The 72089-nt window shown below is 42.8% G+C and overlaps 1 long non-coding RNA gene across 6 annotated transcripts; it reads left to right on the top strand.

The window, feature by feature from the left end:
• The first annotated feature begins 15148 nt into the window (after nt 1-15148).
• Nucleotides 15149-55736, top strand: LOC138807139 (uncharacterized). 6 transcript variants are annotated; one of them, XR_011366057.1, is made up of 12 exons: nt 15149-15181; nt 15410-15487; nt 16893-17255; nt 21385-21506; nt 23021-23059; nt 29392-29458; nt 29719-29822; nt 32473-32637; nt 36396-36558; nt 37650-37734; nt 53962-54182; nt 55234-55736. It is a non-coding gene; the product is annotated as an uncharacterized lncRNA (long non-coding RNA). The 6 variants fall into 6 exon arrangements; XR_011366058.1 differs by lacking the exon at nt 36396-36558; XR_011366060.1 differs by lacking the exon at nt 29719-29822.
• The last annotated feature ends 16353 nt before the right edge of the window (nt 55737-72089 follow it).

Here is a 72089-nt window from a genome sequence, read left to right on the forward strand (position 1 = left end):
CACTTCTGGCCCTTTTTTTACTGGTTAATTGGAGATAAGAATTGCACAGTCTTTTCTGTCCAGACTGGCTTTGAACAGCAAGAGGTCTCAGCCTCTTGAGTAGCTAGGATTACAGAAATGAGATATTAGTGGCCAGCAATCAATTATATCTCTAAATGAAGTTAAACAAACATAAAATATTAATTTCAATGTTGGACAATAAAGTGCTAAAATGAATCCTCAATCTTAGACTGTCTCTTTGTCTAGCATATAACTTTCTACTCTGTCATGTCCCTTAATAATGGCAGCCTTTATGGTCAAATGGTTCCTAACAGGTGACGGCCTCCTCTCCCCCCCACCCGTGCACTGGGGAGGGTAGAGGGAGACACATATTTTGTAAGGCAGACATTCATACAATGGCACTCATTTGTGCCCCTAAACCATGTCTTTTCTACTTGCAAAACACATTAACTCACCTGGCTCCAGTGGCTCACACTTGCAATCCTGGCTACTCAGAAAGCTGAGATCTGAGGATCATGGTTCAAAGGCAGCGCAGGCAGGAAAGTCCATGAAATTCTTATCTCCAATTAACCACCAGAAAACCAAAAGTGGTGCTGTGGCTCAAGTGATAAAGTGCTTGCCTTGAGCTGAAGAGCTGAGGGACAGTGTCTGGACCTAGAGTTCATGCCCCATGACCAAAAAAAACCCCCCAAGAAAACAAAATAGATACATTAACTTCATCCTAGTATTCCCTATCCCTCCACCCACAAAAAAGTAAATTTCGCCACTTATTCCAGCATCAACTTTAAAGTCTAAAATCCCTAGTATGACCTAAGTCACATACAGACCAGCTTTAAATCATGCTCCTTCTGAGGTTGTATGCCAGCGGAACCCAATGTATATTTCTAAAACACAACGGCGGATTGGCATAGAATAGACATCCCCATTTCTAGAGGGCTACATAGAACAGAAGAAAGGAATAGCCATTAAGTCTCCCAAATCCAACAGAGTAAGCAACATTAAATCTCAAAGCTGGAGATGAGTCATCTTAATGAAATTCCATTTCATGGACACTCAAGGCCTCAGGAAGACTTTCCTTGGTCATGCTCAAGTTTCTGCTCATGCTGAAATTTCATGCCTATGACTTCTTTAGGTTGAGGCTGTACATTGAAGCTCTATGCTTGTTTGTGTGTGTGTGTGTGTGTGTGTGTGTGTGTGTGTGTGTGTGTGTGTAGCCGGTTTTCCATCAGTCCTCTCAATATTGTCCTAGCAGAGATCTTGATAAGACTCCAGTGTCACAGCCTGCTCTCTATAGCAGCTCTGTCCCTGAAGTAGGACCCTGCCTGGTCCTCAAGGCTTTTGCAAGCATCCTTTGAAATCTGGCCAGACGAAGCCATGCCTCCATAGCTCCTACCTTCAGATTGCCTTGGAATTCACTGTATGTGGACATTTTATAAACAAGGCTTGCGTTGTGGTGGCCTGAGGCAAATCTTGGCCCTTGGAGCCAGAGCTGGGAGTATGGCAGAGGAGTTCTGTGGCAGAAAGTGGGGATCAGAAACTAGAAAAACTCTGGGTAATGAGCCCAGTATGTCCCACAGGTACTCTGAGCCTGTGAGGGGATAGGTAACCCTAGAAATCTCTGGCATGCCTTCTAGAAGCTTGTTTCTATCTTTTGCTGATCTCCATATGGTTACTTGGTTACAACTTTGCTTTTCTCAGCACATTTGTGTATGTATGTGTATGTGTGTGTGTGTGTGAGTGTGTGTGTGTGTGTGTGTGTGTGTGTGTGTGTGTGTGTGTGTGTGCACGCACACTTGTATCCACGCATGTGTGCATGCTGGTCTTGGGGCTTGAACTCAAGACTTGGTGCTCTCATTTAGCTGTTTCGCTCAAGGCTGGTGCTCTGCCACTGGAGCCACACCCCCCTTTCTGGCTCTTTGCATGGGTACTAAGACTTGAACTGAGGACTTTGAGCTCTTGTTTAGCTTTTATGATCAGGACTGGTGCTCTAACACTTGGGCCACATCTCCACTTCTGAAGCAATTTTTTTTGTCAGTCGTGGGGCTTGAACTCGGGCCTGGGTGCTGTCCCTCAGCTCTTCAGCTCGAGGCTAGCACTCTACAACTTGAGCTACAGCGCCACTTCCACATCTCCACTTCTGGCTTTGCTTTTTGGCTTATTAGATGAAGCTAAGAGTCTCATAGATTTGTATACCCAGACTTGCTTTGAACTGTGATCCTCAGATCTCAGCTTCCCTGAGTAGCTAGGATTACAAGTATGAGCCACTAGTGCTCAGCTTGAACATGCTTTTATGTCTCTTTACATGGACTGTCTCTGAACTTTCCAGATGTTTCCATGCTCATTCCCTCCTGAGTGTAAATTCTAGGCTTCAGATCATTTGATCATTCCTCTCTTCTTGCATTTTACAAGAAGCTGTTCAGAGAAGCCACATAGGTTCCTGAACCTTTGCTGCCTGGAGAGATTTCTCCTGCCTGATTCCAGAGCATTACCCCACACATTCTGCCTTCTACAGCATCCGAGGAGAGGGACAGAATTCACCCAGCATCGTTGCAAGTTCACAGCAAGGCTGGCCTTTCCTCTTGTTTCTTTCTCACACTTTGCTCAGGATGTCTAACTGAGGGTCCATTTCAGCTGATTTTAAGTCCTGACTACATCTGCTGAGAACACATTTGTTTTCCCTCCCTACCACTTTATTCTCGCAGAACCCAGTGCCTAATAGCTTGGGCCCTGTATGCATTCCAAATCCACTTGCACATTGTTAGATATTTAGGAGAGCCTCCACAGTGTACCCCATGGCTCTGGGACCCATCTTTGTCGTCTTAGTCCATTGGTATGACTATAACAAAATACCAGAAGCTAGACACTATATTAACAAGAGAAACTTGTGTTTTGTTGCCTTGAAAATGGAGATTAGTTCATGGCCCAGTTGTCAGAGGCTCAATTGTCAGATGATGCTACAGTTGGCTTCCAACATGGTGCTTGGAACACAGCATCTTCTGGAAGGGGATGGACACTTGCTGAACATGGACACCAGGGGTCAGACTCCCCTTAGATTCCTTTCTGATAGCATTAATCTCTCCACAAGGTCATGGCCTTCCTGGCATAAACACCTCCCCAAGTCACCACCTTCTAACACTGAGAGGATGGGGATTACGTGTTCAGCGTGTGAACTCGTGTGTGTGTGTGTGTGTGTGTGTGTGTGTGTGTGTGTGTGTGCACTCATACCACAGCGATCTCACTTTCTGCATCTCTGATATAAAACATTCTGAGTACTAAGCAGGTAGATTAAGAACTACCATGTGAAATCACATGAGGACCAGGAAACAGGCCAGGAACTTTAGATAGAGGGAGAAGGGATGATGGCTAGGATTTTTTTTTTTTTTTTGCCAGTCATGGGTCCTGAACTCTGGGCTTGGGCGCTGTCCTTGTACTCTTCAGCTTAAGGCTAGCACTCTACCACTTGAACCACAGCACCACTTCCTGTTTTTCTAGTGCTTTATTGGAGATAAGAGTCTCACAGACTTTCTTGCCTGGGCTGGTTTTGAATCGTGATCCTCAGATCTCTGCCTCCTCAGTAGTTAGGGTTATAGGCATGAGCCACCGGTGCGTGGCTTTTTCTAGGATTTTTATCTCATTCTCCTGAAAAGAATTAAACACACTGTGAACAAAAGTGTCAGCTTGTCCTCTGTATCTTGTTATTATTTCCAGGCCATCATTGTGATTTCTGAGTACTAGAATAAAAAGATTCATGAAGCCAGCTTTCCAAATATATAGCCTGGAGCTAACAGCATAAGCTGTTATGAATTCTAATTTGTATTTTACTTAGGAATCACATGGAATTAGACACCAGACTAAGGTTAGTTATATGGAAATGAAATGGAAAGAACTCAGGTCTTCAAAATTATGTTGGTCAGCCATGCCCTGGGGGCTTATGCTTGTAATTCTAGCTACTGAGGAGGCTGAGATCTGAGGATTGCAGTTCAAAGCCAGCCCTGGTAAGAAAGTCGATGGGATTCATGAACCACCACAAAACTGGAAGTGGTGCTGTGTCACAAAGTGGTAGAGCGCTAGCCTTGAGCAAAAAGAGCTTAGAGACAGCATCCAGGCCCTGAGTTCAAGACCCATGATTGACCAAAAAGGAAAGAAAACAAAACAAAAAAACATGACCAAGGATATTAGCCAGGCCCTGAGTTCAAGCCCCAGGACAAGCACAAAATAAAAACAATAATAGATGCAATCATGGTTCTAATCTCTGAATTAGCTCTTACTTGTTGGAATTCTCTTTATGAAGCGATTGAGCTATTAGGGGATATTGAGTGGAAGTGAGGAGTACAAAAGTCAGGCCTTTCTCAAACTTCTTTTGTGACCCCACACTCATTTTTGAAACCTTGATGGCTGAGCTGTGGGGTGAGTTTTATAGTCCTTGCCTTCCCTCCAAGTGGTGCAAAGCATTTATTGAGTTCTTCAGGTAATGATAGTAGCGTGCATGCTCTTAGGAGGTATCCTCATCTCTATCATCATGTGAAGTAGAAATGGGGTTTCCACAGCCCTGCAAAACCACCTCCATCAGCACATTGACCCTATGGGAAGGTAAATATATGGGCAGTAATAACACTCAGCCTGAGTCTGAAGCTGTGAGACAGAGGGACTGCACCATGCACAGCTCCCCTAGGGTGGAAACCTGCAAGCTCGATTTCTACCTTTATCAGCAGAAGATTTGACATCCTACAGGGTCTTCTCATGACAGAGAGGGGGCGCTCCTGCCAGACTGTAGGGTCACAGATCAGCCCCACAACACTGATTGTTGATTTATAGTGGGTCTAGTAAAGAAAATGAGACAAAGCATTCTCCTCCCTTTCTTCCTTTCTTCCCTTCCTCCCTTCCCCCTTCATAGCTCCCTCCCTTCCTCTCTTCCTTTCTTCCTTTCCTCCCTCCTTCCCTTCCTAGCTTTTCTTCCTTCCCTTCCCTCCCTTCTCCCATCCCTCCTTCATTCTTTCCTTCCTTCTTTGTTTTTCCTCTTCCTCATTTTCTCTTCCTCCTCCTCCTTCCTCTTCCTGTTTCCTTTCTCTTCTTTCCTTCTTTCTCCTTCCTCCTTCTTCCTTCTCCTCCTCCTCCTTCTTTCTCCTCCTCCCTCCTCATCCCACCTTTCTCTCCTTCCTCTTCTCTCTTACTCCCTGCTCCTTCTTCCCCTCTTTTGTCTTCTCCTCCTCCTCTTCCTCCTCATTTTCTTCTCCTTCTCTTGTTCCTCCTCATCATCTTTCTTTCTGTGTGCCAGTCTCAGGGCTTGAACTCAAAGCCTGCGCCTTGTCCCTTCATTTTTTTAACTCAAGGCTAGTGCTTGCCACAGCTCCACTTCTCACCTTTTGGGTTGTGAATCTGAGATAAGTGAGTCTCACAAACTTTCCTGCCAGTACTAGCTTGGAACCATGGTCCTCAGGTCTCAGTCTCTTGAGTAGTTAGGATTACAGGTGTGAGCCACCAGTGCCTAACGCTCACATTAAATTTTAGCCCACTTAAAAAAATCTGAAGAAAGAATTTGGAATTCTCTCACATCTGTTTTTCCCCCTCTGTTTTCTCCCAACAGTGGCAGCTATGTGCTGCCTTAAATCAATGCCTTGTTACAGAGTCCTGGGAGAGAAGATGAGGCAACCTCCTGCCTGCTTCTTTGCCTCTGGTCTCCATGCACCTTCCAGTCATAAGCTGAGCATGGTTGCCAGACTCCAGTTTCTACAGCATCCTCCCTTCCTTCCTCCTAAGTATTCAATCACTCCCTATTGCCAGAATGAAGAGTGAACTGCAAAGTAAGTACATGCCAGGTTCCAATGTCTCTCTCTAATTTTCAATTTTTCATCTATCTATCTATCTATCTATCTATCTATCTATCTATCTATCTATCTATCTATCTATCTATCTATCTATCTATCTATCTATCTATCTATCTATCTATCTGTCTATCTATCTATCTGTCTGTCTATCTATCTGTCTGTCTGTCTGTCTGTCTGTCTGTCTGTCTGTCTGTCTGTCTGTCTGTCTGTCTGTCTGTCTGTCTGTCTGTCTGTCTGTCTGTCTGTCTATCTATCTATCTATCTATCTATCTATCTATCTATCTATCTATCTATCTATCTATCAATCTATCTATCTATCTGTCTGTCTGTCTGTCTGTCTGTCTGTCTGTCTGTCTGTCTGTCTGTCTGTCTGTCTATCTATCTATCTATCTATCTATCTATCTATCTATCTATCTATCTATCTATATTGCTTCTAGTATGAGGACTTGAACTCACGCCCTATATACTGACCCTGAGCTTCCTCACTCAAGGCTTGCATTCTACCACTTGAACCACAGTTCCACTTCTGGCTCTTTTGGTGGTTCAATGGACATAAGAGTCTCACAGACTTTCCTGCCTGGTCGCGTTTTGAACCAGGATCCTCAGACCTCATCTTCCTGAGTATCTAGGATGACAGACATAAGCCACGGTTCGCAGAAGGTAATATTCATTTCTATTCTTACCTATAAATAGACTTATGGACTGTAAGATGGGACATAGAACATTGTCTTTGGAGTAATGGCTTTGCCAAGATCTAGGATATGATGGAAGCATGGCCTCTGCTAGCCAGCCTCTAAAGAAAACCCTTCTTCTGGCTTGCTCACACTAGAGATGAGAGTAGAGGAGCTCGAAATGCTGCTCCAGGAAGGACGCCATCATGTTCTTCTGTGAGGTGAGAGATGTGGCCCTCCATGTGGCCTTCCTGGGAGGACAAGACCAGCCCAAAGCCCAGGTAAACATCTACTTCTCCCACCATGCATCATTCTTGACTGCCAACAGTTTTTATGAGTGAATAGCTAGGTGTGGTGATAGTCATGGGAGAGCCTGGGAGAGCAAGTGAGGGCCTTTGGCCTTGTGTAGTCTAAACCCCATCCCCTTCTGATGGGGAATCTGAGCTCCTGAGAGGTGCCTCTGTTCTCTCATCTTCTCCTTTCTTAATCTGAGGCACTGCGGGGTTGAGATCACCTTGAGAAAGCAGAGGGCTGTGTTGACCTGCTCAGCCAGGGGCAGAGAACACTCCAGAAATACTCCTAAATCCAAGGAGAGCAGAAGCAGAGAGGAGAATAGGAGAGGAGAGAACAGGCATTCCTCTGGTTCAGAGAAATAGAGTGCAATCTCAGAGCAGAGACAAGAACAGGAGAGGCTTCAGAACCTATGTGAAAACTTCCTAGCTTGCTTGCTTCCTTCCTCCCTCCCTAACTTCCTTCCCTTCCCTACCCTTCCCTTCCTTCCATCTTTCTTTCTCCCTTCCTTCCTTCCTTCCTTCCTTCCTTCCTTCCTTCCTTCCTTCCTTCCTTCCTTTTTCTTTTTCTCTTCTTTTTTTGGGGGGGGGGCGGTCAGTGAAGGGGCTTGAACTCAAGGCCCAGGTTCTGTCTCTAAGCTCTTTTGTTCAAGGCTAGCTAGCACTCTACCACTTAGAGCCACAGCAACACTCTGGTTTTCTGCTGGTTCATTGAAGATAAGAGTCTCAAGGACTTTCCTTCCTGGGCTGGCTCTAAACCACGATTCTCAGATCTCAGCCTCCTGAGAAGCTAGGATTATAGGCATGAGCCGCCAGCGTCCAGCCTAGAATTTCTTATTATAAGAACATAGTTAGGCACCAGTAGCTCACACCTGTAACCTAGCTGTTCAGGAGGCTGAGATTTTATGATCATAGTTTAAAGACATCCCAGGCAGGAAAGTCTGTAAGACTCTTTTCTCTAATGAACCAGAAGAAAACTGGATGCAGAGCTTTGGCTCAAATGGTAGCATGCCAACGTTGAGCAAAAAATACCCTCAGGGTCAATGCTCAAGTTCCAAGTTCAAGCCCCAATAGTGGCACACACAGACAAAAAAAAAAGAATAAATTAAGAAGTAGTGATTGCTTTCTACCGAAAACCTGAAAGGAATGAAGAGGTGAACCTTTTAGGAATCTGTGTACCAGAGTTGGAGGTGTGACTCAAGTGATAGAGTACCTGCCTGTCAAATGCAAGACCCTGAGTTCAAATCTCAGTTCTGCCAAAAAAGCATCTAAGCATTACTCTGGGCAGTATTAAGTTGATCAGAATGTTTGTCAAGGGGAGTGTTTGTGCCTTAAATCACAATGGGGGCAGGCATTCTCTGTCATTAAAATTTGAAGATAGATAAACAGTAAATATTGCTGGGGATAATTAGTGCAGTGTGGAAAGACATGGAAGTTCCAACTCTGGCTGGTCCAAATCCATAGGGCCATGGGTATTTATCTAAAGCGTAGCCAAACCGTCTGAGCTGCAAAGGTGAGGTACAATTTGGAAGGCACTCTTTTGACACAGTTATGTTTGAGAGGTGTAATAATAACAGTTTGGCTGGATGCTGGTGTCTCATGCTTCTCATCCTAGCTACTCAGATGGCTGAGATCTGAGTATCGAGGTTCAAAGACAGCCCAGGCAAGATAGCCAATAAGACTCTTATCTCCAATGAACCACCAGCAAAAGGAAGTGTATCTGTGGCTCAAAGTGATAGAGTGCTAACCTTGAGCAAAAGAGCTCAGGGACAGAACTTAGGCCCTTAGTTCAAGCCCTGAAACTGACAAAAGAAAAGAGAAAAGGGGGGAAGGGAAAAAGAAAGGAAAAAAGGAAGGAAGGAAGGAAGGAAGGAAGGAAGGAAGGAAAGAAAGAAAGAAAGAAAGAAAGAAAGAAAGAAAGAAAGAAAGAAAGAAAGAAAGAAAGAAAGAAAGAAAGAAAGAAGGAAGGGAATTATAAGAAGAGTTATTTTCATTCATAGAGGAAAGTGGCTTGAATGGCAGAATGCTCATCGGATGCAGACTTAACCATTGACTTTGGGAAATTACTTGATATCTCTGACTTTGAACGTCACCTTTACAGTTTGTGAATGAGCCCGCTGCATAGTCAGGATCATTGTGTGGATGGGCAGCACACAGTAGGCCTTCAGTTGATGGCTGTCCCTCCTCTCCAACTATCTGTTGTCCACAACCTTCCATCGGCACCTCTCTGAGATGTCTGTCTGTCTGTCTGTCTGTCTGTTGATCAGCTGGCAGAGAGGCCTCTCTGCCAACTTCCACAATGCTATATTATGGGATGCAGAAACAGCTTTCTGCCATTAAACCTGTGAGGAAAGAACACTTGCTCATTAGAACTGCTCAGTGTGACTCTCCCAAAGGTCATCTCAGTTCTGCAATCCAGACTTGTAGGTTCTTGACATAGACCACGTTGTGTCTCTTGACCTATATAAACGAAAACCTGCGAAAAACATCTAAATCCAGATCTAGGCTGAGGAAGCAATTTTCTTTTCTGGATGGATGGCACAGTTACAAACAACTGGAAAGCAGCAGTATTAATCAAGAATGGGGAACTTTTAAACCCACAGAAGTTAAAAGCAGGGGGAGGGAAGTTGACTGACACATGTAATGATAAAATCTAGACTATTTTGGCTTCAGGTATGGCTTGATCCAGGTACTCAATATCAGGATTTCTCAGCATTAAAAGTCTTTTATTTTATTTTTTTTGGTCGGCCGTGGGGCTTGAACTCTGGGCCTGGGCTCTGTCCTTCAGCTCTTCAGCTCAAGGCGAGCGCTCTACCACTTGAGCTACAGTGCCACTTCCGGTTTTCTGGTGGTTTATTGGAGATAGGAGTCTCACGGTCTCTCCTGCCCAGGCTGGCTTTGAACCGCGATCCTCAGATCTTAGCCTCCTGAGTAGCTAGGATTACAGGCGTGAGCCACCAGCACCCGGCTCAGCATTAAAAGTCTTATTGTACTTTTGATCACCCAAGGTAAATACAAATACTGGAATTGACCCATGAATTATTAGGCTGATGAAATTCTTCTGTGACAACCTGCCTAGATGATCATTGTCTTCCCAATTGATAACTTTGATGAGACCGCCTCCAGGTCTCATTAGAATTTTAGAGGAATCTCACTGTACAGAACCATAAAAGACTATGATACTAAGGTAGAAAAATGTCAGTGTACTACACACCCCCACTCCAAACTCCGATGACTTCCTAGAGGATTAAATCGAGACTTAAAGAAGTAGTGATTGCCTCTCCCACCCAAATATACAGAAATTCTATGACATATCTGGTGTTGTAATGTAGATTTCTTGATACTAATGGAATCGGGTTTTTTCTTCTATATTTTTGCTGCAACTGGGGTGGAGATAGGGTTGATAATAATAGCCTCTGGAAAATGAAACTAGTCTTTTTTTTTTTTTGCCAGTCCTGGGGCTTGAACTCAGGGCCAGGAGCTGTCTTTGAACCTGTGTGTGCTCAAGGCTAGTCCTCTACCACTTGAGCCACAGCTCTACTTCTGAGAATTTTTTGGAGTAGTTTATTGGAGATCAGGATCTCATGGGCTTTCCTGCTCTGGATTGGCTTTGAACTGAGATCCTTACATCTCAGCCTCCTGAGTTGCTAGGATACAGACTAGCTGTCCCATTTGGTTCCTTTGCTGAGAATTAGGACTCTTCTGGAAACTCTAAGCAAATAGGAGTCAGCTGTGGAGGGCAGTGTTGGCAGATGGCAGCAGGTGGATGTCAAGCTGCAGAGCACAGGGCCCTGTCCGTGATGCTGACCCTTCTCCTCTGTGAGCCAGAGGTTGCTGGATCCTGTGTGACTTGTTCCTGTTTGCAGTCTCCAACACGTCTTCCATTAAATGATAACATTGTCCCCACACCATCCATGGTGGCTTTGAACACTCAGATCTCGGTTCTTCTGTGCAGAAAGACCTGGTGGACTAGAATCTCAAATGTTGCTTCCATGTTGGTTTTGTTAGCATCAGGACTGAATCTCTTTGAGGGCTCACTTGGTCCTTTTAAGGGATCTTTTACTCAAGATTACCAGGCAAGAGAGACAGGTCTTCCTTCCCTCTTTCAATGAATTATCTTCCAGCCTTCCTTATCTTCTTGGGGCTCACACCTGTCATCCTAGCTACTCAGGAATCTGAGACCTGAGGATTACGGTTTCCAAACCAGCTTTGGTAGAAAGGTCCATGAGACTCATCTCCAACGAACCACTCAAAAGCCAGAAGTGGAAGTATGGCTCAAGCAGTAGAGTGACAGCCTGGAGCAAAACAGCCAAATGGAGTTGGAGGGCTTGAGTTCAAGTCCCAGTACTAGCACATACACACAAGAAAATTTGTCTTGTAGACTTGGCCACTTGTGTCTGCAAATTGGTTCTTCATGGGAATCTTGGGTCAAGTCTGTCTAGCCTTGGGTTTGCCTCAGGTTTGTCCTTTTGTTTTCAATGCTTGGCCATCATTTTGACTCTTAGATTTTAGATCTGTAGTTCCCTCAGAGAGAAATCGTATTTCATTCCATTGCAACTTCTAAAATACTACACAGAATGCCATATTCATCTCAGTCAAAACACCTTATCACATCTTCACAGGAAAAATGACTGCGTGAAGTTTAATTTGCTTCAAGTATTATTTGAACTGTGTGTGTTTGTGTGTATAAATCCTGGGGCTTGAACTCAGGGCCTAGGCACTGTCCCTTAGCTTTTTCTTTCAAAGTTCAGTACTCTACCACTTGAGCCATATGCTTCCCTTCTGCAGGGTTTTTTTTTGTGTGTGATTCATTCAGAGATAAGAGTCTTACAGACTCTCCTGCCTGGGCTGTTCTTTGAACTGTGATCTTCAGATCTACACCTCCTGAGTAGCAAGGATTACAGGTGTGAGCCACTAGCACCTCACTCTGGCCCCATTTGAACTAATTCTGTCTGAGAGAGAGAGAGAGAGAGAGAGAGAGAGAGAGAGAGAGAGAGAGAGAGAGAGAGAGAGAGAGAGAGAGAGAGAGAGAGAGTGTCAGAGGGAGACAGACATACAGACAGAAAGACAGAGACAGAGAGAAAGATAGAGACAGAGACAAAGCTAAAGAGAGAGAGAATGACTTTTCTTTTGCTCTACTGAGCCTTCTTGGGATAGAAGCAAAGTTTTCCCTTTTTGTTTTGATTTTGGTTTCTGAGGAATTAGCAATAGGTCTAATTAATGTCATCAAAAGGAGAGCATTTAATTAACTAAATAACATGTTGAGTCTAATGAGAACATACTTCAGCACCCACTAGGTGGTAATGGTCTCTGAGGCTAATTCCCAGGAGGCCTGTGATTGGATACAGAGAAATTTCTGTCCGCCAGTGTCAGTGTGTGTGTGTGTGTGTGTGTGTGTGTGTGTGTGTGTGTGTGTGTGTGTGTGTGCATGTGTATGCATAGGTGTGTGTGCACATGAATGTGTATACACCTTGCTTTGCACTTGCCCAGAACTCTCTATTTCCAGTCCTCTTGACCTGTCTAGCCATTTTCATACTTGATGGCCCAATCATTTATAACACCTGATGGAGGCAATCATTTTACCTTAGAAGTAAGTACATGAGGCCCAGATAAGGTTTGTGACTGTATCAGAGTCACACAGCCTCCACCACAGACAGAGTAGGCATTGTTTACATAATATGAAGTGGCCCTGTGGCTCAAGTGGTAGACTGCCAACTTTGAGCAAAAGAAACAAAAAAGCCAAGAGCAAGTGCAAGGTCCTGAGTTCAAATCCTAGTACTGGCACAAAAGACAAGGCGTTCTCTGCATCTCTATGTCATGGCGTCTCATTTACCTCAGAGATGATCGTTCTTAAGATTCCTGAGTGCTTACTTCAACATTTTATTTGGATGAATCTAATAAATTCTTTTCCCCCCAGTATTTTAACACAACAGTAATTAGGCCACTCATGGTGTGTGCAGACCTCCTCCATTTTTGCTTAACATTTTTACTTTCAGCACACAGGACTCTTGTATTTATCTCTTTTTTTGGCCGATTGTGGGGCTTGAACTCTGGACCTGAACACTGTCTCTCAGCATTTCAGCTCGAGGCAAGTGCTCTACCACTTGAGCCACAGCGCCACATCTGGTTTTCTGGTGGTTTATGGAAGATAAGAATCTCATGGACTTTCCTGCCTAGGCTGGCTCTGAACTGTGACCCTCAGATCTCAGCTTCCTGAGTAGCTAGGATTACAGGTGTGAGGCATTGGCACCTGGTTTTATTTATCTTTGATGGCTGCATGACAGATGAACTTTAGGCTATTACTCAGGACCAACAAAGTTAATCCACCAAAAAGCACAGACAAGAAACAGGGGAGAGATGGGAGAGTTCTTTCTCTGCAAATCCCTTACCTGAGCAAACCTAGGTCCTGGGGATGAATGGACTTGGAGGCATTAGAGTGACAGGGAGGAAGAGGAAGAGGTGAAGCTTCAGAGTGAAGCCCGCCTCCTACTTCCTTTTCCATCTTTCTTTGCTTTTTCTTCTTCTAAAATTTCTGTTCTCTGCAGAGACCCAAGCATCCAGAATAGAAGCTCCCAGTAGGTTTATCTACTCATTTATCCTTCTCTGGGAACAATTGCTTTGTTAGCATTGAAAAGATTTATTCATCCCATCTTTGTTTTCACCCTTGTGGGCTTTCTGCTTATTATTGGCTGTTTTTTTGTTTGTTTTCTTGCTTTTTCTTTTTGTACCAGTCCTGGACACTGTCCCTGAATTATTTTTTGCTCAAGGCTGGCACTCTACCACTTGAGTCACAGCTCCACTTCTGGTGGTTTCTTTTGTTTAATTTTTTTTTGGGGGGGGGTCCAGTGGTGGGGCCTGAACTCTGGGCTGTGCGCTGTCCCTCAAGTATAGCACTCTACCACTTGAGCCACAGTGCCACTTCCGGCTTTTTTCTTTTTGCTTATGTGGTGCTGAGGAATTGAACCCAGGTCTTCAGGCATGCAAGGCAAATGCTCTACCACTGAGCCACTTTCCCAGCTCCATCATGAGATTTTTATCTCCAATTAATCAACCCAGAAAGCCAGAAATGGAGATGTAGCCCGAGTGGAAAAGTGGTAGCCCTGAGCAAAACATACAAACAAGCAAAAAAGATTCAGGGACAAGCCCAGACCCTGAGTTCACGTCCCAGTGCCAGCCTCCAGAGAAGACAACAACAAAATAAAGCAGTATGCTACAGCACACTCTTCTACAGATTTGGTAGAGATGTGCTTGACCTTCATTCAAATGAAGAGAATCTTTTAATTTTCTCTGCTTGATGCTGCTCAGTGGGGCATTGGGGAACCTCTCCTTTCTCTGCGGGTGTCAACCATTCACATTGTACGGTGAAGGTTACAGTGAAAGTTTCCACTGGGTTACCATTCCTCGGCCAAAGCTGTCTTATATAATTGAGTTTTCAGCTCTCTCCAAATCTATTTTGAAGCTCTTCTGACCCATTTCCTCTCCTGGGAGATTGGTCCTTCTAGAACACTTCACCTGGATGAGTTTTGCTGGTTGGTCTCACATGGAAAGGGGCCAGTGAACTACTACACTTGAATGTGTTTGGCTGGGTTGGGTCGGTGGGAGGCAGGAAGGAGGCCTAGGCGCTTCTCTAGTGCTTTCTTGATTCAGTGTGACACTGGTAATCATCATGGGTTCCATCTTTGTGGCCCCTGATGGAGGGCCCCTGGTGCACAAATCTGACTCTCTGTGGACTCTGATAGCACTTCTTCTGAGCTTTCATCTCCTTTGACCTCGGGGAATCCACAGCTCTCTTTTGCTGCCAATCTCCATGTGGCTCAGTGGCCCTTGTTTATTCTTTAATCTCCTACCCATCACTTCTTTCTTCCAGTTGGTTCACAAAAGTGAACTGAATTTGTTTGTGTGTGTGGGGGGGTGTACAAGTACTTAGACTCTGAGTCTCTCTTGCTTGTTTTGATTTACTCAAGAGAGCTCCACTTCTTCCTTTTTGATCAATTGGAGATCAGAGTCTTACAGACTTTTCTGCCAAGGCTGGCTTCAAATCTTGATCTTCAAACCTCAGCTGCCTGAATAGCTAGGATAATAGGCATGATCTACTAGTACTGGGCTTTCCATGGGGCATTTGTTTCCTGCTGAGACCTGGAGCAGATGCTCCTGCTGAATTCACTCCTATGTGTTCCAAGTTGTTTTTTGGTTATTTCACAACTGATAGGTCCAGCCCATCACCAAGATTATCACATTTGCTGCCTTCCCCTGGCACACATCGTTGCCCCTCCCTGAGTTCTTGGTCAACTAGAATTGTGAGGTCATTATAATGAGGACATTCTTTTTGGAACTTGATTTCAGAACTAGGTTACCCAGGCTACAGGCCTGTCACCATCTTAAGGACTGTTTATGAGTAAGATCCTGTATTCCTTCATTCTCAACTTTCTGCTCTGTTAAATGAGAGCATCATAGCTTTCCTTTCAAGCTAATTACTGCCAGGATGAAGTGAATTGACATACATGGCAAACTTCATACGGGACAGTGCTTAGTGCTTCATACGGGTGGCCTTCATTGTCAAGGTAACCATGCTTTACATACAAGAGCAAACATTTGATCTAAACACAACACTTGTCTTTTATAGGATGTCGATTGTCTCATGGGCACTGCAAATAGTGATGCTGTGGTGCTTTCTGGAGCCAGGTATCTTGGGAAGGAAATGGTGAGCCATTTTGTGTGTGTGTGTGTGTGTGTGTGTGTGTGTGTGTGTGTGTGTGTGTGTGTGTGCGTGCGTGCGTGCACATGTGCACGCATGCATGCACGCAATCACGCACGGGTGCATGTTCTGGTCCTGAGGCTTGAACTCAGGACCTGGGCTCTGTTTCTGAATTTTTCTACTCAAGGCTAGTATACTACCCCTTGTGCCACAGTTCCACTTCTGGCTTTTTGGTGGTACATTGGAGATAAAAGTCTTAAGGACATTCCAGCCTGGGCTGGCTTTGAACCATGATCCTCAAATATTAGTCTCCTGAGTAGCTAGGATTACTGTTGTGAGCCATCAGTGCCCGAATTGTAATTGTCTTTTTTTCTTTTCCCCAGCCTTGTTTGAGTTTTCTCAGGTGCTCCCTAATGTGTGATGGAGTTGTATGTGAAAAGATGATTATAAGCAAAAATGTTGTGTGTTGGAAAATGTGTTTAATTCACCCTGACTACTGGATATCTTTGCCTAGCAACAGTGTGCTAGAGTGGTTAGTTATTAACTCAGAATTGCTGGGCTGATCTGAAGTTGTAGGTACTGTCTCTTCTCAGCTTTGCAGGAGAAAATCCCATTCATCAGCCTGAGAAAAGATTCACATTGAAAATTCAATATATGAGCCAAGTACTGGTGGCTCACATCTGTCATCCTAGCTACTCAGGAGGCTGAGATATGAGGATTGTGGTTCAAAGCCAACCCAGGCAGGAAAGCCCATGAAACTTTTATCTCCAATGAACCACCAAAAAGCTATGTGAAGCTATGACTCAAGTGGTAGAGTGTTAGCCTTGATCAAGGGACAGTGCTCAGGTCCTGAGTTCAATCCCCAGGACTGGCAAACATGTTTGCATGAGCTTACCCTCCAAATTCAAGATATGATTTCTACTAAATTTTCTGCAATCTATTAACAATTCAAAAGAAACCATAGTTGGGATAATATAGGCAGGGTAAGGTAATAGGGAAGTTAGAAAATATATTCAAAAAATTAAGCTGGAATTAGGAGTGAGGGTATAACCCGCCTAAAAAATAAACAGTCTGGCTGGGTGCTGGTGACTCACACCTTTAATCCTAGCTACTCAGAAGACATGAGAGCTGAGGATCCTGGTTCAAAGCCAGCGTGGGCAGTAAAGTCTGTGAGACTCTTATCTCCAGTAAACCACCAGAAAACTGGAAGTGGCACTATGGCTCAACTGATAGAGTGCTCGCCTTGAGCTGAAGAGCTGAGGGACAGCACCCAGGACCAGAGTTCAAGCCCCACATCAATAACAACAAATAATGGGCTGAACCACAAGAAGTTGAGTCAACTGTTTCAAAAACCCACAGAACTGCCTTCTTTCTAACACTTTCTTTTTCTTTTTCTTTTTTCCACATGTAGAGTAAACATTTCTGCCTCAGAGAAGTAAATAGGTATGGGAATAAAAAGTGACTCTTTCTGGTAAATCTATGACCAGAATGAATATCTTAAATAGGATCACGAAGAGCAGACTTCCATGTCACAAAACTCCTTTGCCAATCCAGATCCACTGTGCCACTCTTGCATAACAGTAGCAAAAAAAAAAAAAAAGAAGAAAAACAATAAAAGGATAATAGAGAAGTTGCTAGGCTACCCTTCATCCAAGTGACCAGTTTGTGAATGAGGAGCTCCAACCCACATAGAGACATGAAGGTCACTTACGAAGCCCCTAATTCTCTGTTTGGCAGAAGCCGTCAAATTCTCCCACTCCTGGCAACTGGCAAGGTACTATCAGCTAACTTGTGTGAGGTTTTGTGAATGACTTCAAGCTTGTATTGTTAATCTAATTTCCTCAAGGGTCACAGTGGGGCATGGAAAATCTAGTAGGGTTCCCTTTTCTTTCTTTTTCTTTCTTTTTTTTGTCAGTCATGCGACTTGAGCTCTGGGTCTGGGGACTGATCTTGAGCTCTTCAGTTCCCTACAACTTGAGTCACAGCACACTTCTGGTTTTCTGGTGGTTAATTGGAGATGAGTCTCACAGATGTTCCTGCATTGGCTGGCTTTGAACTGTGATCCTCAGATCTCAGCCTCCTGAGTAGCTAGGATTAAAGGCATGAGCCACCAGTGTCCAGAGGGTCCCTTTTCTATTTGGGAAATCTCTTTTCCACATACCTTCCCAGAGATACCTAAGAAACTACAAACAAAACTGGATTATTTTGTGGTGCTTGGGATTGAATTTAAGGTCTCACATTTACCAGGCAAGTACTCTACTATATTACCTATACCCTCAGTCCTGTTTACTTTTGGGGTTTCTTTCTTTCTTTGTTTCCCTCAGATAGGGGTATCATGTTTTTACTCCTACTGACCTTGGACCACAGTCATTCTACCTTTGCCTCCAGAGTAGCTGGGATTATAGTCATGCATTATCATGTCTGGATTTGTTTTTAAGTATTTGTATTATAGTTTGAATTCAGGGCTTTGAGGCTCAAGGCTGGCATTCTACCCCTTGAGCCACACCTCTACTTCCTGTCTTTTGCTGGATGGTTGGATATAAGACTCAGAGGGTTTTCTGTTTGGGCTGGCTGAGAATTTGACCTTCAGATCTCAGCCTCCTAATAGCTAGTAGTACATATGTGAGCCACCAGTGTCTTTTCCTCCTCCTCCTCCTCTTCTTCCTCCTCCTTCTCTCCTCCTCCTCTTCCTCCTCCTCCTCCTGCTCCTCCTCCCCTCCCCCTCTTCCTCCTCCTGTTCCTCCTCCTCCTCCTCCTTCTCCTCCTCCTCGTCCTCCTCGTCCTCCTCTTCCTCCTTTTTCGGTAGATTCTCACTAAATTTTGTCTTGGCTAGCCTTCCACTATGGTTCTCCTATCTCTACCTCTAGAGGAGTGAGTCAGCATAGCTGGAAAGGAAACAGAACTTTTGCCTGACTCACTGTGGTGACAAGATCAGCAGGAATTCATATCGTCTCAACCTTCTCTCAACCCTTTCTAATTCATTTCTTCCCCCTTCTAAACTCTGTGTGTGTGTGTGTGTGTGTGTGTGTGTGTGTGTGTGTGTGTGTGTGTGTGCGTGTGCATTTATAATTGTGCTAGTACTAGGGCTTGGACTCAGGGCCTGGAGCTCTCATTTGGCTTTTATTGCTTAAGACTGGTACTTTACCATATCAACCACAGCTCCATTTCCAACCCTTTTTTGCCAGTCGTGGAGCTTGAATTCAGGTCCTGGGCACTGTTCCTAAGCTTCTTTTGGTCAAGGCTAGTATTCTACCACTTGAACCACAGCGCTATTTCTGGCTTTTCTGTGTATGTGGCCCTGAGGAATTGAACCCAGGGATTCAGCCATGGTAGGCAAGCACTCTACCACTAAGCCACCTTCCCAGCTCCTGTTCCCAATTCTTTGCTGATTCATTGGAGATCAGGCTCTCACAGACTTTTCTGCCTAGGCTGGCTTCAAACCAAGGTCTCTGCCTTTCTGAAGAGCTAGGATTATAGGCATGAGCCACTAGCATCCAGATTCAGGCCATGGGTTTTTTGTTTTGTTTTGTTTTGTTTTGTTTTTGCTTCAGATCCAGATTGTAAACATGTCTTGGATGGATTTATATCCTGCTTAGGGCCATAGCCCACACAGTACAAAGTAGACTTTACCTTCACTTGAGGTGAATTCTCATGGGAATTTAGTGGTGAGGATTACATAGTGTGGGCTATTATAGGACCCAGGCAGTATGTGAGAAAATGGGAAAGCACACAGCAGAGACCTTGGCATCTCTTTGATGGCCACAGAAGGAAAGTGTGGGTTTCCTCCATCTTGACATAAGTTCCTTTTTGGATTCTCCAAGTGTGAAGTTCCTCTGAAGCGATCCTTCTTTGATCTCCAACAGAACGCACTTTGTAGATCATCTCCATCCTTGACCCCCTGTGCATCTCCTTCCCACAATAGCCAGGTGTTCTTCAGAGATAATGCCATCTGCACAATAGCTTTGTGTCTCCTTCATGTCCTTCAGAAGTGGGGGCGGGGAGGCTTCAATCTTAGAGACCTATAGCATCCCTGAAGGGCCTTTGTTGCTTTTCCTTGAGATAAATGGGTGCCGGTGTCTCTGGGCAAAAGGGATCAAACTTTGCACAGTGATTTTCAGATCCGTTCAGCCTCCCAAGTAGCTAGGATTACAGGTGTGTATCACTGACACCTGGCTGCATTCTTTTTTTTTTTTTTTTGTCAGACTTGGGGGTTGAACTCAGGACCTGGGCACTGTCCCTGAGATCCTTTTGCTCAAGGCTAGCACTCTACCACTTGAGCCACAGCCCCATATCCAGTTTTTTCTGTGTATATGGTCCAGAGGAATCCAACCCATGGCTTCATGCATGCTAGGCAAGCACTCTACCACTAAGCGACATTCCTACCCTTGCATTCATGTTTAAGGATGGTTTTCTTTCTCTTGTCAGCCCTCTTGCCTTCTTGTAGTTTCCTGAGAACCTCAATTCCTTTCTCCTGAACACCAACAGTTTCTCCTCCAAGTGGAAAAGAGATGGAAAGTATTCAGAGTTTCGTAATGCTTTCTTTTGGCTCTATTTTTCTTCTATTGATTTCTTTGTAATTAAAAAGGTCATAGAAATGTGTGGGGCTGAGAAGGTGACTCAGTGGTAGAGTGCTTGCCTTGCATGCCTGAGGCCCTCAGCACCACATAAGCAAAAAGAAAAAGCCTAAAGTGGCACTGTGGCTCAAGTGTTAGAGCGCTAGCCTTGACCTGAAGAGCTGAGGGACAGCGCCCAGGCCCAGAGTACAAGCCCCACGACCGAGGCCAAAAAAGAAAAAAAGAAATGTGAGAGAAACGGTAGAAAGATGGAAGGGATCCTAATAGATGAGATGGGTGGAATATGGTGAATAATGGTGAAAGCATGTGGTTGTAGGGAATGTGGACTGACAATCATTCCTTCAACCTGAGTTTTTGGGGTAGGGAAGCCAAAGGCCCAGGGAGGGGACTTGAGTGGCCTGTGGAATTTCTGTGGGCAGGGCTCTCAGCGAACAGCACCCCTGGTGGGCAAATCCAGTGTAGCAGAGCATGTTACTTTGGGAAGCAAAGAACTGTCTGGCCTTGGGCTCCCCACTCACCATGCAGAGATAGGAGAAATGAAACAACCGGGGGCATTTTTTAGATACAGCCGTAGAATGCATACATCTCTCTAGAGAATCAGCCTCTGTGGGCAGCTGCTGGTTTAGCTCAGAAGTGAAGGGTTGGAGAAGAAAGGAGGGAGAAAGAGCCAGGGATGTTGGTTTCTTGTTTTTAGCTCTGTTAGCGTCTTCTGTGCTACTGTTACTAAACCGTATCCTAGTAATAAACACTATCCTAGTGTTACGGTTATTAAAAAAATTAGTTCTGGCTCTAATCCTAGCTCAGGAGGCTGAGATCTGAGGTTAATTGAAAGCCAGACCAGACAGGTTATTTTTGATAAACAACTCAGAAAGCTGGAAGTAGTCTTGTAGCTCCAAGTGTATATCGCTATCCTTGAGAACAAAGAGCCTCAGGGATAGCTCCCGGGTCAAGCTCCAGGATCTGTAAAAAATAAAAAAAAATTAGAACTGGGTACTGCAATCCTAGCTACTTAGGAGACTGAAATCTGATGATTATGGTGGGAAGCCAGCTCAGATAAGAGTGTCTGTGAGACTTTTATCTCCAATTAAACACCAAAAACCTGGAAGTTGTGCTGTGGTTCAAATAATGGAGTGCTAGACTTGAGCACAAAAGGTAAGCACCCAGGCCTTGAGTTCAAGCCCTAGGACCAACACAAACACACACACACATACACACACACACACTCACACACACACACACAGAGCTGTGCTGGCATGAGCTCTTCAGTCTTTTCTCCTTATGAGATTTTTTTCATTAATATTTACACAATATTTTATTATTTTCATTCAGGTGAAATCTTTCCTTAACTCTCTGAGTGGAGAAGAATTAGAGGCTCTAATATTTGAATTAGAACAACTCAGAAGCATTTTCCCTAGCAGAATTTTTTGAGGAAGAGGAAGAAGAGAAAAAAGGTAATATGAAAATTCAGAATCGGAGTGGGAAGATGCAATGTATTTATTATTACTAGAGTATTTATTATTACTAGGGTATTTATTATTATTATTATTATTATTATTATTATTATTATTACTAGATTATTTATTATTACTAGAGTGATTTGTGTGTTTGTGTGTGTGCACGCACAACACCTGTGCTGGTCCTGGGGCTTGAACTCAAGGTCTGCTTGCTGTCCCTGACCTTCTTTGCTTAAAGTTAGACCTTTAAGGACTTGAGCCACACCTCTACTTCCAGCTTTTTTTTGTGTGTGATTAGAGATAGGAGTCTCACGGAGTTTTCTTCCTACGCTGGCTTCCAACTATGATCCCCAGATCTCAGCTGCCTTAGTAGCAGTCTGACAGGGATAGCCACTGGTACCCTGCATCTCTCTCTTTTTTGCAGTAAGAATTTTCATGTAGAATTTTTTTTGCAACTTTCCCCCATCTAGGTGTTCAAACACGTCAGCCTCTTGCTTATGTCTTCTTTTTTTTTTCCCTGTCAGACTTCTCTTATCATCCCTCATACTGATATTGTTCATACACCCCTGCCAGTGATTACAGTTAAAGATTGCTTTTTCAGAGTTTGTCCTCAGTTTGGCTGATGTTTCTTTATATCTCTGGATACTTCATCTGTGCCTCATGACTTGTGGGATCCTTAATTCCATCTTGAATTGAGGCAGAAAAGTTGGTAGTACCTAAAACGTGAGTGGCACTCTTCCCCCTCCCTGCCTCCACAATTTAAAGCCTGTATCTCTTAGAAAATATGAATGTTGAAGCTGCTCATTTTTTATAGTAATTAGGTAATGTGGCAGTTAGTATAAAATGTAATTTCTGGACAAATGAATCTTAAGGGTTGTTTAATTTTAACATTTAATTAGATATATTTCTAAGACATATTCTCTGCTAATTGGCTATTTTAAGAAAGTGGAATCCAATGAACTAAGTTTTGTCTTTTTTTTAAAGCTGGTCCTAGGATTTGAACTCAGGGCTTGGATGTTGCCCTAAGCTTTTTTGCTCATGGGTAGTGCTCTACCACTTGAACCACTGCACCACTTCTGGCTTCTTCTGAGTAGTTTATTGGAGATAAGAGTCTCACAGACTTTTCTGTCTGGACTGGCTTTGACCCATGATCCTTAGATCTTAATTTCCTCAGTAGCTAGGATTACAAGCATGAGCCACCAGTGCCTAGCCCATTTGTAGTGTTTAAATGAACTATTTACTTTGCCATGGAATGACATTTTCACTCTGAAGTATACAAGTGGTCATAGAGACTAGAATTTTATTTGGTGAACATTTCTTAAAAGTGAATGAAATGAGCCTTTTCAATGAGAAAAGCAACGATGTATGAGTCATGATACACATTCAAACTAAGTTTCAATTTTGTAGAATGTATTTATTGCTCTGTTGAGCTTTGTAGCTTCCCAGTGCTGTTTACAGACTATGCTGATGAAATCTGTGTTGATAATAACAGCTATATTCATTGATTTCAGGACAGTTGGTCAGCATTTGGAAGATTTGTGTCACTCGGTGTGAGTATTTTCCCATTATTTAATGTGTGATGTTAGCAAATCATGTACAGGCAAAAGAAAAGAAAAGACTAACTGATTTTAATTTAATACATCCAAGCAGAAAATCTTATGGTATAGCTTCAGGCTCATTGCTATGTATCTCATTACAACTAAATTTTAAGAGATGACCACTAGTTGAGTTTTAGTGTAATATTAAGGAGTATGCCAGCATTAGCTTTATTGATAATCTGAGAAGGCAACTAAAATACTTCTTCCTTTTCTAACTAAGTGACTTTGTAAGGTAGTTTTTCTGCATATACTTGAAACAACATAACCCAACAGACAGTATAAAAGCAGATGAGAGAATACAGGTGTCTTTCATTAGGCTAAAGGATGAAGAGATTTATTAAAGATGTAAAACAATGGGACTATTCTGCTGAAATTTTACCTTTTTTGGAAAATACAGTGTTTTTCAATAAGCGTATATTAATAAGTAGTGTTTCTTTTCTTTCTTTTTGGTGAGTTGTGGGGAGTAAACTCTGGGCTTGGGTGCTGACCCTCAGCTCTTTAGCTCAGTGCTAGTATTCTACCACTTGAGCCACAGCGCCACTTACAACTTTTTCTGCTTATGTGGTGCTCAGTAATTGAACTCAAGGCCTCATGCATACAAGACAAACACTCTACCACTGAGCCACCTTCCCATCCCCAGTGTTTTTGTTCTTAAATTTACAAAACTACCATAAGCACTTGAGTTCTAAATTTTCTTTTGTTTGGGTTGTGAAACTAGGACTCAATACCTGATGCTTTGCTCATTACCTGAGTTCTACTTTTTAACATATCTGTCTGTTTCTCTTGTGTGTGTGCGTGCACATGCTAATGCATGTGTATCCCCTATTTTTTATTTAATTTATTTATTTTTGTGCCAGTCCTGGGGCTTGAATTCAGCACTTAGGCATTGATCCGGAGCTGCAGTCTACCACTTGAGTTATAGTTGTACTTCTGGGTTTGTTTTGTTTTGTTTTCTGAGTGGTTTATTGGAGATAAGAATCTCATTGACTTTCCTGCTCCAGCTACCTTTTAATAGCAATCTATAGATCTCAGTCTCCTGAGTGTGTAGCCAGGATTACTGGTGAGAGGCACCAGTTCCTGGCTCTACTTACATTTTTTTTTGTCGGTTGCGGGGCCTAAACTCTGGGTCTGGGCACTGTCCCTCAGCTCTTCAGCTCAAGGCTAGCGCTCTCTCACTTGAGCCACAGTGCCACCTCTGGCTTTTTCTACTTATGTGGTGCCGAGGAATCGAACCCAGGACCTCATGCATGCAAGGCAAGCACTCTACCACTGAGCCACCTTACCTTTTTAATTAGCTCTTTGGGAGCTCTCAAAATTTAAGAGTATTAAGAGGTCCTGAGACGAGCATGTTTGAGAGCTGCCAGATTAAAATTTTCCAAATGTCAGTGCTTTTAAAGATGGCTCTCTGTTTTACTTCTTTGAACTGTCAGTGTGCTTGCCACTGATATCTCTAAACCTCATTTGATTTTTTTCTATTTCTCATCAACTGTAAAATAACTAGTCTTCAAGTTTTCTACAAAGCAAATATTTCTCAGTGAGAAACTTTTCTTACTCCTTTAGTATGGATTTTATGCAGACTGGGACATTTTCTTTTTTGTTTGTTGTCTTCAGCATCGTGTTTAAGAAGTCAGACTAGACAATTGTATAACATCTTACTAATAAATGATTCCTTAGTCTATGTAAAAGCTTGATTCCTGATTAGAAAATGTTTTCTGACCAGGTACTGGTGGCTCACACCTGTAAACCTAGATACTCAGGAAACTGAGACCCCGGATGGGTTTAAAGCCAGCTCACCAGCAAAGTCTGTGAGACTCATCCCCAGGTAACTACCAAAAGCCCAAAATGGAGCTGTAGCTCAAGTGATAGAGTGTTAGATTTGAGCTGAAGAAGCTCAGGGACAGCACCCACACCCTGAGTTCATGCCCTAGGACTTGCACAAAAAAAGAAAAAAAGATTTTTTGAACATAAGTTCTTAATGTTCTTCTGAAGTATTGAGATGGCAGTTAACTATGATGGGCTTTGGAGTTATCCACTGAGTCAAAATAAAGATCTGTCTTTTACTAAAGCCATGTGACCTGTGATACTGAGCTCTTTTCTCATCTGTAAGGTAACCCAATCTAATTCCTTACAGGTTGTTAAAATAAGTACTAAATGAAATACTTTATTCAGAGGCTGGGAAGGTGTCTCAGTGGTAGAGTGCTTGCCTTGCATGCATGAGGCCTTGGGTTCGATTCCTCAGTACCACATAAGCAGAAAAAGCCAGAAGTGGCACTGTGGCTCAAGTGGTAGAGCACTAGCCTTGAGCTGAAGAGCTGAAGAGCTGAGGGACAGTGCCCAGGCCCAGAGTTCAGACCCCGAGACTGGCAAAAACAAAACAAAACAAAACAAAAATGAAATAATGTATTCAATAAGTGGCATAATAGTCATAAGCAAGGGATGGTAATTATTTTAATGATTCCAAAGATATAATAGATTAAAAAATCTGCTTTTTAGAAGTCTTAACTTAGGAAACACATAAAGCCATTGTGATGTGTTTAGATAGTTGCATTCTTTCTAATTAGTCCTCAATATGACAGTTGTGTTATTTATAAACTTTTTTTGTGCAATTAACTGCATTTGTTCATGTAATCAGCATCTGTTTGGTGTAGGAATGGGAATCCTGAACTTTAAATACCATTCAGAGGACTCTGAAGGATTTTCTAAACAGTTGGATTTTTGTCTAATATATTCACCAGAAATGACTCTGAAAAGAGACTCCTGCCCAACTCCTCTCACTCTGTGCCAGCCCTCCTCAGTGATATTTGTTGAGAATTCAGCAGTGATGTTGGCATTTAATGATATCTCAATGAAGTACTATAAAAACGGATGTAGCTGACGGGGGATAAATGTAGGAACCTGCTGTTGCGGTAGTGTTGGTCATCTTTTTCTATCAGCATTTTTGGACACAGTGGCAAGTGTCTGTGATCCTAACAATGACAGGAAGATGAAATCGGTAATTGTAGTTCAGGCATGCATCCAGGCAGGAAACCATACTCTCCCTGAAAATAGTCAAGGGAAAGCAGGGCCCAAGGCATGGCTCAGTGGTAGAGTGTCTGCTTACTAAGTTTGAGTGAGCTGAGCTCAAACCCCAGTACCATCATAACAAAGTAAAACAATGGTGGAAGATCACTACCAAATACTTTCCACAGAATTAAGTATATATTGGGCAGGATTGTGGCCCAGTATTAGGCTAGGGGTGTAACTCCATGGTACAGTACTTGCCTGAGGCTTTGCATTTGGTGACTGGCATTGAGATGAGGAGAAGTTGCATCGAAATTATGTAGGATGGTGCTGGTGGCTCACGACTATAATCAGCTACTCAGGAGGCTGAGACCTGGAGGATGGACGTTTAAAGCCAGCCAGGCAGAAAATTCTGTTTAGATCTATCTCCACTTAGCAAGAAAAAGACAGACTGGTGTTGTGGTTCAGATTAGTAAGACATCAGCTGAGTTCAAGCTGTGGTCCTGGCACCAAAAACAACAATAACAAAATAAATAAATAAAGGAATAAAGTGTGGGCTTTGGAGGGACTTTGGAAAAAGGAAGGACTCTCCCAAAATCGGAAGATGCATGCCTGAACTACAATTACCGATTTCATCTTCCTGTCATTGTTAGGATCACAGACACTTGCCACTGTGTCCAGCCTCTCTGTTGAGATGGAATCTCCTAAAATTTTCTGCCCATGCTGGGCTGGAACTGAGATCCTCTTAATTTTGGACTCTCACATTAGTGTTGGAGGATGAGCACATACTAATATAACAGGCTATGGCTGAGAAGGGATCTCACAAACTGTGCTGCCAAGGCTGACCTCAAATTATAATCCTCCATTCTCAACCTCTCAAATAGCTAGGTTTACAGGCATGAGCCACAGCAGTGACCTGCCTCATTTTGTTCACAACACTTACCAAAAAATAAGTTTATTAACACTCAAACATAATACATTGTATATCTGAACATTGTAAATTAAATGTATATATTGGAATATTATTTACATTCTAAGTACACACTAAATAATTTTTTAGAACAGAATGAGATAAATATAAGTGAAAAAAAATTCTGCATGCTATTGGATCATTTTGTCAATATTTTGTGATATAGGTATGTCATTATATTTTCAGATTAATTTCTTGCACCCAGTAGGATTTAGTTGGATGACAACCTACGAGTCAGGTTTTAGATTTTTATTCATATTAGGATATAGTTAAATGTTGTTTAAATGAGTTACATTGGTAAGGATGGTATTAATGAGATCAGCTTCACAATCCATCTTATACTTGGGATTGCTAAGTCATTTTAATTCTTTCTCTTAAATGCCAAGGGAGAGGCACAAATGAGCTATGATACATTCTTCCCGCCAATCCCGGGAAATTTTGGGGACAATGGTCAGATAAAGCAGTAACAATTTGCCCTTTAAGCTATAGACTGCTGATTAAAAAATATATAGATTCTAAAGGCTAAAACCTTAGGCTGGTCTCAAAGTGAGTGAATGGATAGGATTTATTTGTGTAAAGAGAGAAGGAATATTTCCTGACAGTATGTTTGGCTGTCTTGATTATAGTTTGCTCTTGACTTACCCATATGTTTGCATGTTTCTTCAGTGAGGTGTTCTGCTTTCCCATCATCAAGATAACATTTTCCTTAGCACCCTTCCAACATTAATCCTTTCTCCCGCTGATTTAAACATCACCTTGCTCACTTGGATCATGGATTATTCCCTCAATTTTACTTCCTTTTTTGTTCCTAGATTAGTGCTGATCAGTTCTCTACTCAGCCACTAAAATTATCTTCCTTTGATTTAAATTTGATCTTACTTGTCTCTGTTCTAAAAATCATTCAGTGGTTCCTCATCTCTTCGTTAGAATCTTTGGAATCTTACTAGGGTGTAAAGGCCCAGTCTTTGCTGGATCCTACTTTGTTGTTTTTTTCCTTTGTTTACATTAAATGCTGTGATCATACTAAACTTCCTGCTATGCTTTCACCCCCTAATCTTGGCACTCATTTTCTCTGCCTGAAACTCTTCCCATAACTTGAATTCCATTTTTTAAATTCTTTTTCTTTTCTTTTTTTCTGGTCCTGGGGCTTGAACTCAGGGCCTGGGTTCTGTTCCTGAGCCTCTTTGTGCTGAAGGCTAGTGCTCTACCATTTGTGCCACAGGGTCACTTCTGTCTCTTTCTGTTTGTGTGGTACTGAGGAATCAAACCCAGGGCTTCATGCATGCTAGGCAAACACTCTACTACTAAGCCACATTCCCAGCCCTGAATTCCATTTACTTTATACAATATCTGCTTCATACTCTCCATTCATTATTCTGTAATGTGACGCAAAGAGCATTGAGAGTGGAGGCCAAGGTTTAACTCCTAACCTTTGCTAAGAAATCTTGTGGAAATTCTTGACCTCTTCCAGCCTTCATTATCTTTATTGCCAACGTGTGATAATGCCCACCTCTCTTATAAGCCCATTAAGAACATCTATCGACATACTATACACAAAAAAATTCTATAAGCATGTCAGCCAAAGATGTTTGGTGTGGCAACTTTTGTGATGACAACAAGAATGATCCCAAGGAAGCATTTAGCTTCACTGCTCAGGTGACCTTCCTGAACCATCCAGGCCAAATCAGTGCTAACTATGCCTCTGTCCTGGATTGTCATTCAGCTTAAATTGCTTGCAAGTTTCCTGAGTGGAAAGAGAAACTTGAACAGAGATCTTGTAAGAAGTTGGAAGCTAGTCCTAAATTCCTGAAGTCTAGTGATGCTGTCATGGTTCATATGGTTCCAGCAAGCCTTGTGTATGTGGAGAGCTTCTCTGACTATCCTCCTTTGGGTCATCTTGCTGTTTGTGATAGGAGACAGTTGCTGTGTGGCATCAAAGCTGTGGACAATAAGTCTGCTGGAGCTGGCAAGGCCACAAAGTCTGCCCAGAAATCTCAGAAGGCCGAGTGATTATTATTATCCCTAACGCCTGTAGCTTCAGCTTAACCAGTGGTGGAAGAAAAGTCTCAGAAATGTTTGTCTTAATTGGGCATTTAAGTTTAATAGTAAAAGACTGGATAATGATAACAATGCATCATAAAAACTTGAGAAGGAAAGGAAAAAATTCTATAAGCACTCATATTCCATGCTCATTAAATTGTTATGCATACTTCTGCTGCATTCACTCCTCTTCCTTCTCACCTTTCTTGTGATCCTCAGCAGTTTTTCTGGAATGTTTTTCATGTAAAACTTTATTTTTTTTCATGGGATGAAGATTTTTCTGAAGAGATAACAGATGTTTTTACCAACACATCTCCTGCAAATCAGACAAACTGGCCAGGGTAAGTTATTACTTCTTGGTGATTGAGATTCATTTGTGACACTTCAGTGAATAAAAACTGAGATAGTAACCATTTACGATATGGAAGTAAGAGCGAAAGCCTTGCTCTTTGTTGGTGACTTGTGAGCTATGTGCATATCCAAGGTCAGAGTGGGCAGGGAGGTGCTATATCCAGAGAAATATTTAATACAACATATATTCCATTGCCTGCTCATGCACAGGACATGGGATGCTTTTTCCTTTTATCCCTATCTTTCCCAGGCTCAGGAGACATTCTGTAAACCAGTACGCCCCAGGCACACAATGCTCTCTGGACAGAGGGAACTGATATAATCAGGATGTCCTGTTTGCTCCTAAGTCCTAGGGTAAGGACCCTAATACTTGATCTTTTTGGTTGTTGTTGTTATTAGAAAATAAATTTTGTTATGGAATGTCTTGGGTAAAAGAAAGACATTCCTCAAGCAACAAAGTAGCAGAAAGTTCCAGGCCAGCCTGTTCTAGCAGGGTTATAACTCAAAAAGAAAAAAAAAACATAAAGAAATACATGTTTAAAATCTACTGAATGTAAGAAAAAAAGAGTACAGTTTCCTGTGAGTATATAATGTCAGAGAGTTTCCTGGAAACAGTAGCCTCTAAAATGGGATGATTTTTTTCTTTATAGGGAAATAGTAATAACATTTATTATTATAACCACAATTCAGTGACATTCAGTACATTTCCAGTATTGTAGAACCATCACCTTTATCTTATCCCAAACATATCCATCACCCTCGACAGAAATTTTGGGCCATTAAACCATTCATGCCTCTTTCCTTACCTCAACCCACAGTAGCCCTGAGTTATTTTCTGTGTCTGTGAACTTTCTTACTCTTGGTACTTTATTGTTGTAGTCTGAATGTTTGGATTTCCATAATTTTTCATATGGTAACACTTGATCTTTTATTCTTATCCCCTAATGTTTGCTTTCTCCATGAAACCCTCTCAGAACACTCCTCGGGAACTCATCTTCTGCAGTTCAAGTGCATCTCTTCACTATTCAATCTAGTATTGTTTAAAAATGGTCAAATTTAAGAAAAGTCATAAAAAGAATATAAACAGTATTTGTGTGCTTTTTATGAAAATTCACTATAGTTAACATTTTCCTTCTTTCGCTTAATCACTTATTTGTGTGTATGTTCTCTTTGTGGACATACATTTGAGATTAACTTGTATATATCATAGTCCTCTATTCCTACATATTTTAATCTTGCTCTCCTCAGGATAAAAATGTCCTGTTATTACATATCCACAGTAGTTACCGGCTTCAGTAAATTAATCACAATGCCATACTTTTGCTTAATCTTTGTCTATATTTCAGTCTTGACAATTGGCTCAATTCTGCCCTCTCATTTTTTTCTCCAGTACTAATACCAGTACATGATCATGAATTATATATAGTTGTGTATACTTGATCTCCTATAGTCTATAATAATTCTCTGCTTTTCCTTTATAACATTACTATTTTTAACAACACAAGCACCTGCTTCCATTTAGTAGCTAGGATTAGAGGTATGAGTGACTGCTGACTAGCAAATGTAGAGTTCTTGAGGGTTAAATTGTGTTATTTGTTTTTGTTTTTGTTTTTTACAAAGTATGAGGCCCATTGTAAAAATTGCTCAGTGTTGATGACCCTATATAAACTAGCTTATTATCCCAAATATACATGTAGATGTTCAATAAGCAGATATGTCTCTATATTTTTATACTAGGTAATTTGCTAGGTGCTAGGGAAGTAATGATGAGGACATAGAAAAATCACAAGAATAAAAGAAATCATGTTAATAAATATTTTTGAGGTCAATAATTCTCAATGTGGTCCCTATGTGGCAATTCTCAGAAGGCAGTTTTCAAATAATTGAAATTTCAAATAATTTCAAATTGAAATAGAGATACAGGATATAGCAGGGGCATTGGCCTGGTTGTCTGCACACTAAGGATGTAGGGAAATGTGCACTGGAGCATGTGGTTCTGGGAATAATTTTTTAATACTTTTGTTTACATTTTTTACCTTTTTTCTCCAGGCTAGCAGGCTTCATACCTTGAGCCACAGCTTAATTACTCACTTTCTTTTTTCTTTGTTCCTTTTTGCCGACCTTGGGGCTTGAACTCTTCTGCCTGGGCCCTGTCCCTGAGCTTCTTTTGCTCAAGGCTAACACTCTACCACTTCAGCCACAGCAGCACTTCCAGCTTTTTCTAAGTAGTCTATTATGTTTCTCGGACTTTCCTTCCTTGCATCAAACTGTGATCCATAGAACTCAGCCTCCTGAGTATGAGTAGCTAGGATTACTGGTGTGACCCTTTGGCACCTGGCTAGGTTTTTCTTATGTTTTGGTTCTGGACCTAGGGCTTGAACACAGGGCCTGGTCAGTGTTGTTTAGTTTTTGTTTTTTATTTAAAGCTGATAGTCTATTTGAGCCAAAGCTCACTTTCTGCCTTTTTGTTGTTGTTTTTATTCTTTGTGTTAATCCCAGGGCTTCAAAGTGGCCTGGCCAGTCTCCAGTCTCCATGCTTTCTCCCCCTCCGCCCCCCCCCCCAAGTTAGCAAGCACTACATCTTTAGCCAGTGCACAACTCTTCCTTTTTATTTTTGGTTGTTGTTTTTATTTCTTTGTATTTGGCTTTTATTTATTTATTTATTTTGGCTGGTCATTGGGCTTGAACTCTGGGCCTGGGTGCTATCCCTCAGCATTTCAGCTCCAGGTCCTCTACCATTTGAGCCACAGCACCACTTGCAGCTTTTTTTTCTGCTTATGTGATGTTGAGAAATCGAACCAGGGCCTCATGCATCCAAAGCAAGCAAGCCCTCTACCACTGAGCCACCTTCCCAGCCCTGGTTTTCATTTTTTATGGTGATCCTAGGGCTTGACCTGCCAGTCTTCTTGAGGTGTTGGGCTTTTTCCCCCCTCTAGGATGGAAGTTTTACAAGTTGAGCCATAGCTCATCTTTTTTTTTTTTTTTTGGTGGTTAATATTGTAAGGTCCGCTCCTGGATGGCAAGCAGACTCCACCCTCCTCACAGCAAAGTCTCCATCCAGTAACTGCATTACCTTGGGAACTGGGACACCTGGAAGAAGTCACATTTGCATCCACTGAGGTCATATCTGAATTTGATGTGGCCACACCTTTCTCTGCACGTACCCTAGGTAAGGCCTAGCCCAGGCCCAGACACTCTCTCTCTGCTCTCTCTCTGCTCTCTCTGCTCTCTCTGCTCTTTTCTAGCTCTTTCTTCTCTCATTCCTCTCTTTCCCAACTCTCTCTCATTCGAAGGCTTTTCCCAGCCAGGTGGAGTGCCAACCTTGCCTGGTCCCAGCAGGTCTACTGAATAAAACTAGTCCCTTACCTGAATAGCACATGCATGGTGCTGTTCTTACTCGGCTATCTCTTTTTTTAAAACCTAACAAGTGAGATAAGTGTCCTATGGCTCTAACTACTCAGGAGGCTGAGATCTGAGGACCTCAGTTGGAAGCCAGCCCAGACAGAAAAGTCCTTGTGAGACTCTTATGTCCAATTAAGCACTCAAAACCCAGAAGTGGCGCTATGGCACAAATGGTAGAGCACAAGGCTTGAGTACAAAGAGGCTCAGGGACAGCACAAAAGTCCTGAGTTCAAGCCCCACAACAGTCAAAAAATACAGAAAGAAAAAAAGTACTACAGGAAGCCAAGATGACTATCCAGACAGCTTGGTATTGGCATAAGAACAGACATCAGGACCAATGGAATAGAATTGAAAACCCAGAAATGAACCTACAGACCTATAGACATCTAATCTTCGATAAGGGAGCTAAAACAATAGAATGGAAGAAAGACAGCCTCTTCAGTAAATGGTGCTGCTAAAATTGGTTAACTACTTGTAGAAAACTAAAGCTAGATCCTTATATATCACCTTGCACCAGAATCAACTCCAAATGGATCAAAGACCTCGAAGTCAAAGTACACACTTTGAAAACATTACAGGATGGAATAGGAGAAACCCTAGGTCTCCTCGGCTCAGGCCAAAATTTTCTGAATAGAGACCCGGAAACACAACAAATCAAAGAAAGGTGGGACAAATGGGATTGCATGAAGTTGCAGAGCTTCTGCATGGCAAAGGACATAGCTAGCAAGATCAATAGAAAGCCCACGGATTGGGAGAAGATCTTCACTAGCCATACAACAGACAAGGGTCTCATATCTAAAATATACTTGGAACTCAAAAAATTAAATCCCCCAACAACAAATCCTCAAAGAAACAACTGCCCAATAAATAAGTGGGCTAAAGACTTAAAGAGAAACTTCTCTGAAGAAGAAAGAAGGATGGCCAATAGACACATGAAGAAATGCTCAACCTCCCTAGCCATAAAAGAAATGCAAATCAAAACAACATTGAGATACAACCTCACTCTAGTTAGAATGGCTAAAATCAAGAACTCTAACAACAACAGATGCTGGAGGGGATGTGGACAGAAGGAAACCTTACTTCATTGTTGGTGGGAATGTAAACTTGTTCAACCACTTTGGAAAGCAGTATGGAGGTTCCTCAAAAGACTTCACATAGAGATCCCCTATGACCCAGCAATCCCATTTTTGGGCATTTACCCAAATGTTTACAAACAAGACCACACTAAAGCTACTAGCACAACTATGTTTATTGCAGCATTATTTACCATAGCTAAGATATGCAACCAACCCAGATGCCCCTCAGTAGATGAATGGATCAAGAAAATGTCGTATATATACACAATGGAATTCTATGCCTCCATCAGAAAGAATGACATTGCCCCATTTGTTAGGAAATGGAAAAACGTGGAAAACATTATATTAAGTGAAGTAAGCCAGGCCCAAAGAAACATAGGTCCCATGGTTTCCCTTATTTGCAATATCTAGTATATGTATGAGTCAAGCGGAAAAGGTCAGATAATGTGATGTTAGGAAAATGAATCCTTAGATATGTATTCAAATGTTTTTTTTCCTTTCATGCATTTGTTTCTAACGCATTTATAAGATTATCTCTTTGTAGCTTTGTATGTCCCTCCCCCACAGTATAACCCTGCTTTTACTATATTTGATGTCAGTATAACTTGTGTAGGAGATGGGAAAAAACAAGTCGTTTAAGGATACAGGTAGACCTGTTGCAACAATGAGAAGTACAAATTGTCATGTCGAAAACGAGCTTTACAATGTTGGTGGGGGGGCTAGCGGGGAGGATTGGGTGGGCAGATGGGGGGGAGGCTGGGAAGGGATGTTAAGTGTAAACAAAGGAGGAGGCTGCAATGCTTGATAAGAAATGTACACATTAACCTGCCCATGTAATTGTAACCCCTCTGTACAGTGTGTTCACAAAAAAATAAAAATAAAATAAAATAAATAAATAAGGAAAAAAAAGAAAGTTGAGAGCCAAGGTTCAAAGCCATTCTAGGCATGAAAATCAATGAGACGTTTTTCACCAATTAACCAGCAACAGGTAGGAAGCAGTAGAGCTCTACCCTTGAGTAAAACTCAAGTTTTAGCCCAGGAGTAGCATAAATGAAAAGAATTCTCATTTACTTTCCTGCCCAGGCTGGATTCAAACCACAAATGCTCAGATTTCAGCTATTTGAGCAGGTAGGATTATAGGTGTGAACCATATTTTTAAAATCTTGAATTGGCTCTAATATTTTTGTCCTTCTTTTCATTAATTTATTATTCTTTTTCACTTTTTCATAAGTTTGGGTCATCCAGCTTATTATTAGGGCTGGCCACTGTTTCTGAGGTTTTTGTTTTGAAGTTTTTTTTTGTGGATTTTTGTCCCAACCTGCAGGACGTCAATGAGGGCGATGAACCTAAACGAGAAGGAATGAAGGGACAAGAGACATGAAGAATGACAGCAAGACAGGGATTCTGATCAAGCTGCAAATTTTTATTTTTCACACAGGGGTATTTATATGCTTGGAATAAGGAAGCTTTTAAATTGGCCATTAAGGAAGCTTTTTCATTGGCCATAGCAGCTGCAGGATGTTTGCGTAGGGCAGGGTGAAAGGGTGGTCATTAGCAGCTGCAGGATGTTTGCATAAGGCAGGATGAAAGGGTCGGATTTCTGAGAGTGGTTCTGTAAACTCAGCCACAAGATGTTCCAGTGAGATAGTCAAGCCTATCTTCATGTTGAGAGACTCCTTTTGGATCTCAACAGATTTTTTTTTTTGAGCTTGTTATAGTACTTGAACTCCAGGCCTGGTCATTATTCCTAATTTTTTCTCAAGACTAGTAGGCTTCCCACCTCAAGACAGTTCAAATTGTGGCTCTTTATGTATTTTTCTTTCTTTCTGCATTTATTTTAGGTGATGCTCTTATGGTTTGTACTCAGGACTTGGGCATTTTTTTTTTGAGTTTTTGTTGTTGCTGTATTTTTTTTTTCTTCATTGCTGGTCTTAGGGCTTGAACATAGGGCCTTAGCTTTTGCTAGTCATAAAATCAGGGCAGAGCCACTGTGTCTGAGGTTTTTCCCTTTTCTTTCTCAAGACTAGCAGTGTCTATGGCTTGAGCCACAGATAAAGTTCTGGCTTTATTTATTTATTTATTTATTTTCATTTTTGTTGCTAGGGCTTCAACTCATGACATGGCCACTCTCCTGAGGCTTGAAGTCAGGGCAGGGCCATTGTGAATGAAGCATTTTTTGTATTGTTTATTCTCAAGGTTAGCATACTTTAACAGCTTGAGCAACAGCTGCATGAATGGCTTTGTTTATATAATGTTCTCTACCACCCCCACCAGGCAAAAGTTGTAAAGTTCATTTTTGAAATAATTTCTTGTACATCTCATTGTTGCAATAGGTCTAGCTGTAACCCTATTTAAACAATTTGTTTTTTCCCTTCACCTTCACAAATTACCCCAACATCAAATACAGTGAAAATGTGGGAGTTATTTATTTATTTGGTTCTGGTCCTAGGGCTGGAACACAGGGAGTGGTGACTCTTCCTAAACCTGAAATCAGGGCAAGGTCACTGTGCTGGAGTCTCTCTCCCGTGTCCTGAGCAAGGCTGGCAGGCTCCAAAACTTAAGCCACATTTCAACATCTGGCTTTGTAAAACAAATTTGGTGATTCATAAGGGGTAAGTTTCTTATGGAGGAGCTGGGAAGTGGCTCAGTGGTAAAGTACTTGCCTTGAGCTGAAGAGCTAAGGGACACCATCCAGAGCTGGAGTTCATGCCCCACAACCCACAAAAACGAAAAAAGAAAAGAAAAAAAAAGCTGAGTGCCAGTGGCTTACACCTGTAATCCTAGCTACTCAGGAGGGTGAGATCTGAGGATTGCAGTTCAAAGCCAGACTGGGAAGGAAAGTCCATGAGACAATTATCTCCACTAAATCACCAGAAAACCAGAAGTGGCCCTGTGGCTCAAGTGGTAGAGCACTAGCCTTGAGCTGAAGAGCTTAGGGACAGTGTGCACGCCGAGTTCAAGCCCCATGACCAACCAAAAAAAAAGAAAGATTCTCATGGGAAGACAGGGACATTAGCCAGGTTCTAAAATCAGAGTATGGTGATTCGAAGCCAGCCAGGGCAGGAAAGTTTTTGAGACTCTCATCTCCAATTAATCACCAAGAGCATGGAAGTAGAATAGTTCTAGTCTTGTGCAAAACAGCACAAGTTCAGGCCCCAGGACTAGCACACATAAAACCTAGTGTCATGGAGCTTCCTGCCCAGGTTGACTATGAACCACAATCCTAAAATTTCAGCTTCCAAAGTAGCTAGGATTATAGGCATGAGCCACTACTTAAAAATATTTCATTGACTTCTCTCTTCTTCTTTTGCCTTCTTATTATATTGTTCATTTCGTGTGTGTGTGTGTGTGTGTGTGTGTGTGTGTGTGTGTGTGTGTGTGTGTGTGTGTGTGTGTCCTGGTGCTTGTTCTAGACCTTGAACTCTGGAGCCTAGCCACAGTCTCTGAATTTGTTTTACTTTTATTTTTAATGCTGTTTCTAGGCTTTGTATTCAGGGCCTAGTCCCTGTCCCTGAGTCATTCTTTTGTTGCTGGTGGTGGTGGTCCTAGGGCTTGAACATAGGGCCTGGTCACTTCCTGGGTTTGAAACCAGGGCAGGTCCACTGTGTATGAGGGTTTTTGTTGTTCGTTTTCCCTCAAAGCAAGCAGTCTCTGTGGCTTGAGCCACACAGATCAACTTCTGGATTCTTTTACTTTTTGGCAGTTCATGGAAGATAAAAATCTCATAGAATATAAGAGTACTGTATCAGCAACTGAAATCTGAGGATTGGGGTTGAAAGCCCGGGCAGGTAAGTCCGTAAAACTTATCTCCATTTCATCCCCCAAAGAAAGGAAGTGGTAGAATGCTACCTTTAAGAAAAAAGAATTTCTATTTCAAGCCCTGGGTTCAAGACCCCTACCTGATACATACTCACAAACTCGTAAGGGACTTTTCTGCCTGGGATGCCTTGGAACCCAGATCTTCAAATTCTGTCTTTTGTGTAGCTTGAGCTCCAGGTGTAAACCACCAATTCTCTTGGCTTTTGTGCTCATCTTCCACTCTGATTTTTATTTGTGTTTTGTATTTAATTGATTAATTATTAGTAGTCCTACCCTATGTATCTGGGCCTGGTCACTGTTATTTTGCTTTTTCATTCAAGGCTGTTGCTTTACCACTTGAACCACAGCTCTACTTCTGGCATTTTTGCTGGTTAGTTGGAGATTAGAGCCTCATGGAATTTCCTGCCCAGGTGGGCTTTTAACCACCATCCTGAGATTTCATGCTCCTAACTGGGATTACATGTCAGCCACCAAAAAGTGCCTGGCTCACTCAATTTTAATATTCTTTTTTTTTGTGGTTGGTCATGGGGCTTGAACTCTGGGTCTGGGCTCTGTCCCTCAGCTCTTCAGTTCAAAGCTAGCGCTCGACCACTTGAGCCACAGAGCCACTTCCAGCTTTTTTCTTTTTTGCTATATGGTGCTGAGGAATCAAACCCAGGGCCTCATGCATGCAAGGCAAGAGCTCTACCACTGAGCCAACTTCCCAGCCCTCAATTTTAATATTCTTAATAGGCTCTTACAGTCTTTTTATTCACATGATGATGATGATGATGATGATGATGATGATGATGATGATGATGATGATGATGTGCTGGTCATAGGTTTGAAATCAGGGCATGGGTGCTGTCCATGATCTTCCAGTTGAACCTCAGCTCAAGTCCTGGACTTTTCTTTATTTCTTTTTGCTTCTTTCTTGGTGGTTAATTTGAGAGAATTGTCTCATAAAAAACCTTGGCACTACTCAGAAGGTTGAAATCTGAGGATTGTGTTTTCAAGCCAGTCCTGACAAGAAAGTCCAAAACACCCTTTTCTTTTTCTTTTTGTTGTTGTTGTTGTAATGACAAAGGTGAGGTGCAGTGGAGTTGCAGTTTCATTAACAGGTAAAAAGGATGTTTGCTTTTGAGCAATAGCCTCCCAAAGTACACTGCCTCCTGACTAGGGATGGTCCACTGATGGTTAGAATGACTTGTCTTCCTTCTATGACCCTATTACCCTGGTAACCGATTGTTTACAAAGATGTGATCCTGACACCTTAGCAACATGAGAAGGGACAATATCATTCCTAGGTTGGGATGAAAACCAAGTGGATCCCCCCATTTGGTGTGCTGCCTCGCTCTGGGGGGCCAGGATGATAGTGCACCCTTCTGTGAAGAAGGAAAATGACTTGAACAATTCTGTACTCTTTGTTCATTTCTGACAGATGAGGGCTGTGGATAAATTCATGGACTCACCTAGGGACAAGCAGGGAATTTTCTAGGATCTCCATTGTGTCTAGGAAGGAAGGGCCTCAGGTTTTGCTGCAGAGAGATGCATCCTACAGTGCGGTTGCAGCAGCCCTGGCTTGCTCCAATGCCAGTGATTTCACAGATCAGCAATATACCTGGACCCAGGAAATGTCACCTTATGCAGATGAAATAACTCTCAGGACATCTGTCCTGATGACCATGGAAGCCTATGCCAGTGCAAGCGTTGGTGACACAATTCTGCTCATGTGGCTGGGAGTATGGAAGTGGCACAGGTGTGGATTTGAGGTGTTGGATAGCACACGTGGTGTATGCTTTCTGCTCTGCCCACCACATGAGTAAAGGCAATGCTGGATTCTGTCTGAATTTAACTGGGGTCTGAGGGACTGTGGATTTTCTGGGATGCCAAAACTCCCAGGGGGACATAGGTTGAGCTGGACTAGGTGAAAGGGAGTGAAGGAAACCTCCAGAAAGAAGGAAGTCTTGATTCTCTTTAAAAGTTCCTTTAATGCTTAAATTTTAATGAAAACGGGAAATAAATGGAAAAAGTGATTCTAGATCTCAGTTTCCTGAATAGCTAGCATAACAGGTGTGACACTAGTACCCAACTCACTCTTTTGTATCTATTGAGTTTATTAGGTTCTAGACACTGTAGCAAGGAAAAAAAGAAAAGCTTTGTTTTGAAGGTCTATGCCTTTGTGTGTGGGGTTGGGAGAGGGTAGGGAATGTATACACATAAATATGTTTAAATATATGATGGAAAAAATATATTGAGTGATGTGCTAGGGAGGAATGTTAGCAATTTGCAGTGATGTATGAGTTCAGAAAAGCCTCATGTGGTAAAGTGACTTAGAAGAGATCAAGGCAACTCATCCAGGCCCCAGAATCAGGTAGAGTCATGAGCTCGAAGTATGAGCACCTACACCTGGGTCCCCTCCCATTTCTGGAGTTCCCTCCATACAACTGGCCCCTCCCTCTCTCTGCCCAGACCCACCTGGACTCCCATCTACCTCACTTCCTTTTCCCTCAGATCCTCCTGCTACCAGGATAGTGATGGAGGTCATGTGCTCCCTCTTGGGGGAAATATCGCTTCTCTAATAAACCTTGTAATAATCTTTCTCCTTTGCCTTCCTGCTTCTGCATGGTCCCCTTGCATGGATTTTTGTCTAATCCTCTTACATTGGTCGCCCCTGTGGGGATAGGCTCCCCAGTGGGTTTGATCCTCCCTCCACTTCGGAAGGAGGTTCAACCAGCTTCCCTGGGACCTATGCTGAGATCCTATACGCCAGCCACCAGAGGACCACCAAGGTAACTTTCTCCTGACTGAGCGCTCTACCAGCCCATCCAACACTGCTAATTAAGTCCCACTCCAGGGTAAGTGAAAAGTTTATCTGAGGTCTGCGTTTCTGATTCTGATATCTCAGTGGTAAGGGTACCTGGGCCTCTGTGACTTACCGAGCCCCCCTTCCCCTCATCAGAGCCAAACCTTGGCCAAGTGCCAGGGGCCTACCTTGGCCCAAGGACCCCTCCTCCATGGCCCAAGGAATGCAAATGGACAAACATGAAGACATTCTCCACTGGCAGGGCCACCACCCCCTTTAGGAGCCAACCTGTACTGTGGAGAACACTCTAATATAGGCCCATGGCATCAGGTCCGTTACCATGGGAAGGACACTAAATTTCTTTACATTAAGGCCACCTGGGCCTTGGAGGGCTTCTGAGCCCCTTCAATCAAATTTTGCCCCAAATTTAAAACTCCACTTCTGCGAGTGCTTGGGCAGATAGCTCTGGCTCTCTCTCTCTCCCTCTCTCCCTCTCTTCCTCTCTCCCTCTCCCTCTTTCCCTCTCCCTTGCAACTGAAGGTAAAAGTATGGATGAGTTTAAGTTTAAACTCCTCCTCTGTGTACTGCTTTTGCAGTTTCCCCTCCTCTGCAGTCTCCCCTGTGAGGCCCTCCCCTCTTTTGCGGCCTCCCCCACAAGGCACCCTCACTTCTTTGCCCTTCCCCACGAGGCACCCTCACTCCTGCGGCCTCCCAGTGAGGTATACTCCTTTTTGCAGCCTCTTCTGTGAGGCCCCCACCCCTGAAGGACTTCATCTGTGAGGTCCCCACTGCTCTGCGGGACCCCTCCTCTGCCTTTGTAGTGGGGGTGGAAGCTGAAGCTCCAGTTTTGCCAGAAACAATGCATAAAGCATAAAGTGACTCCATTTAGGGTATCATCTCTTATTCTTTTCCATGGTTTTCCATGGTCAGGACTGACTTTGTCCTGGCCATTGTCTCAACATCCATTGCTGGGATAGCTTGTCCCGGTTGGCATTTACGGTTTGGACTCAAGGCCTGGGCACTGTCCCTGAGTCCTTCTGTTCCAGGCTAATGCTCTACTACTTAGAGTCACAATGCCACTTTCAGCCTTTGGCTGGATAGTCCTGGTTCTGTGCTGATTAGTAGGGAGATGGAGTTTTAGAAGGATTTTTTTTGTGCCCAAGATGGCTTTGAACTTTCTTACAAAAGCTCTTTTTATTTCCAGCTAAAGCAACAAGGAGATCAATGAGATGGAGGTTACCTATAACTTGTTAACAATTGACTAACAATTACTTGTCAGAGATTTTTAAAAGAAAGCCCAGTAGATGCTTTTAACCTGAGACTGATTGGCACTCTAAGTACAGCCCACTGCCTCTGGGTAGCCTGTTTAAAGTGGCTTATAGACAACATTTAACCTATAACAAATGTACAGGCCTTTTCTTGGGCTACAGCAGCATAGCCTGTTTAACACCCTGGTTTATAAAAGCATTTTCTGTCTGGCAGAGGAATGCCTACCTATGTAGGCCTTTAGACAGATCTCAATAGGAACATAATCTCAGCTTTACAAGCTTTTCAACAGATGAATTTAACCAGCTCAAAAGTTACTGCCAATTAGGACTTTGAGCAGATACAGGGGTTTTGGGATTTACATTCTACAATCTTAGCTTTTACTACCCACTATCACAGATCTCTGGAAAGTTTTGCCCAGTTACACCAACATGGGTGATAGGAATGTTTAAAAACTTATCTTTCCATGACTTTCTGGCTTGATCAATTTTTTGGAAGACAAAGCTCAAGTAACTCAGGACCTGATACCACTTTTGTCATCCAAACATTTGTTTGTAATTGCCTCTGAATGTTTTAACATTGTCAGGGTCCCTGGAGTGCCTTTCTTATGTTGGGATAAATACATCTTTGGCACTTTCCTTGGTCAGTCGCCGGACTTGAACTCAGGGTTTGAGTACTGTCCCTCAGCTCTCCAGCTCAGGACTAGCACTTGGCCACTTTAAACTCCAAAACAACTCAGCTTTGAGCACTCTGTTGGCAGATTAGAGATGACAATCTCACAGGGACTTTAGTCTGCCTGTGCCTGGACTGGCTTCGAACGACAGATCAATGAGTTGTTTTTTTTTTTTTTACAAACAGTCACTTTGAAAAGACCCCAGACCCCAGAATACGTTCATCCATTGAGCTCTTTAAGAAAAACCACTGCCCCTTCCCCTACATAGCTAAGAGAGCAAGCAGGACGCAGGCAAGTCATTAACCACTGAGTCACCGCCTGCAGACCTCAGCATGACTCTAACACATGCCCTAAAACCAGGCATTCCTGAAAAATAGCCGACCCTCCCGTCCCTTCCTGTAAAACTTAGCTATAATGGCAGGGTAGGTCAGGAGGTAATAAATCACTTGTCAAAATTAGGGAACGAACAGTTTCGGTGCATGACGACCAGCACAGACTTGCCGGGGCAAGTACCGACACGTCAGCTTTCCCCCAACCCCACCTGCCCCATCTGGCCAGCTTAACCTGACCAATCCCCACCCTGAGCGTAATTTGAAATTAACCAATCAATACTCTGTAACCAAGCATCTTGCTTCTGTAACCTTGCTTCTGCTGTCCATAAAAAGAGGGTGCTTTCAAGCACTCGGCGCGCAAGTCTCCCGATAGACTATGTCGCCCCGGGTACCCGTGTAACCGGTTCTCAGACATTCAACCCGAACCTTGTGGATCTCGAGGTTGAGTGCACCTGGGAGCCGAGGGCTTGCCCAAATAAACCTCTTGCTGATTGCATCCGCACAAGTGGTCTCGTTGTTCCTTGGGGAAGGGTCTCTTCTGATTGAAGGACACCCCACGCCGGGGGTCTTTCATCTGGGGGCTCGTCCGGGATAGAGACCCCCACCCAGGGACCACCGACCCATTTTCGGGAGGTAAGCTGGCCAGCGTCTCTGTGTTGTCTGTGTGTTGTCTGTGTACTGTCTAAAGTCAATCTGTGTGTGCGCTTGCGAATCTGGTGAGTTCGGCCGTTCTCGTCTGCATCTGGCGGACCCGTGGAGGAGCTGACGAGCTCATACTCCCGACCGCAGCCCCCAGGAGACGTCCTGGAGGTGTCCGGGGCCTGAAACAGTGGCCCATCCGGGGTCTGAAACAGTGACCCATCCGGGGCCTGAAACAGTGGCCCATCCGGGGTCTGAAACAGTGACCCATCCGGGGCCTGAAACAGTGGCCCATCCGGGGTCTGAAACAGTGACCCATCTGCTTTCTGGAACTCAGTCCTCTTTAGACGCGTGATTTCTCTGGGAGACTCTCAAAACAGTCTCCGCCTGGTTTTTGCCTTTGGCTTATTGTCAAAACAGCGTAGTGAAAAAGTAGCGTGACCAGTATAATTGTGATGTTTGTTGTAGAATTTTGGTTGCTCGCACTGCTCTTGCCTTTGTGGTTTGTTTTCCTGTTGATCTGCTGTCTTTGCCTTCGTTGTGGAAACTTTGGGAGAGTGTGCTACTGTGAATAGTTTTGTAACATTCCTCAAAACCACACAGGTCTCTGCCAGGTTTTGCTTTCGGTTTACTAGCAACAGCGCGCAGCGAAGCTAAGTGTTGCCTGTATTGTATTGTTGTTCTTGTGTTCGTTAATAGTTTTAAAATGGGACAAACTGTCGCGACACCACTTAACCTTACTTTACAGAACTGGAGGGATGTGCAAACATCAGCTCACAATCTTTCAGTAGAAGTTAAAAAAAAAAAAAAAAGAAAATGGATAACTTTTTGTTCATCAGAATGGCCCACTTTCAACTGTGGCTGGCCACGTGAAGGAACCTTTAACCTAACCATTGCCTTACAGATCAAGGCCAAAGTTATGGACCCGGGACCACACGGACACCCAGACCAGGTCCCTTATATTGTTACTTGGGAAGCTCTTATTCTAGAACCTCCCCCGTGGATGAAACCCTTCTTATCTACCCCGGCCCCCCAAATCCCTACCCCCTTAACCCTTCCATCTGCCCCTCAGCTCTCTCCCCCACTCCTTCCCTCTCCAATTTCCCAACCTCAGCTTTCTCTCCTTCCCGGGAGTTTAGCCATGGTCGGCCACTCCCATCTGAAGTCGCTTTTTCTGTTTGGCGCCTGTCTGTTTTTGTGTTTCTGTTTAGTGTTAATTGTTTCTGTTGTCTGTTTTGTTGTCCTTAAAGGGATGGGGCAGCAACTAACAACCCCCTTAAGTCTGACTATAGATCACTGGAAGTCACAGCCTGAGCCGAGATTGTCAGGTTTTGGGAACTTGCTTGTTTGTCAATTATGAAATTGCCACTGACCATCTGCAGGTGGCCTCAGTTAGATCTCAGCCTCGGGCCTTGGCTCAGGGGGGTCTGAGCGTGGGGGAGAACCTGTCAGTCTGAGGGAACGGCCGCTAGGGACTTCCTTCCCTTGCCCTAAGATGACTGGGAATTCGCCTCTGCCTTGGAAGACCCCCGGGTCAACGTCTGCAGGACTCTAAGAGAAAAATCCTCCGGAGGTGAGTAGGGGGGTTGAGTCCCCTGGTAAGTGAATGGTGGTGAGATGTCGCCCTATTCACTGAGACTTGATTCTGTCTTTGTGGCCACATGTTTGTCTTGTTAACTTTAGTGTGTTTGTTTTATGGGGTAGGAAAGTTCTGGGTGAGTGTGGCAGGCTCACCCAGCAGACTCTGGATTCAGCTTGCTGAGTGGGAACAGCACAGAGTTCCGGTAGGGATAAACTGGGGCCCATTAGTCCCCAACTCAGCCTTCAGTTCTTGTCTAGTTCTGTTTTTAGAATTGGTACCAGTTTTAAATGTGGATCCTTGGTTTTTGTGTTTATCTGTGTTTTTGTTATTTATTTATTTAAACATCTCTGAGGGAATAAAAGTTCCAGCTGGGCCTAGTCACAGACCTGCTATGCCCACCCTCCCCACGAGGCATGAAGGGTTACTGGGCTAGTTTGGTTCCCTTCAAGCCTCAGGCTGCACCTTCTCCCAGTGGAGGCTGCTGGAGGACAGGTGAGGGCGTAGAAGGCTGTGTACCTGGATTGGACTTTTCAGCTAGTTCTGTCTAAAATTGGGTTAAAAAAAAAAATCAGGCCAGTTTAGTCTTAGGTGACTCCCTCCCTCAGCCCTCCTCCAACTCAGAAGAGATTCATAAGCCTTGCTAACAAGCAAGCTCTGTGAAAATGAAGCACAACAAAGGTACCTAGTTCTAAAAGAAATACTGTCTTAAATTTTTTTGTTTAAAACCTTTAGAAAGTGTACGTACAACTGATTTTGATTTTTGCGCGCTTTAAGATCTGTGTGTTTTGTGTGTGTCTGTGAACGTGTTCAAAGATAAAAAAAAAATTGTCAGCATGCTGTAACAATTGGGTGATTTAAATTTAAATTTCAAAAGGTTATGAGGTTTGGACATTACCAAAATTTTTAAAAATCTTCACATTGTTTTAAATGGCTTTTTAAAAGGTTCTTTAACTTGCAAATTAGAAAATCTGGTATTTTAAAAACTAATATTTTAAAATGCATAAGTCTGTTTATACTGTAATCAAGTTATCTGGCTTAACAAAAATGCATTGGCTGTTTGGGGTCTAATTCCCTTGGCTAAAATTTGGGGATAAAAATTAGAAATTTAAATGTAAAGGTTAGTTTAACACTGTCAAAGATGTTACCTGTTCTATCTAAAACTGTATTTCATTTGAGAACCAAGAGAAGAGACGGGGAAAAACTTAGAAACCAACAGAAGACCTATCTTTAGGGGTGAAGGGTGAACAAGCAGAAGTGCAGTTCAGCTGGTCATGCAGTGGGACAGGCCCTGGGAGGAGTCCAAGCATGATGAGGCAAACTGGCACAAACGCAGTTCATCTAACCCTAAAGAGTCAGATTGGGTGTGTGCCTGCCTATTCCATAGGAGGGGCCAAGTGGCCCATCATTGTTCTGTCTCTTTTCCCTGCAGATAGGCACTGAAAACATGATGGTTAAAATGAATGATGTGATGATCTGATTAGTATTACTAAAACTTTCCCTTGGATGTGTTAACATTAAAATTAGGAAGGCCTTAAAAAGAGGGTAAAAAGTTATTTGTATAATGTGGCTTACTTTCAATTATGTTCTGCAATTAGGATGTTTTTAAAAAGTTATAAAGATGTTAAATCTAGCTTTGTGGTATAGTAAAGGTGACTGTAATTCTTGCATTAAGGAAAATTGTCATTTGAGTTTAAAAATCTTAATGTGTGTCTGTTTTAAAACAAGCAGCCAAGAGACAATGAGTGACACTTGGCCTCAAGATTTCAAGGGATCTTTTCAAAATGCAAATAAAAACTAAAGTATAAAATATTAAAGGTGATTAATAAGAGGTTTAAAAAAATAGGGAATGGATTTTTGGATATAAAGTTTAAATGTAAAATCATTCTTGACATTGGCCTCAATGTGCAAAAAAAAAAAAAAAAGGAAAAAAGAAAAAATTAGGATTATCAAAATAATTGCTATTCTAGTTTGCTCTTCTAGGTTTTTTAAGTTTCCAGCAAGCCCAAAGCAAAGCACAGAGGATTCTTACAAGTTGTCAGATGTAACTTTGACTCTTAATAAGTTTCAGGTAAGAGCATGCTTAAAAGCTACTTCTATGTTGACCACCTTGTTGCTTTTAATTGGAGTAAAATGGCCTTTTGTAAGACTCATTGATCTGCAAACCGGTTCAAAGCCAGCCCGGGCACAAAAAGGTCCCTGTGAGACTGTCACCTCTACTCAGCCAGCAGAGTGCTGAAAGAGCAAGCAGAAATGCTTTGGGACTCACAGTGGCAGAGTACTAGCCCTGGACTGAAGAGTTAAGGGACAACATTCAAGCCCCGAGTCTGGGACTCAAAGTGGCAGAGTGCTAGCCTTGAGCTGTAGAGCTGAGAGACAGTGCTCAGGCCCTGAGTTCAAGTCCAGCAACCAGCTAAGGAAAATGCCAATGAGGCATTTATCCCAATGTAGAGAAGACACTCCTGGGACAAAAAGCAATGGTGGAGCATCCAGAGGCAGTAAGCCACTGCTTGGATGGCAGAAATGTCAGATCCTAGAGTCATTTGTGCGTGGCCCTTCAAAACTGATCAGAGCCGGGAGGTCATAGGAAGATAGTTTGGAAGCATGCCTAATGTTCATGACTACCTTGTAAGGGACAGGAACTTGCCAGTCCTCTGTGATAGTAAAAAGCTAATGTTATAAAATGTGGGGGGTAGTTTAAATCTTAACCCCTTTATGTGCCAAAAGCTCTAATTGGCAGTAATATTGAGCTGACACCAGTTACATGAAATTCATCTTCTCAGGAAAAAGTTTGTAAACCTGAGAGTGTGTTTCTATTGATATCTGTCTAAAGGCCTGCAAAGGTAACTCAGGCATTGTGTTAGGGTTACTAAAGATCACATTCCTAAGTCATCCAGAAAGATGCTTTTACAAACCAGAGTGCTAAACAAGCTATACTGCTATAGCTGGAAAAAAGGTCTGTGCAGTTGTCAAAAGTTAAATATTGTTCTTAATGACTTCTAACCCTGATGGCCTCTTTGTAAAATAGGCTAAGGTTATAGGCTCCTGGCTAGGTAAGATCAACGCCCCTAAAGTCAGCTTGAAGAAGTTACAGAAGATGGACCTTCGCCCTTCTACCCCCATTTTAAGATCAAGAGTCCAGAGTCAGTTTTTGAAAAATGAGGCGAAATAGATAAAATAATTTTTAATAAGGGCATAAAAAATAGTGTTAACTGCCTTCTGTGTCTATTTACAAAAATATCTGGTTAGTAAAAAGTTGTGATTTTGGTAAATTGTCCTGAGCTATTGTTTAAAAGATCTTAAAAACCAGCAGGATCAAAGCCTGCCAAGCCTAGGCAATGTATCTTTAACCAGTCTGTGTAGGAATTTACAGCCCAGCATGAGGTGTGACAACAGTCCCTTGGAGCCACTGAGAGACCCTGCTGTTCCGGTTGCTGCTGCTGCTGCCTGACGGCCTGACAGTCACTTGGAGGAACTCCTGCTTGATTCCATCACCTAAGTCTGCTTCATGGTTGACTGCTGCTAAATCTAAGATCTTGTGGGACATTCTTTTGGGTGATATCCAGAAACCCTCTCTTCCCACAGTGGATATTGGGGACAAGGATATCACTGGCTTGCTTGTCTTAGGCACTCCAGTGCATAGTAACTGGAAATCCACTCTATGTTCACAGCCTAGTTTGACTCTAATATGGTAATAACCTGAGTGTGTTATCAATAGAGGTAATACTCTTAGCCTTAAAATCTAGCAAGCTTCTGCATCACGGTGGTGCCTTAAGGCTGTTCTAAGATAAAGGTTCCGCAAGCCAAAGGAAAATTGGGCAGTTTTAAACTACAGCCACAAAGATGGTCAAGAGATTGTAAAGAAAGAGGGTGGTAATGAAAGCCTTGGGAAAGGAATTGTAAAGAAAGAAGGAAGGGGGCCTATGTGTAGCCTTAAAGGAAGAATGTTGTTTTTATGCTAACAAAACAGGAGTGGTAATCAGGACCGCCTATCGGTCGTGCAGGCCCTAGTATTAACCCAACAATATCATCAACTTAAATTAACGGAGGAATCTCCAGTTGAATGAAGGATTTCATTCAGGCAAAAAGAAAATGGGGGAATGAAAAGACCCCAGACCCCAGAATACGTTCATCCATTGAGCTCTTTAAGAAAAACCACTGCCCCTTCCCCTACATAGCTAAGAGAGCAAGCAGGACGCAGGCAAGTCATTAACCACTGAGTCACCGCCTGCAGACCTCAGCATGACTCTAACACATGCCCTAAAACCAGGCATTCCTGAAAAATAGCCGACCCTCCCGTCCCTTCCTGTAAAACTTAGCTATAATGGCAGGGTAGGTCAGGAGGTAATAAATCACTTGTCAAAATTAGGGAACGAACAGTTTCGGTGCATGACGACCAGCACAGACTTGCCGGGGCAAGTACCGACACGTCAGCTTTCCCCCAACCCCACCTGCCCCATCTGGCCAGCTTAACCTGACCAATCCCCACCCTGAGCGTAATTTGAAATTAACCAATCAATACTCTGTAACCAAGCATCTTGCTTCTGTAACCTTGCTTCTGCTGTCCATAAAAAGAGGGTGCTTTCAAGCACTCGGCGCGCAAGTCTCCCGATAGACTATGTCGCCCCGGGTACCCGTGTAACCGGTTCTCAGACATTCAACCCGAACCTTGTGGATTTCGAGGTTGAGTGCACCTGGGAGCCGAGGGCTTGCCCAAATAAACCTCTTGCTGATTGCATCCGCACAAGTGGTCTCGTTGTTCCTTGGGGAAGGGTCTCTTCTGATTGAAGGACACCCCACGCCGGGGGTCTTTCAACTTTTACTCCAATTAAAAGCAACAAAGATGGTCATTGGAAGTAGTTTTATAAGCATGGTTTTACTTATTAAATTACATTTGACAAACGTGTCCTATCTTTTACTGTGGGCCTTCCGGCAACTGTTACAAAAAACTTTAGGGGCAAACCTGAATAATCCTATTTTTTTTTTTTTTACTTTGAAATAAACCTTTAGGAAAATTTTATCTTTTAAACTTGTCTGGGAGGTCAGCCACTCCCCACAACTTCTCAAATTTTTACAAGGGGGATGTCATTTTAAATCCTTTTTGTGAAGTTATGTTAATTTGCATTTAAATGCATCATTGAAACACTGGGCTGTATATTCTTTGCCTGTAGGCTGTCCTGTGGGCAGTGAATAGAAAGAGTGGCCATATTTTTTTTCTGCAGTCTGAGTTACATTTAGGAATTTACCTCCAATTGTAAAATAGTATAGAAATCAATTTCTATCCTTTGCTCATACACCCTGTATGGTCTAACTTCTGGCGATTAACATTTACAGAACCAAATATCTAATGTGGCTTGTGTTTTACCCTTAATTAACAGGCTTTTGGTCATGTAAGATGAAGCAAGGCCAGAGTCTGAGAGAGACTGTGGCATCTCCCAGCATGTATGGACTGTTGCACCTCCTGTTGGTAACCTGCAATATTTCTACATATACTGGTTAGAGACCTGGTTTACATTGTCTTTTGCAGGCTGGTGCCACTGGTTTAGGCAGCTGTGCCTGGGCATAGTCACTCTGCTCCCTTGATCTTAATTGAAGTTGATCGGCACACAGGGGAGAAAACAGAGAATGAAACCCTTAGCTTTAGTTTACTAGCCATGGTCAGTGTACAATAGTTAACTCTTAGCATAGATGGACATAGGAATGACATAATTCACAGCCAACTTAGTTACCAATTTCATTTACTTTGTAAAGGACATTGTCTTTTTTAAGTCCTTTTCCAAGGTCTTTTAAAACTGCCTGTTTTTTCTTTGGCTTAGTCAGGTCACAAAGTTTTAAAGCAATTTAGATTAATTCACAGCTTCCATTGACAAAGATTTTTAGTAGGCAGAGTAACCTTGAAACCATAATCACTTACATATAGTCAAATAAGACACAGACAGACATGTTTGTGCACAGATTATAGAGCATGCTTAGATTTTAAAATAGACTTTTAAAGTTTTGAAATTTTAGTGGAACTACTTTTCTAATTATGAAGGAACCATGTGGTCAGTTTAAAATACAAAACTTTGCCAACAAGAAACCAAATGAACAGGAGGCAATAGGAACATACACTTGGCCTAGCATAATGGCACCACAGGACAGGGGAGGGGGAAGGGGTAGTACCAAGCTGAAGTACCAAGATGCCAATTTGGCACATCCACCACTTGCTCAGTGCTAGAGAGAAGATTAATACACTTTTGGTAATATCCAAACTTGTTGGCCTTTATTTCGGTGAGTTTAGACTTAAACTCACCCATTTTCTATCTAATGAGTAGAAACAAGCAATTACTGGTTACATTCTTCCAGGGCTTAACCAACGCGTTTAGCATATGAAATACTTGTGAAAGAGGTTACAAGCAGGTAATTTTGGCAAGAGGGAGAGTTTAAGGGGAGGGGGAGAGAGAGAGAGAGAGGTACTTGCTCAAGCACTCTCAGAAGTGGAGTTTTAAATCTGGGCCAAATTTAACTGATGGGGAACCAACAGCCCTCCAAGGCCAGGTGGCCTTAATGTAAAGAAATTTAGTGTCCTTCCCATGGTAAGTGACCTGAAGCCATTTGCCTACAGTAGAGTGTCCTCTACAGTGCAGGTTGGCTCCTGAATAGGTGGTGGCCCCACCAGTGGAGACTGTCCTTATGTTGGTCCAAGGTGGGTCCTTGGGCCATGGTAGGCCCCTAGTGGCTAATTCTAGCACTTGGCCAAGTTTTTGGTCAGATGGTGAGGGTGGGGCTCAGTTAGCCCAGAAAGGCTCAGGTGGCCTTACCACTGATATTGGAATCAGAAACCCCGACCTCGGACAAACTTGTCACTTACCCTGGAGTGGGAATTAATTAGTGGGGCTGGATGGGCTGGTAGAGCGCTCAGTCAGGAGGAAGTTACCTTGATGGTCCTCTGGTGACTGGAGTGAAGGATCTCAGAATAGGTCCCAGGGAAGCTGGTTGAACTCCCTTCTGAGGTGCAGGGGGAGCAAATGCACTGGGGAACCTATCCCAGTATGGAGCCACCAATGAAAGAGGATCAGACACATCCATCCTATGGGACCATGCAGAGGCAGGCAGGCAAAGGAGAAAGATTACAAGGTTTATTAGAGGAGCCATATTTCCCCCAAGAGGGAGCACATGACCTCCATCACCATCCTGGTAGCAGAAGTATCTGAGAGAAAAGGAAGTGAGGTAGATAGGAGTTCTGGTGGGTCTGGGTGGAGAGAGGGAGAGGCCAGTTGTATGGAGGGAACTCCAGAAATGGGAGGGGGCCCAGATGTGGGTGGAGCTGAGGACCAAAGGTGAGCAATCTACAAACTGCAGTTCAAAGCCAGTCCAGGCAGAGAAAGATTATCATCTCTAACTAGCCAGCAGAGTGCCAAAAAAGTGGGCAGAGTTGCTTTGGAGTCCGAAGTGGCAAAGCGCAATCCTTGTACTGGAGAGCTGAAAAACAGCACTCAGGCACTAAGTTCAAGTCCAGTGACCAAGGGAAATGTCAAGGTTGCATTTACCCTAACATAGAAAGAGGCACTGCTGGGACTTTGGCAATAATGTTTGGCTCTTCTAAAATTGATCAGAGCTGGAGGTCATGGCAAGCTAGTTTATAAGCATGCATAACTGGGCAAAAACTTGTCAACCATTTGTAATAGTTGGCTGTAAAAGGCTGAGTTTGTGAAATGTGGGGAATAGCTTAAATCCAAACTGCTCTGTATGTGCTTAAGACCCTAATTGGCAGTAAATTCTGGGCTGACACTAACCAAATAAATTTGTTTAAGAATAAAATATGAAATTGTTAGGACCAGATCGAAAGTAAACAGATAGGGTATTAATTAGAACAAGGAAGGAGAAAATTCAAATTTAACTGAGACAAATAAGTCCCAGGTAAGCAGAGAAACATTGGTATAAACACCAAAATAAAACAAAATTGTGGTCTGATAATTACTAAAAAGATCATTTATATCAGGATTTAGACCAAATGTTAAATTTTCAAAGATAAGGGCTTAAGTAGAGAGTTAAGCACCAGGAGCTACACTAAACATCTGTATGCCAAAGGATGGGCTGTCCCACCTAGGCTATTTGAGGAGCTAAACAATGCTTTCGCCCATTTGGGGAGGTAATGTTTTCCTAGAATTTCAAGGTAAGACTTGTCCCACCTCCAGGCCTTGAAGCTGGGTACAATGCCCCCATCTCCAGCCTAGATACCAGGATGTCTACAGGCAGTTGTTTGGACTCAACCACCCTATTTGCCTTAATGCAATTTGTAATCACTAACTGTTAGTTCTGCTTTTATAACTTGTTTGTCAATTACAAAACTGCCACTGAACACCTACAAGTGGAACTTCTTATGGATCTTACCTTTAAACATCCTAGACTATTTAAATCTTTTACAAACCAAAGTACTAAACAGGCTATGCTGCTATAGCCCCCCCCCCCAACAGGGTCCATACAGCTATTAAAAGTTAAAAAATTATGTCTAAACTCTAGTTTGGAATAAAATGTAATTAGTAAAAAGTTGTCACCTTGACAAACTACCCCACACCATATTATAAAAGCCAGTGTACAACCAGAAAAATATTAGGGGAGTTTACTAAAGTTAGTCCCTAGGAAAACTTCTTTAATCAACCTGTGTAGACTAATGCCAACTGTTTACACACCCATAAAACATTTAAGCTTCAATTATAAAAAAAAAAAAAACGAAAAAGGGGAATCCCCAAGGGAAACTTTTGCCTTCACCTTATTTAAATTTTTAAAATTTCACTCAAAGTGATCCTTTCACTAAAGCTGAAAAGCATTTTATCCCTCTAGCACCACCTCACTATCTATTCCCATATGGTTTAAAAAATTTAATCAATGAAGACTAAGAGTAATGCCCCATAAGGGAAAACAGTGTTTCTATCATTCCAGATGGATCCACTGGCAACATCTGGGTCCCTTTTTGACTCATCCGACCTCCAGAGAAGCAAAAACAACACAACACAACCCTGAGGAAGAAGATCTAGTACGCAGCTTCGCAGACCTAAGCTTTAAGTCCCGAGGAAGCCATCATCCTTATCTTAAGAAAACCAGCTTGACCCCACCAACATGGGGTCAGAATAAGGTGTTGACACAAGACCGAAGCCACCCTGGTCAGTACAAAAACCCCTAGAATACCTGAATATCTGTTTTGGCCGTGATTGCACTGCTTGTGAATACATCTGCAGTGAACATGCATATTGGGCCTATGTCCCTCACCCACCATTGTTAAAATTAGTGGATTAGCTAGACCAAGGTCCGGTGGCGTATACAAATGACAGCACGTATTTTCCGCCACCATGGGATCATGCAGACCCTACTCATCCAGGTGAGGAAGGAATACCTTATATTATTTCCTTAGGATTTGAGTCTTTACCACTGTGTTTAGGGACATCACCTTGCTTACCAACCAGAAGACAGGTATGGGCATACATCTTGCCTGATGATAAGATCAACAATCATATGGGGCTATTCAGAACAAGTTCCTTAAATTTTATTGGTCAGGATCATTCTTATACAAATAAGACTGGGCAACCACCTAACCTAGTATGCCAGGACATTAATTATTGAATTGGGTTTATGTTTCTATTCAGTGGTCTCAGTGTCAAAACCCTAGAGGAAAGATTATACAGCATAATGATAACATCTCATTTATAGATTGAGGTCCTCATGGATGTTTCATTGCCAATTATTCTGAAAAGCATGTTGGTGATTGGTATACTAATAATTCTTCTGACGGTGACGTCTATACAATGGAGTTATAAATCATGTAGAACCCATTGGCTTGCTCACCTGACATGATGGAGGCCTTGTGCCTCGTAGGCCACATATAAATTTCAGGGGACACTTAGGGCCTGAGCAGTGGCATTTATAAAACTTGCCACCCAATTTTATACAACTCAGAATTGGATTGGTCACTTTACTAGGGCCCATGAGGCAAATTATACATTTTACAGGAACCATTCTTCTACTGTACAGGGTTGTATTAAACTTTCCTATGTACTAGCCCACAGGGACAGTGTCAATCAATGAGAACCCACGCAGCCAGGACTCTTTACATGCTTAAATCATACTATTTCTTTTAATATGCCTTCTCAGTCTCTCTTGATATTAAGATCTCGCTTAGGGGTCTGGGTGCCTGTTAACCTCACCCGACCTTGGCAGGAGAGCCCCACTGTTGGTTTGTTGAAAGGAGTCTTCCAGCAACTGCTGAAGAGAACTAGGAGATTCCTGGGTCTGAGTGTAGCTGTGATCCTTGAAATGATTGCTATCACCATGACTGCTGCGACTGCTGGAGTGGCCCTGCATTCCTCCATCCAAACCAAGGACTTTGTAGAGAAGTGGCTGGACTGTCACCAGCTATGGACTCATCAGCACAATATTAAACAGGACATTGATTCCCGTCTGAACACACTGCAACACAGGGTGCAGTGGATGGGAGACTAGATAATTGATCTGCAGAAACAGCTAACCTTCAAGTGTGATTAGAGCTCAATAAACTGTGCATCACTCCTACTTGATTCAACACTTCTAACATTACTTGGCAGGGACTTCACTACCACCTGCCAGTCTTGCAAGGAAATTTGACTTGTGACATCCACTAGTTACAGCAGGAAGTCATTGAGACTTTCTTGGCACAACTCCCTGGGGTGGGATATGAAGGTCTGGCTGAGGGAATTGCATCTGTGCTAAACCAATTGGACCCTCGTACCTGGTGGCACAGTTTTAAACATAGTGTTTCTACAGATCGATTGCATTATGTCTTGTCAAGATATTGCTGTCTACATTCCAAAATAGTTTCTGCAAATCCCTCCTGCAAAGGATCTCTTGCTTACAGTTGTACTTAAAAAACAAAAAAGGGGGGAGATGTCAGAGGCATTGACTGGCATAACCCCATTTGTTGCTGTTTCCACAGTGGGATCTGGGGACACGATGTGTGGTATAGGCAAGAAGGGACTACACCATGTGGGTATAGACAAAATTTATTGAAACATCACATGCTTATATACAGCACACAAGCAGGAGAAGTAAATCTTCAGTCAGGGGCAGAGAGTTAAACAGTTTTATGGGAGCACAGGCAATGAGAGTTTAAACAGAAAAAGCTAATCCTTGTCAACAAATGTGGAGCAGTTCCACTAATCAAGGTTGTAAAAGTAGGTAAAGCACAGGTGATTACACATAGGGGGAGTCTCCAGGCATTGTTCTACGTGGTTAAGTAGATGAAGCAGGAATGGTACTTTGAGCAAACCATTACCTGAGTCTTGCACCGGGGGCAGAACCTTTGCCCAGCATGGAGGAAGGGGTGTCCCTTCCTCCCCGAGAAGAATTGGAAGTGGTCCTGTGGCTCAGGTGGTAGGGCACTTGCTTTCAGCTGAAAAGCTGAGGGACAGCGCCCAGGCCCAGAGTTCAAGCCCCACGACCAACAAAAATAAATAAATTGGAAGGAAAGAATGCATGCCTGCATGCACCCTCAGGGCACACAGGTGCTCAGATGGGGTTTTGTAGGCCTATGCCTCCAACACCCATCTGAACCCCTCTCCTTTTGCTCCAGATCCAGCTCCCAGATCTTAGGCCGATTGGGTGGAAGGGGGTTGTGTCAATCCTGGAGTTTTTCTCCGCCTCTGGCTGTGCCTGAGCAGCTGCAGGAGCCCTGGCCCATGCTGCACGAGGCAGCAACAACTGCTGCAGTCGCTGCTGCAAGTTTGGCCATTTGGCTCCACTCCTGCCTGGTTGCCCTGACACTGGAGGAGTCTCGCTGACTCCTTTGCTGTTTCACACTGCACCTCCAGCCTAGGGATGAGCCCAGGAAGCTCGGCGCTGGAGCCTTTGAGGCCTGAGGTCAGCCACTGGAGGGATTTGGAGGGGCTTCCCTGACTGCAGGGTCTGGCCTGAGGAGCCTGTGCCCCAGCCATGGCTGCTTGCTGCTTCTCACTGTTGCTCAGAAGAAGCGGCGGTGGCGGCGCTGGCCTGTAGCCGGCTTGCTTGCTCCCTCCGAGGCTCTTACAGTAGTGTTACTGGCAGAACAATATCCCAACTGCTCTAGTACTATTTTATTGTATTTTAAAAATAAAAGACTTCATGGGCCCCATAAGTGCTTTATAAAATATGACTGGCAGCCGCTATTTAAATAAATGTGAGAATTCAGGAGGTTTTTTTTTTTTTATCTTCCTAAGTGATTTTTTTTGTCTGTCTTGGGACTTGAACTCTGGGCCTGGGTGCTGCTGTCCCTTAGCTCTTCAGCTAAAAGCTAGCACTCTACCACTTGAGCCACAGGAACACTTAGGTTTTTTGGTGGTTTATTGGAGATAAGAGTCTCATGGTCTTTCCTGCACTGGTTGGCTTTGAACCAGATCTCAGCTTCCTGAGTGGCTAGGATTACAGGCAGGAGCCACTTGCGCCCAGCTCTAAGTGATCATTTTAAAGGCTAAGCATGATAGATCACTCCTGTAGTACCATCGACTTGGGAGGCATAGATTGAGAGGACTGCAATCCAAGACCAACCCAGGCAAAAAGTGAGATCTGATCACAATCATCAAGCTGGGCTGATTCCAATAATCTCAGCTAGATGGGAGGCTGGTCCTGGGATGGGAAGAAAACAGGATGCCCTAACTTAAAAACTAAAGTACAAAAAGGCCGTGGTGTGGATTAAGAGTTAAACACCTGCCTAAGCATGAAATCCTTTGTATAAACCCTAGTACTGAGAAAAGGAGGGAGGGAGGAAAGCAGGAAGGGATATAGGGGAGGGAGAGAGATGTTATTTCATTAATTTTACATTTTTCCTAACACCATTCATTTTGAGTTTCTTTTGCTCAAGACTAGCACTCTGCCACTCAAGCCTCAGTACCACTTCCAGCCTTTTCTCTTTATGTGGTACTGAGGAACCAAACCCAGGACTTCATGTATGTGCTAGGCCAGCACTTTATTACTAAGCCACATTCCCAATCCTTCTTTTATTTTGTAAGATGAGGTTTGGTTTTGTGTTCTTCTCTTGGCATGGAACTTAGGCTAGTCTCGACCTAACTTCTGACTCAGCCTCCTAAATTCAGAGATTGCAAACATAGACCACCATGCTCAGCTCAGGATTCCTTTGAGAGAATCATCTTTTCAGAGACAGAGTTATTCTGTCTTCCTTGGATTGGATGGCCTTTTGCTTTTGGCATTGTGTTAATCCCATTTCTTGTCCTGATATATTTCTCCTCTTAGATCAATAGAAAAATTTCAGGTTCCCAACTTGAAGCCTATTGGTGTCATCCAATAATATCACAAAACTTGTGAATACCATTACCTGGCATCATGGGCATGCCAGCCAGCTAAAACTCAGCTATCAGATGGGCTTGGGCTCCAACAATGCAGGCATTTCTCTGCATAATCTGAAAACTGTCATAGATAATGTTGGTTTATCCCATCCTGTTTTCAGCTGCTTGCCATTCTGAGCTTTATATGTTTTTGCATTCTTTTATTTATTTATTTATTTATTTTGAGTCATGGGCCTTGATCTCTGGGCTTGGCTTGGGTGATGTCCCTGAGCTTTTCAACTCAAGGCTAGCACTCTATGACTTGAGCCACAGAGCCACTTCTGGTTTTCTGCTGGTTTATTGGAGATAGGAGTCTCACGGACTTTCCACCCTGGGCTGGCTTTGAACCACGATCCTCAGATCTCAGACTTCTAAGTAGCTAGGATTACAGGTGTGAGCCACCTGTACCCGGCCCTGACTGAATCTTGAAAAGAGAAGACAGGAATAGGTCAAGAGACAGACAGTATCAAAAAGGGGATGGGAGGGATCGAGAGTCCTGACTGAGCAGTGGATCCATATAAAGTCTGATCAGACTTACTCCAAACATGAAGGAACATCTTCAGTCTGGATGTGGGATGCCTATAAACATTGTCAGGGACATGAAATGAGCAGGGCTGGGATGAGGGTTTTAGAGAGCACTGTGGGATGAAGTGTCATTAAAAACTCTCAGCTCTGGGGCTGGGAAGTTGGCTCAGTGGTAGAGCGCTTGCCTTGCATGCCTGAGGCCCTGGGTTCGATTCTTCAGCACCACATAAGCAAAATAGAATAAGCCGGAAGTGGCGCTCTGGCTCAAGTGGTAGAGCACTAGCCTTGAGCTGAAGAGCTGAGGGACAGGGCACAGGCCCAGAGTTCAGGCCCCACAACCGGACCCTCCCCCCCCAAAAAAAAACCCTCTCAGTTCTGACAGCACAGATCAGGTGTATGTCTTGGGAGTCCCCTGTTGTGCCGTGGCAATGCTCTTCCTGTGTATGTCTGCCTAGAGGGGGAGGTGTTTGCTCCTTATTTGTCATTAATTCTAGAGGACAGAGGAGCCCCATGAGTCCAGTAAACAGATGCTTTCTGGCAGCTTCTCACAGTGTTTCCTCCAGGCAGCACCAGGCTCTTTACTTGCTCTGATGAGGCAGCTGCATATGGGTCTGCAGGAATTTCTTGTCAAGAAATTAGAGAGTCATTCATTCATTACTCTAGAACAAAGAATGGCAATGCCTAACTATAGGTTGCTTTGTTATTCCAATGTGTGTGCTACTGGCACTGGCTTGTCTCTTCAGTCTGCACAGGCTCAGGACAATACTATAGTCAGCTCTGACACACCAGCTTACACCCAGTCACTACTCAGAATGTGATGTCAAAGCTACGGTAATAGATGACAAGGCTGTTTAAGTCAGAATAATATCACAGCAGAATGCACTATGATATCTTTTTGCTCCTCTGATTTAACAGCTTCTAAGCTAGTGTTTCCTGGCTTTCTATCCTTGTGGCCTAGTATGAGAGCCATCTAGGTTGATGCAATGCATCAGCCAGGAGAAGGGTGTCTATAGTCAGAGTATGACACAAAAAATAGCATCTGTGGTGGAGGTTAGACTTGGTGTTGGATTATAATTAAGCGCTTGCTGCAAAGCTGGGAACCATGGAAATGGACTGCCATTGTGAAATGGACATGGGATAATTTAGGAGACAACAAGGATCTGAGTAGCTCTCACCTGTAATCCTAGCTACTCAGGATGCTGTGATCTGAGTACTGAGGTTCAGAGACAACCTAGGCACAAATATCAGATAGTTACTTTCTTCCAATTAACTAGCAAAAACTGGAACTAGAGCTGTGGCTGAAGTACTTACTAGCCATAAGAAAAAGAGCTAAGGGTCAGCACTGAGCACATGCTAGCATGAAAAAAATGAGAAAGATTTAAGAAGGGAAATTACAAGAAACTTACTGTGAACAATTAGACCTCTAATTATCTTTCTTTTTATTAGCAAGTATTGGTTGTACAAGGAGGAGGTTGTGAAGTTCCCATACATGTATACAATGTATCACAGTCATACCCCCTCCATAACCTACCCAGTCTTATTTCCAGTTAACACGAAAAAGCCAGAAGCAGTGAGGTAGCTCAAGTGGAAGGGTCCCAGCCTTGAGCAAAAAACTGAAATGACATTACCAGGTCCTGAGTTGAAGCCCTAGTACAAGGACCACCACACCCAACAAAAATAAAACATTCCATGGGAATGAATGTAGATCTTGTAACATACAACTACAGAAAATAGTAATGTCTGGCATTGAGCTTCCTTAAATTATAAATAACATGAGGAAACTGTTAGGTTTTTAAAAAGAGGTAGCCGAGTAAGAACTGCACCAGCACGCACGTGGTATTCAGGTAAGGGGTAGTAGACCTGCTGGGACCAGGCAAGGTTGGCACTCCACGTGGCTGGGAAAGGCCTGGGAATGAGAGAGAGCTGGGAAAAGAGGAAAGAGAGAGAAAAGAGCCAGAAAAGAGCAGAGAGAGGGGTAAGAACAGTAGCACTCACGTGGTATTCAGGTTAAGGGGTAGACCTGCTGGGACCAGGCAAGGTTGGCACTCCACGTGGCTGGGAAAGAGAGAGAGAGCAAGAAAAGAGCAGCAAGAGGAAGAGAAGAAGAGCAAGAGCAAGAGCAAGAGCAAGAGAGCGTCTGGGCCTGGGTTAGGCCTTATGTAGGGTATGGGCGGGGAAAGGTGTGGCCACATCAAATTCAGATGTGACCTCAGCGGATGCAGATGTGACCTCTTCCAGGTATCCCAGTTGCCTAGGTAACGCAGGTACTGGGTGGAGACTTTGCTGCGAGGAGGGTGGAGTCTGCTGGCCATCCAGGAGCGGACCTTACATTCCAGCCTTTTAATAATCATGAAATAGGGCGAGGATTCTCTCTGGCTACTTCCTGCTGACAAGGGGCGTCGACAATAGGGGTAAAAGGCTGGAATTTGGTCTCCTCCCAGAGAAGGCAGTGAGCAGCAGCTGTCCCTTGGTGGCGTGAGTCCTTAGATGAAATCTGGAGAAGTCTCATGAGCATTGAGGGGCTGGAAAAAAATACTAGAGAGCAAATAAATGGCAAGGGGAAGGACTTGGGCTGAAAATGTTGTTAGAAATGTCCCTAGTTACTTCTGACATCTGGCGACTAGGTAGAGAAGTCAAGTGACAAAGGCAAGAATATAAATTCCTGTTCAGTTAATAGGTAGACAGGTATAGACACTGGCTGGGTAGGCTTCTTACTTCTACTGACCTCCAGGCTCAGGTTAATTTTGAAAGGGCAGGCACAAAGTAGGTGATGTGACATCATCTCCTCTTACTCCTTTCCACGTTCCCTTGTTCCCCAGACTGGCTGAGTCTAGGTGCTCGTTGCTGGGATGGCTTGTCCCAGTTGGTATTCAAGATTTGAACTCAAGGCCTGGGCACTGTCCCTGAGCACTTCTGCTCAAGGCTAGCACTGAACCACTTTGAGTTATAGTACCACTAGTATTCAAGGAGGTTTGAACTCAAGGCCTGGGCACTGTCCCTGAGCACTTCTGCTCAAGGCTAGCAGGGAACCACTTTGAGTTATAGTACCACTTGCAGAGTTTAGCTGGGAGACAGAGTCTTAGGAATTTTTTAGCCCAAGCTGGCTTTGAACTGAAATCTTTGCCACAAAAGCCCTTTATTATTTCCAATTAAAGCAACAAGGATTTCAAGTAGAATAAGTAGAGCTTACCTGGTTCTTATCAAGAATTGCCAACAAATATTCTGAAATGACAAAACTCATTAGATGTGATGAGAATTTTAGCACAGATATACCCAGTATTTTATTTTATTTAATTTTAATTTTATTTTATTTGAGAACATACTGTACAGAGGGGCGACAATTACATGGGCAGGATAATGCATACATTTCTTACCAAGCATTGCAGCCTCCTCCTTTGTTTACCCTTCACCTCCCTTCCCAGCCTCCCCCCTCCCCCCACCCAATTATACCCCCCTCCCCCCCCACACCGACATTGTAAAGTTGGTTTTGACATGACATTTTATACCCAGTATTTTAGAACCACGTAGTCAGTAGTAGAATACACAACACAAAACAAAAAAGGCAAAACTTAAAACCTAAAATTTCGACAACATTTAGACATCTTTGCTAACAAAGCATATCAGCTGGTTGGGCGTCCATTACCAGGGCCTGTGAAAAGAGCAACTTGTTAGCAAGGCACCTTAGAATAGATGGAGTAGTAAACTTAGTGGAAGGTGAAGGGTCAGATGGGGCCAAATCCTTAAGCCACCACATGGCCAAGATGGCGAATTCAAGATGGCGAATCTCTGAAAGAATGCAAAGAAAGCCTGAATAGATTAAGCCTACATTGGCTAGCGTTTGAGAGGGAACCTAGAGGGGGGGGGGTCCCTGGGACCCAGCCTGCGTCGCACTCTTCAAGACACAGGCCAAAAAGTTATAAAAAAAAAAAAAGGGTAGAAAGTTGCCCATGAATGGCAGAGAGAGAGCAAAGAGAGCCCGAAAGTAAACAGACTTCTGATCATTTACCATTGCAGTAGCAAAAACTGTGTACTTCTGAGAACGGCATAAAAATGAGGCTCTCTGGCTTTCCAGGGAGCGCAGGAGACATTTCAAAGGGGCTTCACGGCTTGGGCGTGATTCGCAGCACCCGATTAATGAGTAGGAGAGTCAGTCTGGTGAGTGAGGGAGAGCTGACCAGGCAGAAGCGGCGTCCCGACATCCCCCAGAGCCCTCTAGAGAGAGCAACAGAGAACCGTAGAGAGTAGCTCCACTCACCAGAGTAGAGAAGTGGTGTGGACGTGGATGTGAAGGCAGCAATGGTATCAATGCATTGATTCCGCCGCAGACAGACGGGTTTGCAAAAGGCCATCAGAGCAAAAAGGGAAGAACAAAAAAAATGAAAAAAGAAGCAAAAAACAGAGAAATCCCAGCTATCCTGACTATAAGCCTTTATCTGAGTCACGGTACCATTTATGTTAGGTTTCTAAAAAGAGGTAAGCCGAGTAAGAACAGCACCAGCACGCACGTGGTATATAGTAGTAGCCCTGCTGGGACCAGGCAAGGTTGGCACTCCACGTGGCTGGGAAAGGCCTGGGAATGAGAGAGAGCTGGGAAGAGAGGAAAGAGAGAGAGAAAAGAGCCAGAAAAGAGCAGAGAGAGGGGTAAGAACAGTAGCACTCACGTGGTATTCAGGTTAAGGGGTAGACCTGCTGGGACCAGGCAAGGTTGGCACTCCACGTGGCTGGGAAAGAGAGAGAGCAAGAAAAGAGCAAGAGCAAGAGCAAGAGCAGGAGCAGGAGCAGGAGCAGGAGCAGGAGCAGGAGCAGGAGCAGGAGCAGGAGCAGGAGCAAGAGAGCGTCTGGGCCTGGGTTAGGCCTTATGTAGGGTATGGGCGGGGAAAGGTGTGGCCACATCAAATTCAGATGTGACCTCAGTGGATGCAGATGTGACCCCTTCCAGGTATCCTAGTTGCCTAGGTAACGCAGGTACTGGGTGGAGACTTTGCTGCGAGGAGGGTGGAGTCCACTGGCCATCCAGGAGCGGACCTTACAGAAACAAAGGTCCAAAGTCTTTTTGAATAGCATTTTATTTTCTGAGGATAACAGAATAAGAAGACATTGTTATTGTCTGTTCTGTCACATGGTGTTAGATATAAGTATGGGATACTCTGCAGGAAGAACCTCTGTGCAACTTCTGAGGAAACAGAAGTTGGCTGTTCTTTTAAGGGTGAAGGAAATACTTTGTATCTTTTGATGGCTGTGAATCTATGGGAAATCATCAACCTATTAAAAAAACTAGATATAGTTATAGAATTATATCATCTTATAATAAGAAAGGTCATTAAAGGCACTTTAAAACTAAACAAAGAGGGGCTGGGAAGGTGTCTGAATGGTAGAGTGCTTGCCTCACATGCATGAGGCCCTGGGTTCAATTCCTCAGAACCACATAAGCAGAAAAGCAGAAAGTGGTACTGTGGCTCAAGTGGTAGAGCACTAGCCTTGAGCTGAAAAGCTGAGGGACAGCTCCCAGGCCATTTGTTCAGACCCCATGGCCAACAAAATACATACATACATACATACATACATACATACATACATACATACATACTTACATAAACTAAGAATAAGAACTTTAAAAGAGTAAATTAATAGAAATTGAATCTAACTTAAATAGAATCTACAAATTTATACTGTTAAATTCATTGAGTACTTAAACAAATGGGGAAATTCAATTCTTTTTGTTAGATTGTTAACTGAAGAATATAATTTGAGTGAGGGAATTTTGTGTAGATGCCTATTACATATCATCTAATAGAAATGCCATGTAAGCCAGAACACATAAGCCTCCCACAGGACATAGTGCTGTCTGAAAATGAACTCATGGAAAAATGGTACAAAACCTCGTTCAGAAGTCATACTAAAATTTTTCTGTGTATATGCTGATCCTGGGGTTACAACTGAGGACTTGGGTGCTGTCTTTGAGCTAATTTTGCTCAAGACTAGTGCTGTGCCACTTGAGTCACAGCACCACTTCCAGGAGTGTTTTAGTAGTTTTTTGGAGATGAGTCTCATGGACTTTCTTTCATGGGCTGGCTTCAAACATTGGTCCTCAGATCTCCACCTCCTGAGCAGCTAAGGCTATAGGCATGATCCAGCAGTGCTGGGCTCCCAACTGACAATTTTCTCTCAAGAAATATCACTTCACACTGAAATAGTGAATCCAAATAGCTCATAATGGAACAAGGAATAATATTTCCAGAGCAACCTGTAGTGGATCTATTCGCATATACTGTGACAGATACCAAATGTTCCCAAATCAAATCTACCCTAACCATTTTTCTCTCATAGACCCTTCTTAAAGCAATTTCAGCAGGTTTTGTTAGTTTGTTTTGTGCTTATTCTAGGTCTTGAACTCGGGGCCTGAGTACCATATCTATGCTCCTTTTGCTTAATCTTAGCATGCTACCACATGAGCTACAATCCATTTCCTTTCTTTTGGTAGTTTTTTGGAGATAAGACTCACTGATTTTTCCTGCTTACAACCTTCTGAATAGATAGGATTAAAGTTGTGAGCCACTTTCCCCCACCTTCATTGTTTACTTTTGTAGGAGCACATAAAGTACTTCGACCACATTTGTCCATTTGCCCTTCCCCTCAATGCTACCCCCACCAAAAACCTTATAATAGCTTTCTTAATCCCTTGATTAAAGTAAACTAAGCAAAGAGATAATTAAAAATGATATGGTATATCTTAGGTTGCCTTGATCTTAGCAGAATATCACTTCAAGTTAAAAACTGATTAACAAAAATTAAAGAAAAATACCGAGGAGACTCAAAATTGAACAAAGTAAATCCTAATCTTCAAGTTTCAGGTCTCCAAGTAAAAGGAAAGCAGAAACTGTTGTTGGGAGTTCCAGGTAACCAGTGAGGCTTGATAGTCAAAAGTGATGTGTGATCCTGAAGTCTGAGGGGAGTATGAGCAGTACTAATGTATAAGTGTTTAAAATCCCTCACTTCAATGGTTATGCTGGGGTGAAGTTGAGAATGTCCTTGTTCAAGGTTTTGGGTATCATCATATTTATGACTTCATGAAATCCCTTAACATCATGATGCCTCTTCCTGAAAATTCATTGAGCAATCCTAGCTACTCAGAAGGCTGAGATCTGAGCATCATGGTTCAGTTATCTCCAATTAATCACCAAAAAGATGGAAGTGGAGCTGCAGCTCAAGTGGAAAATCACTAACCTTGAGGGGGAAAAAGAGCAAACAAGAACAGATTCTAAGCCCTGAGTTCAAGCCCTAGGAGTGGGGATGGGGGGAGTTTGATTGAGAAGGAAGACAAAAGACAGTCAAAGCCAAGAGTAAAGTAGGTCCTAAGAGTTCAGAGATTACAACCTAGAATGCCTTTAACCAAGGATGCTTGTCTTAGTTGGGTTTTTCTTATTGTGATTTTTTATAGGCAAACAGCATTGAATTGGAGAAAAAAATGGCTTTCTCAACCTAAACAAAATGTCAAAATGAAGAAAAAGCCTATCTTGTGCAAGCCTATAAGGCAGGAGTTACTTGAGGGGAATGAAGAAAGCCTAAAGAAGAGCTCAGCATCCCAGAGAATGGTGTGTCAGACCAGGAAGGCAAAGAGGAGGACCAGGAGCTAGAATCATCATGTGACCTCAATTCTGTGGATATGTGCAGAGTCATGTGTTCACTCACTAACTCTTAGGATTTTGTCATGGCTAGGACACTAAACTTGCTCCTTACTCAAATTTTCCCTTTCATCTGCTTGATCTCAAAACTTCTTAACTTGGGTGGCATTTTTTGTGCTTTTGAAAATTTTATTATTTCTCAAAAACAGCCTTTGAAGTGTTAAAAGGATATCTGGGTGAATAAAGTGGAAATATTCGAGTTTTGTTAAAAAAAATGAATGAACTGAGGCAGTTGGAAGACCATGGGAAGAGGTGTAATAAGAATAGTCTCTTCCGTGGGAAAAGTCCTAGCAGTTTTACCTTCAGCTCCATCTATAAGAAACCATTAACATTCTCTATTAGTAGAGTTATTATTTGTATAATTAAATTTGTAATTGGCACTTGATGATCCAAATATTAAGTACCATGTCCCCTGAGCAAAGTTTAGGTTGTCTGATATAAAGTTGAAGAGCCTACAAGTTTAAATTTTTCTTTAATATAATAAGTAACAGACTATTTTTCAAAATCTACTTGGTATGGCGAACTTGAATTGCTAGGCCTGGTAATACTTTTCATTGTAGGAACAACTAGTTTTTCTACATAGCTCTTACCCTATACCCTGATGCCCTACTCTGCTTTGTTAGCCTTGTCCAATACTTTGGGATGTAGTCCTTTGGTTTATTTTTATCATTCTAAAGCTAGTCTCTATCATCATAGATATGTCAGAATTGGCATGTTGGTATAAATATCTGGGAATAAATCTATTTCTTCCACTGTTCTCCCCACAGATATCTTTAGGTAGAAAAATGTTGTTTCCTGCTCTTTGCCTTAGCACCATCTTCCTAGAAAAAACAGCACCATGAGAGCCAAGTAGAGGAAGCGAATGTGCAGGCTGAAGGGCAAAAGAAGAAAGATGAGGCAGAGGTCTAAGTAAACCAGTCTGTGCACCCATCGAGGCCAGAGGAGCAGGACGAATAAGGAATGCCATAGGCTGGGATGCTGAGATGTTGGACTGCATGCCGCTGTGATTTCCCAGTGGATCCAGAACTTTCATTGCCAAGATCATCTCTGAAAGACACACCTTGCTCATAACCAAGCATCCCCTGATGGTCCTGTGCCCCGGACCTGTGACATTCTGGACTAGTTCTGTTCATAGTTGTGGCCAAGTGTGACACATGTACAATAAACCATCTCTTTTGCTGTTGCAAGAAAAAAAAGGAAACAAAAATGTTGTTTCCTTATTGAAAATTCACCCATTTCAAATATTTTGTGGAAGTTTCTTTTTTGTTTATTGTTTTTTGTTTTTTGGATTTTGTTTTTTGTTTTGTCAGTCATGGGACTTTAATTCTGGGCCTAAGCACCGTCCCTCGTTCTTCAGCTCAAGGTTAGCACTCTACCACTTGAGCCATAGTGCCACTTCTGGTTTTCTGAGTAGTTTATTGAGATAAGAGTCTCAGGGACTTTCCTGCCTGGGCTGGCTTTGAACCATGATCCTCAGATCTCAACCTCTTGAGTAGCTAGGATTGCAGGCTTGAGCCACTGGTATCTGGCTGGAAGATTTTTATATGTGGATTTATGGAGGGGTGTATTTGTTTTCTACTTTTCAAACCATTATTTAATGACCATTCTTTTGGTATTGAGCAATTTTATTATTTTAATTTGGGGCATTGCTTTATTTTGTTTTGTTTTTACACATAATGGTATTTGAAATCAGGGTCTCATACTCACCTTACTTGAACCACTGCTCAAGTCCAGCTCTTTGCTTGTTGAAGATGGAGTTGCAGACTTTTCTGCCTGGCCTGGCTTTGAATCACCATTCTCCAGATCTTAGCCTCCTAATTGAATTTTATGTGTTCAATAGTGTGGAATGTAAGCCAGGCATGGGAAGCTCACAGCTATAATTCTAGCTACTCAGGAGACTGAGGTGTGAAGCCAATCCCAAACATAAAAGTTCACAAGTCTCTCAGCTCTAACAAACTTCTCAGAAAAGGCTAGCAGTGGTGCCATGGCTCGGTGGTAGAATGCTAGCTTTGAGCAGAAGAAGTTCAAGGACAGCACCTAGTCCCGGAGTTCAAGCCTCTGCCTGTTGGGGTGGGGGGCAGAAGAGTGGGTTTCAAACAGTCAAATGGAAACTCTTCTTCCCAACTTTTCATGACCAGTCTTCCCTCTCCTCCTTCATAAAGGCCACAGTATTACACGTTTTCTACCAGAGGCATAGAAACTGGTAATATTAAGTGCTTTTTGTTTTACATTCAATTCACTTTGGAACTTTAAAAAACTTCTATAACTTATAATAAAGATTTATACTACTGAAAATTAACTGATTTTTTGAAAAGCATAGAAAAAAATCTTTGTCAAGGGTCCCAGTGAATACTAAGGAACATTATTGGGAAATTTTTACTTGGTTGCTTGTCTGTTGCATCATTTAAACACATGTGGAATTTGGGGGTTTTCAACATTTTACCACCAAATCTTCAACAAACTACGTTGCCTCATTGGATTTTTCTTCAAAAGTTATAAAATATTTTGACATGTTTTTGGTTTGGTCTTTTGGGGATTTTGGCTTTTGGAGTGCTAGTGGGCCAGTATGTAGGCTTGAACGGAGGTCTGGTATCTTGCTTAGATTATTTTGTTCAATGCAGTCACTGTGTCATTTAAGTCAGATTTCCACTTCTGGCTTTTTGCTACTTAATTGAAATAAGAATCTTGAGGATTTGTTTCCTTGGGTTGGCATCAAACTGTGATCTTCAGATCCCACCTTCATGAGCAGCTGAAATTACAAGTATGAGCCAAACCCTGGATATATTGTAGTACCTATAAAACCAAAAGATGGACAAAATTCTGAAGCAAGTGTGAATGATATGTATTTTACATAATTATATAGAAAAATATAACCATGTAAGTTTGTGTGTGTGTGTGTGTGTGTGTGTGTGTGTGTGTGTGATTTTAAATGTGTAGAGGGAAATGAAGATGTATTGAGGAAAGATTTCACCTAGGGTTTTTCACAGACTGGGTTACAATACAGTCATCATCCCATCCATCTGCATCCTTCCCTAAGATATGCACATCCTGTGGTGGTATTATGGTTATTTTTTGTGTGTGAGCACCACTACCGGGGCTTGGATTCAGGGCCTGGATGTTGTCCCTTAACTTTTGTTGTTGTTGCAAGGCTGGTAGTCTGCCTTTTGAACCACAGCTCAGCTTTCTGTCTTTTGCTGGTTAATTGGAGGTAAGGGTCTTTTTGCATGGGTTGGCTTTAAACTGGGATCCTAAGATCTCAGCCTTCTGAGTAGCTAGGATTACAGGCCTGAGCCTCCAGTGTCTAGCTTTTCATTATTACTTTTACAGCCTACATACTCATACACATCCCTTGCATCCAAAAATCTGACAGTTCAGGCTAACTGACAAGATGTGAGGAAAGATGACTGAGTAGATACGTTTCCAAATGGGCATCTAGCCATATTAATATCATTTTGGTAGGTAACATCCTTTAGTGAGCACATATTTCCTCTTTCACTCTTTCTTTAGAAGTCAGTGAAATGTTTTTGATATATCTTTCAAATATCATCTCCCAAACAGGAGATAATATTTTAATATATTTGACAATATTTCAGATGAGGGGTCTTGGTTGTCTGAAGCTCTGTGTGAAGAAGGCATCCAGCTGGGCTGTGAGCACAGAGCTGATGTTTCCAATCTGCTGGTTTCAGAGAAAGAGGTTTTCTTCCTGGGCAGGCTTTGAATCCATACCCTCTGCTTTCAGGCTTCTGAGGATTACAAGCATAAAGCACCACCAACTGGCTCATTTTAGAAGCCTTAGTTGCTTTTCATTCATCCCTTTTTTCCTGCAAGGTTGATGTAGGCAGCCTGGTTGTACCTCATGATAAAGTGATTTTTATAATACTTTGCCTCTGCCATTTCTGAAACTTATTTCCTCAGTACTGGGTATATGAAGTTGATCTAAACCCATTTTCCTTCTGAGATGTTAGGTAGCTTATTTAAATCATTTATCCTTTGCTTTGGCAAAGCAATCGAGATGTTTCTGTAAAACCCAATTTCATGAGAGTATTATAGTTAGAAATTATCATATACACACTTCAGTGTAGTCTATGCTTTTTTATTGATTTATTGATTTATTTATTTAGGTCAGTCATGGGGCTTGAACTCTGGGCCTAAGCGCTTTCCAGAAGCTCTTCAGCTCAAGGCTAGTGCTCCACCTCTTGAGCTACAGCACCACTTCCAGTTTTCTGATGGTTTATTGGAGATAAGAGTTTCACGGAGCTACCTTCCCAGGCTGGTTTTAAACCATGATCCCCAGATCTCAGCCTCCTAAGTAGCTAGGATTACAGGCGTGAGCCACAAGTGCCCGGCAGTCTCTGCTTTTATAAACTTATAAGATTGGGTGGAAGAATGGTGATTGTTGAATTAATTTAGTAATTATTCTATAGATTTTAATCCTTAAGGCTTATTAACTCAAAAAGGGATTAAATACATTCAGAATAGTGGAATGTGGCAACTACTGATTTGATGTATGTGGACAAATGATCAGATTTCTTATGATTACTAAAAAGATTTCTTCAAATTTCCAGTGGGAAGCTGCTGTGTTAACTGGGAGGAGACAGTGGTGATGCTGGAGCTCTGAAAACTGGCTATGAAGCAGAATTTCAGAGGAGAGCATTTGTTAAGGATATAATTTCCAAGGCTCATACCAAATATATTGAACTAGATTGCCCAATGATGAACAACGGGGCACATTTTGTTTGTTGGTTTGTCTTGTGAAGATTTAAATTTTGAGCCTGGGTACTGTCCCTTAGTGTTTTTTGTTCTAGGCTAATGTTCTACCTCTTGAACCACAGCATCACTTTCAGATTTTTGGTGGTTAATTGAAAGTCAGTATTACCAAATTTCCTCTTTGGGCTTGCTTCAAACCTCATCCTCAGATATTGGCCTTGGGGGTAGTTAGGATTCCATTCCAGGTATGAGCCACCAGTACCGGCTAAAATCACATTTTAAAAGTATTCTCTAGGTTAGTCTGGTGTGTCTGGTTACAATTTGAGAACATTGGTTCTGGTGGGTCATGACAGATTTAGAATAAAATCAGAACTTTTCTTCCTGTAACAAGTAGCACACAATATCTAATTTATTCCTGCCTTCATCTCTGATCTCTTTCTTCTTCATTGTACCAGTCCTTCCTTGTTCCATGAACCTCAGCATGTCAGGGCTGTCTTCCTTTTCTTAAACAAGTCAGGTCCGTTCCCACCATTGGGGATGTACTTGCTGTTCTTGCTACCTGGAACATCTGCTCCTAGAAAATTGCATGGATGATGGCCCTGCTTTCAGATCAAATGTCCCCTCCTCAGGGATGTCTCTTCCTATCCCCACTGTGAAGTTGTACCCACAATACCACCAATGTCATGCCTCTGATTTATAGAAATTGTGATTATGATTTCTGGTTTTCTTCTCAGCATGAAATAGGCATGGAGGCAGCCACATTCACTTCTTTTTCTCCAACCCCTGCAACAGTGCCTGGTCTTTAGTGCTC

This window comes from Dipodomys merriami, unplaced genomic scaffold (assembly GCF_024711535.1).
Source record: "Dipodomys merriami isolate MVZ:Mamm:240054 unplaced genomic scaffold, mDipMer1.0.p SCAF_1007, whole genome shotgun sequence".
Taxonomy (NCBI): domain Eukaryota; kingdom Metazoa; phylum Chordata; class Mammalia; order Rodentia; family Heteromyidae; genus Dipodomys; species Dipodomys merriami.